This window comes from Peromyscus maniculatus, chromosome 9 (genome assembly GCF_049852395.1).
Source record: "Peromyscus maniculatus bairdii isolate BWxNUB_F1_BW_parent chromosome 9, HU_Pman_BW_mat_3.1, whole genome shotgun sequence".
Taxonomy (NCBI): domain Eukaryota; kingdom Metazoa; phylum Chordata; class Mammalia; order Rodentia; family Cricetidae; genus Peromyscus; species Peromyscus maniculatus.
The window spans coordinates 70,889,479-70,946,506 of NC_134860.1; the positions used below are offsets into that span (position 1 = coordinate 70,889,479).

A 57,028-nucleotide genomic window follows, 5' to 3' on the forward strand; every position below is an offset into this window, starting at 1 on the left:
GTGGTTCCTGCCCACCCCACCAGCTGTTAGAGAGTAGCCTTTCTTGCTGACAGGGCACATAAAGTGACTAGGCCTCAGAACTGACTATTCCAGAAAACTCTTTGGAAGATCTGTCTCTCTTGTTTCTTTCCTTGACATGCTTTTTTGTGACCTCGGCTCCTGGAGTCTCACCAACGTGTAGGGCTAACTGGCAGCCAGTCCTGAGACTTAGTCATGGATCAGAAATGCTGCAGACAGTCAACAGCCTTGTTCCTCTGAGCTACGGGCCCCATGAGTGCATTTAGCAGTTCATGCTTTACAAATGGTCCCCTGGCAGGGCTCAGTGTCTTGTGTCATTTTGTTTATAAACTGGCATCTCTTGCTTCTTGGTGTTCCCCTCCTCTGGTTCTTTCCATCTGGAGACGAGCCTCCTAAAGGTTGCTGTAGCTGTAGATATCTAACAGCAACTCCTTATCCCTGCCATTCCCTGCTTAGAAATGTCTGTCTCAGATGATGTAACAGCATTGTGTTTAGACTAGTTGTCCAGTGGAAAGGGGAGAATCTGCTCTTAGCTGAAACAAAATTATTTTAAATGTAGAGAACAAGACAGAAACAGAGTATAAACTTCCTGTTCAAACATGGGTAGTTTAAAAACATCAGGCTCAGCTGGGCGGTGGTGGCACACACCTTTAATCCCAGCACTTGGGAGGCAGAGGCAGGCGGATCTTTGTGAGTTCAAGGCCAGCCTGGCCTACAGAGCGAGATCCAGGAAAGGCACAAAGCTATACAGAGAAACCCTGTCTTGAAAAACCAAAAAAGAAAAAAGAAAAAACATCAGGCTCAATACCATTGTCAGTAAAGGTGATGGAAGACAGGAACCATAAAAAATGAATGTTGTGTGCTCTTGTTTGGAGAAAACTGCAAATTAATGTATTTCTGTCCATAAAAGTCAGAAGAATTATATCAGCAAGATGGTGAGCAGAGAAGGCCTACATGGTCTTCCCCCACAAAAACATGACTTTAACAACAAACATTCTAAATGTATATGTGAAAAATCCAGAGTCCAAGTAAAGATTCCTCAAGCCCAGATGATGATGAAGCCCTGTAGAAAATCTGTGATATTCTCTATTGTTTCTTATCAGAACACCTAACATACTACCAGGGATTAGATAAGAAACCTCCAACTCCTAGATGTTAGACTTTCTGACCTAGGACTGGTTTCTGTCTTGTGTCAGAGGACCATACTTGAAGAAACAGCCCACTAGATCTGGGATGTCAGAGAATGAGGATGGTCAGCCAGATTCTACCGTGTGGCAGAAATACATGGGTACCTTTATTATGGTTTACCACAGCGCCAGATGGGCTGCAGAATCACAGACATCAGATGGAGTGTCTGAGTAGAAACTGGGAAACCTCTCCAAATAGGTTACACCCACAACTCAGAGAGGACACAAGCCCAGAAAAGCCCTGAGAGATTTCCAGAATGTCTAGCTGACTAGGGAAAATTCCCCTTACATAAAATTGAATCACAAAGTCTGGGACTTTGTAGACTTGCGTAGTTCTTTAAATGCCAAAATCACAACAACAACAACAATGCTGAGACATTCTAAGAAATAGGAAACAATGACATATTTTAAGGAACAAGTTAAATTTCTAGAAATATGCTCTTTAAAAGAGAGAGAGAGACCTATAAATTGCCAGATGAATAATTAACAATTTCAATCTTAAACACCTTCAAAAAAAGAAAACATAGATACATAAATAAATGAAATCCAGAAAATAACTCAGGAACAAAGTTAAAAATTCCAGTCAAGAACGACTACTACAGGAAGAAGGCAGAAGCTCCGATCTGAAGAGTGCGGATACCAAAAGGAAAATCTCACTTGATGATCTCAGCAGCCGACTTGAAAAAGAATCATGAGCCAGAGAAGAGGACGTCTTAAATGGCCAAAGTGGAGGAACAAATCTGCAGGAATAATAATAGAGCCCATGTCTAGAGGGACTTCTACACAGGATCAAGAACAACACCACATATGAACGGGCAGTTCCAGGATGAGAAAAGGAAAAAGGGAGCAGGTAACATATTCATATTTTAAAAAAATCATAGAAGTTTCCCCAAAGCTGATAAAGGATTGAATACACAAATTTGAGAAGCCCGAAGAACTTCACTCTGAAGAGTATAAATCTAAAGGGACTTACAAGGCATGTCATAATCAAATTGTCAGAAGTTGTAGACAATGAGAAAATTTGAAAGCAGCCAGAGAAAAGTGACTTGTCATAGAATGGAGTTCTTATTAAATTGCCAGTTCCCAGAAGAAGCCTCGATAGAAGAGGATGAAGTTATATATTCAAAGCACTGAAAGAAAAAATGTCCTTACTGATTAAGAGAATTATGTCTAGCCAAGCACTCTTTCAAAAATACAGAAGAATTGAACATTTGCCCAGTTAAACAGAAGCTAAGGAGTTCATCCCACCCACCTCCCTGCCCTAAAGAAAGCTGGAGGGAGTCTAAAAGCTGAAACAAAAGGTAGAAATACCAATACAAAACCAGGTCAAAATCTAAACTTCCCAGATAAAGAGTTGTCCAGTTCTGTAGTATTGGTCAGTGAATCACTAACAAATCTAGTACAGAATGTTTTTTTAAACTAAAATGTATGTGTAGACTCACGTTGGTATCCAACTTTAAAAGGTAATTTTTGTCATCAACAATAACTAAAAGAAGGGGCAAAAAGATATGGAAGTAGAATTTTTAAACATTGAATGCTCAGTTGAAATTATTAGATTCAAATGGAGTAATATGACTTGAAGATATAATTTATATAATTGCACTAGTAACTACAAAGAAAATATCCATAGAATATAGCCTAACAGAAACAAGCAAGAAATAAAGTGTCTCCCCAACACATTCAACAAAACATAAGTAAATACAGTAAGACAGAACAAAAATCTACAAAATAGAAAGCAATTCAAAATGACAATCATAAATCCCTTCCTACCAGAAAACTCTAACTATGAACATTAAATGTCCCAATTAAAAGAAATAAATTTGGGTAATGGACTAAAGATAACAAGAGTCAAATATATGCTCTATATAATACGTTCACGTTAGATATTAAAAATATAAAAGATAGAAAGATTTTAAATAATGGAGAGTGAGTAGGAGTGGCCATACATTTAAGCTTGTGAGCCTTCCTTCTTCCATCATAGCATGTCTATTGGTGTCTTCCTTGTTCAGGTCTTGTTCAAACAGCCATGTTGTGGGAGTTCAAGTGTGCAGCTTCCCTGTAATTTCTAGGAGATGCAATCATCTCACAGTAGACTTTCTATTCCTCTGGCTCTTACAATCTTTGTGCCCCCCCCCTTTCCTCCCTGTTCCCTGAGCAATAGGTGCAAAAAATGTGTTGTAAATATACTAGTTGGGATTGGCCACTGCACAGTCACTTGTTTTGTGCATTTTGATGGTTGTGGTTGTCTGTAATGATCTCTGTAGGCGCAATCTGGCTGAATCAGAGAGCTTAGGTGTGGCATGGAAGGTGCCTGTAGATCATGGCAGCAGGCAAGTTGGTTTTTTTAAAATGGAACAAAAGAGAAAAAGAGATAAGAACTCAATTAGATAAAGAGAGAAATCCTGATTTTGAAAGTTAGTAATGAAAAGGGAGACATTACAACTGATGTCACATAAATACAAAGGACTAGATACATTTAAAGGACAAGGAATCCCAATCATTCTCAAACTCTGAAAGAATCCCAAACTCACTATATAAGGATAGTGTTACCTCAGCACCATTGTGATGGCCAAGTGGAATTTGCACCTGAAAGCAAGGATGGTTCAATGCATGGAAATTAACAAATGCAACAATTCCACATTAAAAACACAAAGGACAAAAAGCAGAAGATTATTTTAATCAATGTAGAAAATGCATTTGACAAATAACAAACACACAGGACAAACTAAGAGTAGACAGAAACTACCACAATACAACAAAGGCTATGTATGAAAACCTTACAGCTAACATTACACTCAATGGGGAAAGACAGAAAGCCTTTTGTCTAAGATCAAGGAGCTTGGCAAGAATGCCTACTCTCGTGATTATTATTTGATGTATGAGAGACTGCCTGCATATGGCTGCTCCACCAGCATACAGAGGTGCCGAGACCAAAGTGGGGATCAAAGATTCAAAAGTACAATTAACTTGATACATCACTGAGCAGATTTTCAATCCAACTAGGTATGGGTCTTGGGATCATACTGATCCTGAAAAAATCCTTTCTTCTCAGCAGTAGATTGAAGCAGTGACAAGAAGCCATTTTTAAAAAGACCCTGGCTTAGTAAGTCAATGGACATAAGGTACTAAAAGCAAAGGTCTTTCTATGAATGGCTTGCTCTGAAAGACCAGAGCAAACATCACGGGACTATCCTCTGAAACATGATTTGTAGAATGCCTCTGGATAGAAAGGAGGGAAACTTTAAGCCAAAACCACCTCATGTTCCACTCGGTGGAAATCTGGTTGTTAGATATGAGTAGACCACAGAGGCAGGCCCTCCACCTGCACCCAGGCAAGGAACAGCACATAACATGCCCTGCACTCACACCCACACAAGGGTCATGGACGGACAAGTGCTGTGTCTGCACCCACACAAAGGATTATGCAAGACTCCGCACCTGCAATACTGTGAATGACTAGAAACTTCTGCACCTGTGCCCAGGCTCATTCCTGCAAAGAAATAGTCCACAAACCCACTCAGTTCTGTTTCTCATTTGTACTTTCCTTGTTCAATATCTAATTTCCATGTAGTTGGCCTGTTTCCTTTTTATTTATTTATCTGAGATAGGCTCTTTCAAAGAGTACTGGTTGGTCTGGAGGTGGAATTCTCCCTCCTTCTGAACCCCAAGATCTGGGATTATTTGAGGTAGTCTCACTGCATTTCATAACTCATTCTCTTTTGGTTTTACCTTTATCTGGAGACGATTATCCCCTTTATCTTTACTCTTCTACTCTTCTATTCACGTTATCCTCTTTATGTTATCTGATCCTTTAATGGCAATTGTGAGACTTATTTTGCTTCTTTTCACTGTATTTTAATCCTTAGTATCTAATAGTTTAGTACACAATGTATTAACCCAGTGTCTTTACTCAGTCAAAAATATTTTATTTGAAGGCTGTGTGTATTAACAGTTTCTTCTAGGATTGAAACATTCTATCCTGCAGGGAAGCTCCTTAAATCAGGAAGGTAAACAACTCAAAATAGGTTCAGGAAGTCCCTGAAACTGACCACATTCACTAGCCACTCCCTGCCAGAGTAAACAATAAAAGCTGCTGAGAGTCACTCTCAAACAAGCCAAGCTGCAAAGAAGGCTCTGAGACCAGACCAGCTGCCTGAAGAAGCAGAAAACAGCCAACCTGCCTGGGAGACATTTAGAGCAACTGAGTCACTTGAAAGGGACACTCTCCAAACTGTTGAGTTGCCTGCAGGCTGTGCAGTGTGCCCAGGTTTCCAGCTTTGTGAGCTGTCACCTATGCTAGGGTGGGCCTTGACAGCTGTCTTTGAGTCATGTCTGCTCCTGTGAGTGACCCCTCACCCATATGCCTGTGGGTAATCCCAATAAAATTCATTGGTTCACTAATTGGACTTGGATGGTATCTGTACTTTGGCCTGCATGGGCTCCCTCCCTATCTCAGGGGAGTAGACACGTGTGTTGCATCTTCCCAGGAACAGTTTTGTCACACAAGAGAGCAGTTATTTCTAACTGATTATTACCACATTTTCACAGATGGCTTACCCAATCTTTGTGCTTGCTTCTTCCTCCATTAGTATTCTGTGTTTAAAGTGGTGCTAGAAATGATGTTTGATGCCCTAAACATGTGGGCTGAGGGAAGACATACACCTCATTGCAAGCCCCCACCTGAATATTGAAAAGAATTTAACCAAAATGATACAGGTGGTGAAAGAAAAAAAAAGGAAAGAAGAAAGAAAGGAAGGAAGGAAGGAAGAAAGGAAGAGAAAAAAGAAAGAAAGAAAGAAAGAAAGAAAGAAAGAAAGAAAGAAAGAAAGAAAGAAAGAAAGAAAGAAAGGGAAAGAGGGAGGGAGGGGAAGGAAGGAAGGAAGGAAGGAAGGAAGAAAGAAAGAAAGAAAGAAAGAAAGAAAGAAAGAAAGAAAGAAAGAAAGAAAGAAAGAAAGAAAGAAAGAAGGAAGGAAAGCCCAACAAATGACTTAATCCTAGACTCACAAGCCACAACACAGAAACACAGGTGGTTGGGAAACCAAGAATATGTTTTCTCTAAAAGTTATTAATTCAACAATAATGTATTCCAATAAGGGAAGTGATGTAATATCACAAACAAAGAATTCCAAATAACAAGTATAGTGTTGAACAAAATAAAAGAGAGTCCTCCTATAACCAGGTTTTGCTTAGGCTTTGAACCCTTAGGAAACTCTCAGATAGGATTTCCATACTTCAAGCAGAAGGTACTGGACACAAGAGGTAGCAGTCCCAAAAGACAGATCAAAGCTACATGCTAACACTCCAGAATCAAACCAGCTACATAACTCTGCAAGAACTCTTGCCACAACCAACCATGATTATTTTACCCAGCATTGTTGTCCTTCCTAGTTAAAGAAGAAAAGCTTTCCATTAAACACATACTAAGGGAATCTATGACTATTAGGACAGAAATCCTGAAAACATTTGAAGGAAGACTACCATTCCAAGGAGATAACACATCCATTAGGTCATAAGCAAAAAATTAATTCTGCTAAAATACTAGGTAAGTAAATGAGGATTAGGAAAGCATCAATATTATGCAACAGTGAAATGACAGCAGTTAATACATGCCTTTAAATAATGGTTATGAATATTAATACTATATATTCTTCAGTCAAAATACATAGACCAAGGCTGAGCAGACATCTCAGTCAGTAAAGTGTTTGCATACAAGCATGAGGACCTGAGTTCTATCCCCAGCACTAATACTGAAAAGCAGGGTATTAGTGGTATGTACTTGTGATCCTATCCATGAGGAAGTAGAAATAGACAGATGCCTAGGGCTCACCAGCCAGCAAGTCTTAACATACAAGAAAGTGAGTCATTTTCTTGTATTCTGCCTGATCACAATGGACTAAAACTAGAAATCAACAGCTGGAGAAAGAGAGGGGATGTTAACAAACTCTTTAAATCCAAGTTAGTATTGGCCTGGCTTTAGAAATGGATAGAGAAAATAAAAAGTAGGCCAACTTCTATGATGAACATGGGGGCAAAAGTTCTCAATAAAATACAAACTAAGATCAACAATGCATTAAAGGTCTCATTCATCATGACTAAGAAGGCATCATTCCAGGGATGCACAGATGACTCAACATTCTCAAGTCAATAAGTGTAATACAGAACATAAATAGACTCAAGGTCAGAAATCACATGATCATCTCAACAGATACAAAAAAAAAAAAGCCTGTGATAAAGTCCAAATTCCCTTTGTGATAAAAGTTTCTAAAGATTCATAAATACAAAGACCGTACCTCAATACAATAGGGGATGTATGACAACAATATCCAACATTATACCAAATAGGGGGGAAAGGAAGAGCATTTATTTCCTCTAAAGTCTGGAGTGAGAAAAGGATGCTCACCCTCTCTTCTCTCATTCAATATGGTGTTTGAGGCTTTAGCTAAAGGAGTGAAACAACAATAAACAAAACAAATAGAAATGGAAGAAGTCAGATTCTCCCCATTTACAGATGGCATGAGCCTATACTTAAAAGACCCAAAAGAAAATTCATAGAGAGGTTGGGGAGATGTCTCAGAGGTTAAGAGTAGTTGCTGAAAGCCAACAGCCAACATCAAATTAAATGGAGAGAAACTCAAAATGATTCCACTAAAATCAGGAACAAGACAAGGCTGTCCACTCTTTCCATATCTATTCAATATAGTACTTGAAGTCCTAGATAGAGCCATTAGACAACACAAGGAGATCAAGGAGATACAAATTGGAAAGGAAGAAGCCAAACTTTCACTATTTGAAGATTATATGATTGTATATGTAAGTGACTCAAAATTCTACCAGGGAACTCCTAAAGCTGATAAACACCTTCAGTAGTATGTCATGAAATAAGATTAACTAAAAAAAAAATCAGTAGGCCTCCTATATATAATTGATAAATGGGATGAGAAAGAAATCAGAGAAACAATACTCATTATAATAGCCACAAATAATATAAAATATCTTGGGGGTAACTCTAACCAAATAAGGGAAAGGTCTGTATGACAAGAACTTTAAGTCTTTGAAGAAAGAAATTGAAGAAGACATCAGAAAATGGAATGATCTCCCATGTTCATGGATAGGTAGGATTAACATAGTAAAAATGTCAATCTTACCAAAAGCAATCTATAGATTCAATGGAATCCCCATCACAATCCCAACACAATTCTTCACAGACCTCAAAAGAACAATACTCAGCTTCATATGGAAAAACAAAAAACCAAGGATACAAAACAATCCTGTGCAATAAAGGAACTTCCAAAGCTCTACTATAGAGCTCTACTATAGAGCTATAGTAATAAAAACAGCTTGGCATTGGCACAAAAACAGATACATGGATCAATCAAATTGAATTGAAGACCCTGACATTAATCTACACACCTATGAACACTGATTTTTGACAAAGAAGCCAAAAGTGTACAATGGAAAAATGTGATATTTTGTGGTACTCTAATAAAGCTAACCTGAAGATCAGAGGACAGAGCTAGCCACAGATTTAGCCCCAGAAGTCAGGCAGTGGTGGTATACACCTTTAATCCTAGCACTCAGGAGGCAGAGGCAGAGATCCATCTGTATCTCTGTGAGTTCAAGGCCACCCTAGACTATACGAGATTAATCCAGTCTAAAAGAAACAGAGCCAGGTAGTGGTGGCACATACCTTTAATCCCAGCACTTGAGATCTCATGTCTTTGCTACCAGTATTTGAGAAGCACACACACCTATAACCCCAGTACTAGGAAGGTTGAGATAGGAAATAAAATGACTGGGTGGAGAAAGGAATATAAGGCTTGAAGAGACAGGAACTCACGTGAGCTTTTCAGCTGAGGACTCTGAGGCATTCAGTTTAAGAATTTGTGGAAACAGGATCTTCTCTTTTCAGCTGAGGAGTTGGTGAGGTGAGAAATGGCTGTGGCTTGTTTCCTCTGATCTTTCAGCATTTACCCCAATATCTGGTTCCAGGTTTTTACTATAAGACTAGTTAGGATTCATACAACAGAGAAAAGAAAGCATCTTCAACAAATGGATGTTGACATGTAGAAGAATGCCATGCACAAAGTTCAAGTCCAAATGAATCAAAGATCTCAACATAAATCCAGTTACACTGAACCTGATAGAAAAGAAAGTGGGAAGTAGCCTTGAACGCACTGGCACAGGAGACCACTTCCTAAATATAACACCAGTAGCACAGACACTGAGAACCACAATTAATAAATAGGACCTCCTGAAACTGAAAAGCTTCTGTAAGGCAAAGGACACTGTCACTAAGACAAAATGACAGCCTATAGAATGGGAAAAGATCTTCACCAACACCACATCTGGCAGAGGGCTGATCTCCAAAATTTATAAAGAACTCAAGAAACTAGACATCAAAATACTAAAAAATCCAATTTAAAAATGGGGTGCATATATAAACAGAGAATTCTCAACAGAAGAATCTCAGATGAGTGAAAGACATTTAAGGAATTGTTCAACATCCTTAGTCATCAGGGAACTGCACATCAAAACGACTCTGAGATACCATCTTACACCTGTCAGAATGGCTAAGATCAAAAACACTGAAGACATCTTATGTTGGAGAGGATGTGGAGCAAGGGGAATACTCCTCCACTGTTGGTAGGAGTATAAACTTGTACAGCCACTTTGGAAATCAATATGACAGTTTCTCAGAAAAATAGGTATCAATCTACCTCAAGACCTAGCTATACCAATCTTGGGCATATACTCAAAGGATGCTCAATCATACCACAAGAACACATGCTCAATTATGTTCATCACAGCATTATTCATAATAGCTAGAACCTGGAACGCTCCTCAACTGAAGAATGGATAAGAAAAATGTGGTACAGTCACACGATGGAGTATTACTCAGCTGTAAAAAACAATAACAACAAATGGATGGAACTAGAAAAAATCATTCTGGGTGAGCTAACCCAGACACAGGAAGACAAACAAGGTATGTACTCACTCATAAGTGAATATTAGAAGTAAAGTACAGGATAACCAACCTACAGTCCACAGCCCCAGAGAAGCTAGATAACAAAGGGGGCCCAAAGGGAATTCATGGATTTCTCTGGGAAGGAGAAATAGAAGAGAACTCCTGGGTAAACTGGGAGTAGGGGTGGGAGGGATGGGGGACAGGAACTTGAGGGAACAGGTTGAGCGTGGGATAGAAGGGGAGAGTAACTAAATGGGGGGGGGCATTTCCAGATTAGGGAGAAATCTGGTGCCAGAGAAATTCCAAGGAATCTACAAGGATGACCCCAGCTAATATTCCTAGCTATAGCACAAATTCTAATTGGTCTTAATTAAAAACCTGGAGTCAGATATCAGGGTAAATGCAGAAAGATCAGAAAAGTAGCCGGGCGGTGGTGGCGCACGCCTTTAATCCCAGCACTCGGGAGGCAGAGCCAGGCGGATCTCTGTGAGTTCGAGGCCAGCCTGGGATACCAAGTGAGTTCCAGGAAAGGCGCAAAGCTACACAGAGAAACCCTGTCTTGAAAAACCAAAAAAAAAAAAATCAGAAAAGTAAAGGAGCCAGCCACTAGAGACTTCTTACCTCTACGAAATCCTCAGATCAAAAGGGGCTGAGCGCCTGTCTCCTCCCACCTTATATATCTGTCTCCACCACCCTGGTGCTGGAATTAAAGGCATGAGCATCCACTGCCTGGCTCGATTTCTCTTTTAGACTGGGTCAATCTCCTGCAGCCCAAGGTGGCCTTGAACTCCTGATCTTCCTGCTTCCTCCTCCCAAGTGCTGGGATTAAAGATGTGTGCCACCACTGCCTGGTCTCTATAGTTAACTAGTGGATATCTCCACACTCTAATCTCCAGGCAAGCTTTATTTGTTAGAGCACAAAATATCACCACACCTAACTAGCCATCTACTGTAATCAGATTGGTGACTACCCTAGTCATCAGAGAGCCTTTATCTAGTAATTGATGGAAATAGATGCAGAGATCCACAGCTAAGCACTGGGCCAAGCTCCAGGGGTCCTCCTAAAGAAAGGGAGGAGGAATTGTACAAGCCAGAGGGGTAAAGGTCATGATGAGGAAACCCACAGAAACAGCTGACCTGAGCTTGTGGGAGCACATGGACTCTGGACTAACGGTTAGGAAGCCTGTATGGGACCTACCTAGGCCTTCTGCATGTGTGTGACAGTTGTGCAGCTTGGTCTGTTTGTAGGCTCCTAGCAATGAGATCAGGACCTGTCCCTGGCACTTAGCTCGCTTTTGGGAACCTGTTCTCCACGCTGGATTACCTAGCCCAGCCTTGATGCAGGAGGAGGAGCTTGGTCCTCCCTCAACTTGATGTGCCATGCTTTATTCAAGCCCATGGGAGGCCTTCTCCTTTCTACATGGAGATAGGAGGAGGAGTGGATGGGGAAGGGGGTAGATGGGGATGGAGGGTTGGGAGGGAGGAGAAGAGGGAGGGGAAACTGTCATCGGTATGTAAAATAAATTTTAAAAATGTTAATTAAATAAATTTTTTAAAAAGAGTACTTGCTGCTCTTACAGAAGACCTGAATTTGATTGCCAGCACTCATATGGCAGCTCACAACAGTCTAATTCAGTCCCAGTTGATCAGATGCCCTCACCTGGCCTCCACAGGCATCAAGCACACAAGTGGTACAAAGACATACAGGCAAAACACCCATCCACATAGAAGTAAATGAAAAGTTTTTAGAGAAAAACTTTAGATACTGTAAAACCCCAGTAATAAAGCTTGCTATGCACTGGTACAGACACACCAACCAGTGAAAGAGAATAAAGCACCCAGAATGAAACTCATACAGCCAAAGGCTTGTACACCAAAGATGATATGTATGCCAAAGCACACACTGGAGAAAGGATAGCCTATTCAACAAGTGGTTGGGAATATTGGATGTGTGAGTATGGAAGAATTAAAGTAGATCCTTATCTTCCACTCCACAAAGGTTAGTCCAAAGTGGATCAAAGCCCTTTAATGTTAGATCTGAAATTAGTACAGGAAAGCATGGATTAAGGTATAGCTACAGGTAGAGACTTCCTGAAAAAGACTCAAACGACTCAGGAAACAAACCCAAGAATTGACCAGCCAGGCTGCATGAAATTAAAAGGCTTCTGCACAGGAAAAGAAACAATTGAATGAAGTGACATGTTACAGAACAGGGTAAAATCATTCATAGGTATATATATATGCCTGCCATAGAATAACATCTGTAATACACAAAGAACTCCCCACATGAAGTAATAAAATAAAGAAGACAATCTCAAAATAGGCCAATTAAACGACCAGAGAGTTTCATCAAAAGATGAAATGCGAATGGCCAATAAACATATGCAAAAATGTCCAACATTCTATCCACCAGCTAAGTGCAGGTCAAAGCTACATTAGGATTCCATATTACCCCAGCCAGAATGTCCAGCATTAAAAACAACCAACAATAAATGCAACTGATGACCCGGGAGCAAAGGAACCCTTCCACGCTGCTGGCAGGGAGGTAAACTGGTCCCAACTGCTATGAAATAATCATGGAGGTTCTTCATGAAACTACAAACAGAACTCCCACACGACACAGTTATACCAGCAACATAGAAAACAAAATCGACAGATAAAAACCAGGTGTATTTTTTAGATAAACAACGAACAATATAAAAAGTAAATTATGCCAGTAATTCCATTTATAACAACACCAAAAAGATGCTTTTGTCTGCTAGCTGTATTTCAGCAGGTGGATAAAGGAGTAGCAATTGGAGAAGGGTACCAGAAATGTCAGGACTCCTAAGAGATGAAAATCTTTAGCATGGCTTCCTTAGTTTACATTTATATTATCTCTGTTTAGACTATAGTTGACTACATAGACTACAAAATTATGCAAAAAATCCATGTGATTCACAATTATATCTTTTCAGACTGATTTTATTTGGCAATTTGGCTAAATCTCATTACACAGGATATTATTGTGTACTCTAATAAGCCCAACATGTAGACCAGCGTTTTTCAATAACATCACACTGAGATGCTGGGAAGCCGGAGTGAACATCCCAAGGCAATGTGTAGTTAGGCTTCTGGATGTAATATAGATGCTACCAATCAGGTATGAAACTGAGCCAGAAGGAGACAAGGAAGCAAAAAGAAGATTCTTTCATTGTCCTACAAACAAGGTTGAAGTTCCCTTCACTTGCCTCCTTTATCCTGGTTCATCCTCAGCCCAAACACTGAAAGGAATTGATGCTATTAGACTGGCTCCTTCCATCATCTTTCCATCCATTTTCCAGAGAGATGGATTTTCCAGGTCCCACCAAGCCCCGCAGTCCCACAACCCACGAATAAAATAATCACTCAGACGTTTATATTACTTATAAACTGTATGGCCATGGCAGGCTTCTTGTTATCTACTTCTTCTATCTTAAATTAACCCATTTCTATTAATCTTTAAGTTGCCACGTGGCTCAGGCTTACCAGTACCTTACATCTTGCTTGTCATTGCGGTGGCTGGCAGGTCTCTCCTTTCCTTCCTCCTTCCTTAATTCTCCTCTCTGTTAGTCCCGCCTATACTTCCTGTCTGGCTATTGGCCAATCAGTGTTTATTTATATAGAGCGATATCCACAGCACTTTCCCTTTTCTTCTTTTTTAAAAAGGAAGATTTTAATTTTAACATAGTAAAATTACATATAACAAAACAATTATCAAACAAGAATTACAGTTACAATATTAAAGAATATATCCTATCTATTTTATATTTGTGAGTTTAAGGTTTTATATCTAACTCATCTTTTATCATAACTAAGGAAGATTGTAAGTATCTAGTCATTAACCACATCAAAGACCTCAGAAGGATATAATACTACCTGAGAAATGGGAGAAGGATGCAAGCAACTTTTGGGAGTCTTGTAGGGTAGACAAAGACAGCTGACAGCCTGGACAGTCATCCAAAGTTCTCTTGTAAAATTGGGGCATCTTTTTTCAGCCCACAGGCCTAGAGTCTCTCAGTCATTTGTGTGTGTGTGTGTGTGTGTGTGTGTGTGTGTGTGTGTGTGTGTGTGTGTGTGTGTGTCCTGTAGAATGTCTGGCAGTTTTCTCTGCAAATCAGGAACCTGAAGGAACATTTTGTCAAGCAAAGTTCAGTGGTCACCTTTCTATGGGTCCTGCATGTCTAGTTGATCAAGCAGTCCAGGCAAGAACAGTTTCTTGCCCAAATGGCTATTTTGCCAAGGTGAAGATAAACTCCATATGGAGTGTCTTTGATGCCCATCCTCTTCTCCGAAGTAAATTGGTCCTACCAGGAGCAGACATGTCTCACTGTCCAGAAAGTCTAAATTTTTAAAACATTATAAATGCCATATTCTGTAGGTCTTTGAAGTGTTTGACGATTACCTATCTATCTGAAATATATCTATGTATGCCTAGAAGACTTAACTAACATGGCTACAAATATGATTATCATAGATGACTAATTATTAATCTATTTTTAATTATCCATTACAATTTTAAATGAGTTACATAAAAATAACACCTTAAAGAAGAATAGAAATATATATACAGTATAACAAAATTAAGTTTAAACTTATATCAATAAACTAAAATCTATACCAATGTAAAACATTTTAAACATAAACTAAAATCTATACCAAATGTAAAATACTTTAAACAAGTTGTTGTTCTTTAATAGTAGGGTCATTAATCTACCCTTTTATCTTATCATATCTATATCCTATATATCTATATCATATCCCCTTTTCTTCTTTAGAAAGATATTGTATTTATAATCAACCTGTTTTAAATAAAAATATTGGTTTTTCTCTGTCCCATACCAGAGGGCTCTTCTGATATGGGACAAAAGAATCTTTTAACCTTTTATTTTGGGAATATGTCTGGGTTTAGAGGGGAAGTGAGCCAATTCCATCTCTAAAGCCAGCTTGGTATATTTGGGAATTTGGACTTAGCTTCTCTTACTACTTCCTGCTGGAAGGGGGTGCTGTATCTTATGGGGACACAAAGAAAATTTTAGGATTATGGAGTAGTCCATGAGGGTGTATCGTCTAAGCCAGTTGCCTTGAAACAGTTCTGGATGTTAGATCATCTGGGCCATGGTGTCATCGGAGACCTTTCAGGGGGTCTTGACTGGTCAAACCTGATGTATCTTAATCTGGAACAAATCCATAGCCTCTGGCTTTCTGTGGAAACAAAAGCAGAGCCTCTTTTCCAAAGCAACATATCCTTATATCCAAATTTTGAAGTCAAGGTACCTTTAAAATTTACATTTTGGCATAATTCAACAACTTTTACAATCAAATGTTTTTCTTCAGTTACAAATATCAGAGAGACCATAATCCAGATTCTCTATGTGATAGCCATCTTTATGTGGCTTATTACCTTTAATGTTTCTTTAAAGACTTTATTTTTAAAAACTATCTATTTGTTTATATATATATATATATATATATATATATATATATATATACACACACACATATATATGCCTATGTACATTTTACACACATTGTAAACTATTTTATCTGAATCAGTCTTATTGTGAACCTATTGCTTTAAACTGAAGCCTTTTAAGACTGAAACGGCGCTGTGGCTGCTGGCTCCGCCCACTTCAGCTTCCCAACCATGGCAGTGGTACGTTTTCGCCAGCTCTGGGAGCCCTCAACTCTCAGAAATAGTGGGTCTATGCTTTTATCAAAGCAGCATGTAGCCCAAAAACCTCTTTTTGTTTTGTACTAGCAAAGGCTAAATCCACCACACAGCTTAATGTGCCACTTGGAGAGGCCTCATTCCCATCATAGAGCGCTCACACCAGGAACCCGCCATAGTAGCTCAAACACACAGGCTGCCGCTGACTTGAAAGAGACAACTAGGAACTGTTTTTAGCTCCATTTTAGAATCTTTTTACTCAGGTTTTAGATGGAAACTCTTGCCAACACATTGGGCACCATTTGTAGCTGGAGAATTTCTCTCCAGCTCCCTTTAAGTCCTGCCAATCCTGGAACCCACTTGTAAAATAAACATACAGACTCTTACATTATTTAAACTGCTTGGCCATTAGCTCAGGCCTATCATTTTCTAGCTCTTACTCTTATATTTAGCCCGTTTCTATTAATCTTTACTTTGCCGCATGGCTCGTGGCTTACCGGTACCTTACATCTTGCTTGTCATGGCGGTGGCTGGCAGGGCTCTCCTTTCTTTCCTCCTTCTTCAATTCTCCTCTCTGTTAGTCCCACCTATACTTCCTGTCTGGCTATTGGCCAATCAGTGTTTATTTATATAGAGTGATATCCACAGCAGAGAGAGAGAGAGAGAGAGAGAGAGAGAGAGAGAGAGAGAGAGAGAGAGAGAGAGAGAGATTAATAATCTAAAATGCGAGATTTACATAGTATTTTACTATAATGTTGTATATCTGCTACTGCTATAGTGGCATTATTTTGTAGTATGGATATATTATAATTTTTTTTTTTGGTTTGTTCGAGACAGGGTTTCTCTGCGTAGCTTTGCGCCTTTCCTGGAGCTCACTTGGTAGCCCAGGCTGGCCTCGAACTTACAGAGATCCGCCTGCCTCTGCCTCCCAAGTGCTGGGATTAAAGGCGTGCACCACCACACCCGGCTCAATATTATAATTTTTAATGTGATTTCGCTCTTTAAAGACATAACCTAAAATTTGTCTTAGGTTTTCCAGTGATGATAATAATCTTGCAAATAAGTCCCCTGTAGACATATTCGAGTGAATTTTCTTGAGCTAATATAAAATGGAATGAGTGGCTTACAGAGTATGCATATTTAAATTTTCATAAATGATAATCATGTCTTTTACTATGTAGCCCAGAATAACCTAGTATTCATTTGTCCCTTATCTAGTCTGAATTCACTATCTTCCTGTCTCTACTCCCAAGTGTTGGGACTACAGGTACTGGACAATCATACTGCTGACAGTGTCTTCTAAAGATCCGTGAAAGTCTGTACAGTATGTGATTCCACTTCACAATGAGTTTTTAGGGTAGGTCTGGTTGTCACAGAATGAAAAGAGAATGTGATTGGCAGTCAGAGACCCCTTTTGGATTGCTGAACCTACCTTTCATTAGCTTGAAAGATGCTAAATGCTTTGAAGGCTTGGTGTCTTAGTTATGTTTGCCTCATAAAGTTTTCAGAAAATATCATTAAAATACGTACAAGTCCTGGTCACACAGGATCACAAAGAAATGTTTACTCCTGTCTAATCTTGTAGTGTGACTTACACAACCTTCTGAATGCACTATTTATTACTAGTTCTGTGCCAACAGGTGTTTTTATGGGCAATGTAGTGGTGAGATGTGTAAAAGACATAGTCTCAGCTCCAAATATTTTTAGTCCAGTAAGAAAGAGGATGTTCATTCTTCTGTTGCCAAAACAGAATAGCTGAAACTGGGGAGCTTATAAAAGAAAGAAGTTTGTTGAGTTCAAAGTCCGGGAGATTGGGTAGCTGAACATGGTGGGGCCTCATCATGTATCACAACCTGGCAGGAAAGCAGAAGGCAAGTAAATATGTAAAAGACAGAGTACAAAGGGAGTATTTCCTTTGTGACTCTTTTGGAATCGACAGAGAGCTAAGGATAGTTCACAAGCAAAAATTAAGCAGTTCATGACCACTAGATTAGCAGTACAGAAGGTATTTAAGGAATTACATCCAGGGCAGCTGGAGGAGGGGGGAGAAAATCCAAAGGGCACGAGAATGGAGAGATTTCCTGAGAGGCAGGGTTAAGCAAAGAGGACTGGGAAGGAGTCCATCATAACCAGCATGGTAATCCATCAGACCCCTGATAATAATAGGGAAGAAAGTAAAGAACACAGTAATCCACCAACCAGAAAACAATCAAAATTCTAAGAATGAATAAATATCTATCAGTAATAACCTTAAATGTAAGTGGCTCCAACTAATCAATAAAAACATACAAACTAAAGACATTTTTTAAAAAAAATAGATGCAACCTTTCATCGTCTCTAAGAAGCATAGTATACTGGTAAAGACCATGGACTCTCAAGTCAAGGGATGCAAAACAATCTACCCATGAAACAGAAACTTAAAACAAGCTGTCATAGATATTCTGATATTTGATAAAGTAACCTTTAAATCAAAATTATTCTTAAGCAATAAAGAAGGCCATGACATATTAATAAATGTAAAAATACATTACAAAAGAAGATACAACAGCAGTAAATGTGTATTGCCAGGCATTTGTGCTCCCACTTTCATAAAACAGATACTGGTGAAGAGATCAAATATGTCCTGATAAAATAATAGTAGGTGATTTTAATACTCCAGCCTCATCTCTAGGTAAGTTATACAAACTAAAAAAAAAATGTCAGAGTTAACTACACCATGGATAAAATTGAAGTAATGGATATCTGCAGAATATTCCAACTAACAGAGAACATATATTTTTGTTTAACAACCTATGAAATTTTTTTTTCACAAGTGAAGTCTTGCAAAAAAAATTAAAATGGTCTCTTGTAGCAGAAATCTTAGATGGTCTTATTAATAAAACCAACCTGGAGCCAGGTATTGGGGTGAACACTGGAAGATCAGAGAGACAGAACAAGCCACAGCTAACCTCACCTGACCAACTTCTCTGCTGATCTTGTTTCCTCAGACTGGAAGCCTCTGTGTCCTCATATCTGAATGGCTCTCAGATGAACTATGCTGCTCAAAACCTAAAAGCTTAACCAGCCAAATGCTTCTAGTTCCTGGTCCTCACACTTTATATACCTTTCTGCTTTCCTTGATCCACATGTTCTCAGCAGCCTTTGTTGTCATCTGATTTCTTTTTTTTTTTTTTTTTTTCTTTTTTTTTTTTTTTGGTTTTTCGAGACAGGGTTTCTCTGTGTAGCTTTGCGCCTTTCCTGGAGCTCACTTGGTAGCCCAGGCTGGCCTCGAACTCACAAGAGATCCGCCTGGCTCTGCCTCCCGAGTGCTGGGATTAAAGGCGTGTGCCACCAACGCCCGGTGTCATCTGATTTCTTGATGACAGCCATTCTGAATGGGATGAGATGAAATCTTGAAGCAGTTTTAATTTGCATTTACCTGATGACTAAAGACATTGAACAATTTATCAAGTGTATATTCGTCATTCATATTTCTTTCTTTGAGAACTGTGTGAGTGTGTGTGTGTGTGTGTGTGTGTGTGTGTGTGTGTGTGTGTGTAGGGCACAAAACTAGAAAAGTGATCACAAGTTGAGGGGAACAGATCTCAAGGAAGGTGGGAAACAGGATAATGGGGGTCATGTAATAGGAAAGCCGAAAGGAGGAGAGAGTGGAGTAAGAAAGGGAAATGGCTAGAGTGGGAAAGAAGAGATGCATGAAGAAGGGCACAAATGAGAACAAAGTATAATTACATATAGGTATGAGGATGCCATGATGAAACCAGTACTCTGTATGCTAATTAAAACAAAAAACAAAGACTAGATCAGGCTCAAAAGCACAATGTAGACAATAGTAATGTCACACCCAGGGCCTACCCCTCTCAACCTGGGAATGTCATAGAGGTGTCACTGGGTTTCAAAATGATGAGACTGAGTTTACCAGACAGGGGAAAGGAGAGGGTGAGCAAGACAGAAGGGTGTGCTGTGTTTCAGTGCTCATAAGTGCTTGTGGACATCACTCTGTATGCTGTGAATGTGTGACTCTGATTTGGTTGATAAATAAAACACTGATTGCCCAGTAGCCAGGCAGGAAGTATAGTATAGGCAGGACAAGCAGAGAGGAGAATTCTGGGGACAGGAAGACTGAGTCAGGAGTCGCCAGCCAGACACAGAGGAAGCAAGATGTAAAAGTACCAGTAAGCCACAAGCCACATGGCCACTTATAGATTCATAGAAATGGGTTAATTTAAGATATAAGAACTAGGCCGGGCGGTGGTGGCGCACGCCTTTAATCCCAGCACTCGGGAGGCAGAGCCAGGCAGATCTCTGTGAGTTCAAGGCCAGCCTGGGCTACCAAGTGAGTTCCAGGAAAGGCGCAAAGCTACACAGAGAAACTCTGTCTCGGGGGGAAAAAAATGATTAAAAAACTAGATCGCAAGAAGCCTGTTATGGCCATATAGGTTATAAGTAATACAAGTCTCTGTGTGTTTACTTGGGTCTGAGCAGCTGGAGGAGCCGGGTGGACACAGGAAAACTCAAGCTACACACAAGTACATCTCTTTCCCTTTCAGATGCCAGGCAGAGCAGTTTCACAGCCTCTTGTTTGGCTGGCATCTGTATTCAATGTTTAGAGTACTGGGCCCATCGAAGAAGCCAAGAATGACCTGTGCCTACTGTGCATTGGAAATCAGAGTACTATAAATGAACCAGTTATACAAGTCTATCTACCAAGAATGTTTAGTTCCTACTTTTTTTTCCTATGTTACATTTGGGGGTGGGGCTATGCAAATTACAATGATGGTGTCTGGTAGACAATGAATTCCACTTGTCACTCTTGCTCATAGGAGATTTTCCTCTCTAGAGTCATATCCTTTGACATTATTTCTAAAAGTGGTATTCAGGTGCTCGATGGGTGTTGTTATTAACTATAATAAATAATAATTCTTCTATCCAATAGAGTAAATGACCTTGTAAACAGAAAGGTCCACCTTTCATTTTCCATTTAACAGAGAAGATTCCAACTGGGTCTGGTGGCTAGTAATACTAACTACTTAGGAAACCAGAGCAGAGAGATTTCAAATTTTAAAACCTGCCTAGATTCCAGAGTGAGTTCAAGGCCATGTTGGGCAACTCAGTGACAGTCTATATCTCAAAATAAAGAGAAGTGAGGGCCAGGAATACAGCTCAGTGGCAACACAGCATCACATGTGCAAGGTGCTAGTTCAATCCCAGCACTGAAAAAAAAAAGAAAATTCCAAGGCATGAGGCACTTTGTCATAAGAAGTGGCTGTTCCCAAATATAGTTCTTATGTCCTTTGTGTTCCTTTGTAAATCACAGGCATCTACAGCTGCTGCTGCTGCTGCTGAAACTGGCATGTTTATATACAGGCAGAGGGACAAAACCAAGGGAAAAATGAGCCAGTTGAACCAATAAAAAGAATACCAGAAGACAAAAAAAAAAAGGCACAATAACAATCAACTCCAGCTACACATTTTAAAAGCACTCCAGTCCAGTTGGTGCTTAGCATGACTCAAGCTGTATATGAAAACGGGAGGAATGAGACCGAAGGGATGAACAAATACAAGACTGTTTTACATAATTTTCATTCTCATGCAAAGAGCTCTTCAAAAGCTGGTGAAATTAGGCAATGATAGAAGTACCACAGTGTTCAGATGTCAGGCAAAGTGCATGAAACTTTTCTAGATAAGCACTATGACAGCTGGGGAATTAAGAGGATGTCATAGACCGTATCCTACCATCCAAAGCACCAGGAGTGCTGTAACTGGAAGTTTCCTTGTATCCTGCCCAGCCCTGAGGTCCCACAGCCATTTATAAAATAATCATTCAGTGGCTTATATTAATTACCAACTGTGGGCCTATCACAGGCTTTTTACTAGCTAGCTCTTTCATCTTAAATTAGCCCATTTCTATTAATCTATGTATCACCACGTGTTCTATGGCTTTACCTGCATCCCATTACATGCTGCTCCTTGGATGGCAGTTTGGCATCTCCCCCTCACTCTCCTTTCTCCTCTCACTATCTCTCTTGAATTTTCCTGCCTGGCTCCATCCTGTCCTGCCATAGGCCAATGCAGCTTTATTTATTAGTCAATGGGAATAACACATATTCACAGCATACAAGAAGACAACCCACAGCACTTTCCTTTTCTGTCTAATCAAAAAGGAAGGTTTTAACTTTAACACAATAGAATTGTATATAGCAAAGCAGTTATCAAGCAAGAATTACAGTTACACTATCTAGTCTATTTATACTTGGCAAAATTAGAAAATATTTTACCATCTATCCTATTTTGTGCGTCTAAAGTTTTATATCTAATTTATCTTTTATCATGACTAAGGAAAACTATAATTATAACTGTGTAGTCTTCAACTCCATCAAAGACCCCAAAAGGATATAATATTACCTAAGTAAACAGGAATTACATTGTAAGTAACTTCCAAAAATCTAGAATAACAGAGACAGCTGGCTGCCTGGACAGTCATCCAAAGTTCCTCTGCAACATTGGGGCATCCATCTTTAGCCTATAGAATTTGAGTTTCTCAGTCACTTCTTCCTGTGTCCTGTAGAATGTCTGACAGTCTCCTCTGCAAAGCAGGAACCTGAAGGACCATCTTTCCTTGTTTTGGCAGAATTCAGTGGTCATTTTCCTATGGGTCCTGCATGTCCAGTTTATACAACAACCTGTCAAGCGGTCCAGGCAAGGACATTTTTTTGCCCAGTAGCTAACTTTTGCCACAAAGAAGGCAAACTCCATGAGTTTCTTCAATGCCCACCATCCTTTTTGAAGTAATTGGTGTTGCCAGGAGCAGAAATGTCTCACTGTACAGAAAAGTCTAAGTTCTTAAAACATTTTAATTGCCATAGTCTGTAGGTCTTTGAAGTATTTGAAGATTACCTACCTAACTGAAATATATCTATGTATACCTAGAAAACTTAACTAACATGACTGTAAGTTTGATTATCATAGATGACTATTAATCTGCATTTCTTAATGATACATTACAATTTTAAATGAGTTGCATAAACATAATACCTTAAACAAGAGTAAAAATATACATACAATATAGCAAAATTAACTTTACATTTTTATCAATAAACTAAAATCCATAGCAATGTAAAACATTTAAAATAAGTTGTTGTTCTTTTAAAAGTAGATTTAATAATCTACCTATTCATCCTATCAGAGAGTAAGAGGAGATGCCAAACTGCCATCCAAGGAGCAACATGTTATGGGACACAGATAAAGCCACAGAACACATGGCAATATATAGATTAATAGAAATGGGTTAAATTAATAGGAAAGAGCTAGTTAGCAAAAACCCTGCCATAGGCCATAAAGTTGGTAATTAATATAAGCCACTGAATGATTATTTTATAAATGGTTGTGGGACTTCAGGGCCAGGCAGGACACAGGAAAACTTCCAACTACAGAGTGAGACTCAGACTCACATAAAGATGTGTAATATTTAAGGATGTACTGACCGCATCACTGGAATGACTTTGAAAAGAGCAGTGAAGGGATCAACAGTAATTCACAAAATGGAGCTACAGATAGTTGTTAGCTGCCCTTGGCAGGTGCTGGGAATTGAACTTAGATCCTCTGTGAGAACAGCATGCGCTTTTAACCACTGAGCCATCTCGCCAGCTCCTGGCATAGCAGGCTTTCTTTTGGGTCATCAACCAAATAGAGACTTGTTTATTAGTTGTGAATGCTAAGCCTTATCTTGGCTCTTATTTTAATCTGTTTCTCTTCATCTACATTTTGCTTTGGGACTTCTTAGCCTTCCTTTCTTTCTGTGTATTTTGCTTTCCTGCTGTTTTATGGCTGGCTGTTAGCTGCCTGGCTTCTGGCCCCTCCTATGTCCCTCTCTTTCTCCCTCATTCTCTTCTCATTCTCTCTGCCCACCAGCCCTACCTAGCCCTCTCCTGCCTAGCTATTGGCAGTTCAGCTTTTTATTAGACCAATCAGGTGCCTTAGGCAAGCAAGGTGAAACAGCAACACGTCTTTACACAATTAAACAAATACATCATAAATAAATGTAAAACAACTTTACATCCTTAACAAAGGCAGCAGAACCAATTGTAACACACCTTCACATAGTTAAAGCAATACTCAACAACATAAACAAATGTAACACATCTTTGCCTAGTTAAACAAGTATTCCACAACACCCCAGAATCAGATTTCTAAAAAACATCCTTCCCTTGTAAATTCTAATGTTTTGCAAAGTTTGTTAAACACTGATGGACACCTGTAGGTACTAGAATTGGAAAAGAAAGATGTGAGGAGGCAAGATAATTAGAGCTGCCACACAGGACAACTCCGGAGCTCCATTCAGAAGGTGGTCTGTGAGACTGTAAATCAAGGTGTGCAAGCCTGTGAAGGAATCTGCCACTCTCTCCATCCCCTTCATGAATTGTTATTCAAGCACCGAATGTTGCCTCATGCTCTCCAAAACCATCCGAGTCTACAGACCTCCTAGAGAAGAACATTAACAGATCACACTCTTCTTGAAACACATGAAAGAAAGCACTTGCTACTGACCAGTCTGTGAATACACCAAGTGGCCAGCCCAGGTCACCATGATAAAGGGGACATGTGGCTCTGGCCATTGAGGATGCAGAGCTCTGAATATGTTGTGTCCCATAGGAAGTGTGATTCAGAAGACAATAGCTGGCACCTCAAACACTGTGCTTGGCGGAAGCCAGCAAATACTGTTAGCAAGGGTGAGCAAAGGATTAACTGTCTAAAATCAGAACCCTTCTGAGAACAAGAGGGGTACAGCCATAATGACACTGAGACAGGGGTTATGTATACACAGGAACAGTGCAGACCAAGTGGTACATAGGGCCGCCTGGTTTAGACTGACATTTTAAAAAAAGAGAAGAGAAAGGGGCCGAGATAAAATTTCAAAACCTGATACCCTGGTTTGTTTTTATTGCTATGATAAACACCATGACCAAAAGCAACTTGAAGAGGAAGCGGTTTTGTTTCGTCTCACAGCTTAGTCCACTATAAAGAGAAGTGAGTGCAGAAACTCAACCAGGGCAGGAACCTGGAAGCAAGAGCTGAAGCAGAGACCCTGGAGGAATGTGGCTTATTGGCTCGCTCCTCAGAGCTTGCTCAGCCTGCTTTCTTAAACATTCTAGGACCACAGAGTAAGCGCGCCCATCCCACATCCATCATTAATGAAGGAAGTGCCCTAAAAAAAAATCCCTGTGGGCAATCTGATGGAGGCACTTTCTCGACTGAGGTTCCTTTTCTCAGATAACTCTAGCTTGTTTCAAGTTGACAAAATAAACAACCCAAAAACAAGCCAAACAAACAAACCCCACCACCACCTCACCAGGACAGCTGATCATATGGAAGGTAACTATTATCTATTACAGGTAGAATCGTATCGAAGAAAGGGTTACACATAAGTGTGCTCAGGTGTCTTGGGGATAGACTGGAGGTCCTTAAAGATGAGTGTCCTTTCATCCCGGCAGAAAGACAAATTACTTACCTAACATGGGTGCCTTAGTTTCCTAGGACGTGATGAGTAAAATACTACAGACTCTAGACGTTGACAATCAAAGCATCTCTGGGGTCACCTAGGGTCAAGGAGAGAGCGCTTCCTTCCCTCCTGCAGCTTCTGACAGCTCAAGACATCCCTTGGCTTGCATCTGCCTGACTCCCAGGCCTACCCCCTTCCTCGCACGTGTCTTTTCCCAAGTAGGTTCACGGCCGTGGAATCTTGGGAGACCAATCTTTTGTGGAGCCACTGTTGAACTCACTATAGCAGCCAAGTACTCAGAATGAGCTTCATTTGGAGCAGCAAGGCCCAAAGGAGAGGAAATACACACCAGTCCTTATAGGTACTGCGTGAGACTCTGTGGTAAATAGCAGAAACCCATCTAAAGTTGACCTCAGCAGTCCAGCAAATGGGCACATGAGAAGTCAAGATTCAGGAAGCCCTACACTGAGTTGTTTCCTGTTTAATGCTGTTTCCTGCAAATGGCAGCCTGCAACATTGTTGCTCTCAGGCTGAAGGAAAGGGCAGTCTCTGTGTCCAAAGAGGCTAAGGGAACAGGATAGGACAACAGTCTTACATGAATTGAGACTCATCCTTGTCGCTGAGATGGAACCTGTCCAATCTAGATCACATGCCTGATACTCAAAAGATACTGCTAAGAGGAAATGTGGCGAGAATGCTGACATGCAGCCCGCACAGCAGAACCACTGCAGATACCATAAAGAATGAAGACGAGACCCAGCTAAAAGCCATGTTCATGTGTGCTATGCACGGTACACTAAATATGTTTGCAACCACTCCGAGAGATACTATCATTAGTTCCATTTTGCAGAGCAGAAAACGGGTAAGAGATGCCAATTGCTTATCTGAAGACATATCTAGTGTCTTAGTTAGGGTTACGATTGCTATGGTAAAACATCATAACCAAAAGCAACTTGGGAAGGAAAGGCTTTATTTGGCTTATGATTCCATCACTGTTCATCACCGAAGGAAGTCAGGACAAGAACTCAAACAGGATAGAAGTCTGGAGGCAGGAGCTGATGCAGAGACCATGGAGGGATGCTGCTTACTGGCTTGCTCATCACTACTTGCTCAGCCTGCTTCTTATAGCACTAGGGACCACCAGCCCAGGGGTGACCCCACCCTCAATAGGCTGGGCTCTCTCCCATCAATCACTAATTAAGAAAATGCCTTACAGGCTTGCCTACAACCAAATCTTATGGAAACAGTTTCACAATTAAGGCTCCCTCCTCTCTGATGACTCTAGCTTGTGTCAAGTTGACATAAAGCCAGCCAGCACACCTAGTAAGTGGGAATATGGGATTTAATGTCCGATGTTTTTGGTTTGTTCTGATTTAATATGCAGTCTGATTATGTAACCTAAACTATCCTTGAACCCAGCCTCCCAAGTGCTTCGATAATAGGTATGGACTGTCTTATCCAGCTTAATCCAGCCATGTTTCTGTGGAAGTGCGTGCGTGTGCGTGCGCGTGCGTGCGTTCGTGCGTGCGTGTACAAGGTGCGTGCACAGAAGTGAGAGGGGAGTAGCATGGTTCATTGTAACAGTGGATAGCTCAGTAGGATTAAACGGAGCAGGAAGCTAAGCTCAAAGCGGCAGAGGCGGGTGGTTATGACTGGGTCAAAAAGAGCAAGCATACCTCCGTGAGGCATGTGCTGGGACTCTAAAGGAATCCATGATGAGCCCCGGGTTTCTGACTGGAGTGACTCAGCCCATTAACTGCCATTAGCTGAAACTGTGATAACAGCCTGCATTCATCAAATTCTTATTTCACAGCAAGCGCTTCACAAGAATTTGTTTATTTGTTTTGCGGTGACCTGATGATCATGCTACATGGTAAACAGCCACAAAAAATCCCAAAAGCACTTAAGAACACCCCTTTATTTAGCCAGTGCTGGGAGGGGTTGAAGGAGGTGGGGGTTCATGAGGGCACAGCTGAGGAGGCCTGGCTCTCCCACTTGTCTAGTGCCTTCCTTTGGGGACTAGGGAGGGATCTCCCTCCAGCTAACACTTAGTGCAAAGGTGTGTCTGATCTAAGGAAAAGACATTAGCTCTGGGATAGGGCAGTCGTCCAATGGAATTTAGAAAAGTTAGACAGGGCATGAAGAGATAGATGTTCTGTCATTGGTAGTGACAAAATAAATACAAAGACTTTAGAGAGCAATTTGGTAATATTTAGTAAAGTTTTAAGTCTGTGTCCTATGACTCACCAATTCTACTTGATTTTGGAATGAGCGGATACTATAAACGTCCACTCCATAGAAGAGAAGGATGTCATTATGAGTCACTGAAGGAATAACAGTCTTCAGCAAATGGCACTAGGGATAATGGCAGTAGAGTGTGACTGGGTACTAGCATGAAATACAGATTGCAGGTAGATCAATTCAATTTTAGGGAGACTGAGTCTAACATTATCTTTATGATAATCTCTTATGACCTTGGAAATGGAGTTCTTACAAAGACTATAAGTCATGAAATATTTGCATATTAAAGTCCAAGGTGCTGCTCAACAGCAAAGTCAAACATCACAGATCAAACTACCTTCAGCTGGCAACAGTGTCTATCCAGAACATATCTAGAAGAACTCTTAGAAGCCAATAAAGTTCAGGTGAAACAGGGAGATGATACTGAGAAGCAAATAAAAAAATGAAGACACTTTAATTATCATATGTGTGTAAAAATTTCCTCAGGCCCAGCAACATGGGTCAATGGGTAAAGGCATCTGCCACCAACCCTGACTGCCTGAGTTCAATCCCTGGGACCCACAGAGTGGAAGGAGAGAACCAAGTGTACTGATCTTTTGACTTCTGTGTGCATAGTGTGGCCTGGGCATGCACACACAAACACAAAACATAAAATGATAAGTCATCAACTTCACTGATGATCAAGGAGAAACAAATTAAACCATAATGAGGTGCTAGTTCACCATGACCAGTCTGGCAACAATTGAAAGTCTGATGCTGCCAAGTTGGCAAGAAAGCAGGTTGAGCAAGTCGTGGTGAACACGCCAGTGAGCAGCATCCCTCCATGGGGTTCTTAAAGTCTTGTGAAGTCAAGAGCCAGTCAAGATGCAGACAAAAACCGTGCACCAATGCTGAAATCCCCAGGGAATGAACCCAGCATAGTTGAAGAGAAGCATCCTCTGAGATGAGTGACAGCAGAGAGGCAATGAGTTTTTATTAGCCAAGAAAGAAAGGAAACTTGAGATGATTGAACAGAATGAGAGTGCAAAGTCTGTTCCAGAGAGCCTGACTCCAAGTGTGTAGTGAGTGCAGCTGCAGAGGGTGAGAACCACGGCTTCCAGCGGAGAGAACTTCAGGAAACACACAGTGTCCTTCCAGTATCTAGACATATCTAGACAACAGAGAGAGAAGAGAGGAGAGAAGAGAGGAGAGAAGAGGGAGAGAGACAGAGGAGAGGGACAGGGCAGAGAGGGAGAGGGAGGGGAATCATACAGCAGAGGGATGGGGAAGAAAATTGGGAGCACTCATAGAGTCAAAAATACAATTAACACTGGGCCCACCACTAAGCAGAATCACAGTCTGACAGACAGGATTCTCAGGGTCTTCCAAACACACAGGTGCTAAGACAATCCTCTCTCCCCATCATTCAGCTGCAGCAGGGATGAGAAGCCATTTTTTAAAGGCCTGTGCTGAGTCACTGACTAGGTGGCACTACTAAGTCAGAGGCAAAGGTCCCTCTTTATAAGGCCCCTGGGAGCCCTGGGTGTGTGTGTCTTAGTCACCGTACTTGCTGTGAAGAGACACCATGACCATCGACAACTCTTAGAAAACAAAACATCTAACTGGGGGCTTGTTTACAGTTTTAGAGGGCTGGTCCATGATCAACATGGCAACATGCAGGCATACATGATGCTGGAACAGTAACTGAGAGCTACATCCTCATCTGCCAGCAGCAGGCAGAGAGAGACACTGACCTGGCATGGGCTTTTTGAAACTTCAAAGCCTACCCTCAATGAAACACCTCCTCTAACAAGGCCACACCTCCTCCAACAAGGCAACAACTCCTAATCCTTCCCAAACAATTCCACTAGCTGGGGACCAAGCATTCTAATATATGAGCCTATAGGAGCTATTCTTCTTCAAACCACCATATTGTGTGTTGTGGGGGTGGAAGGGCGGGACTCTAAGGACTGGATTATGGAATTGCTCTCTCTCTAGCTAGAGGTGGGGTCTTTGGATCAGAAATGCAGTGCTCTGTGTGTTATAATCCAGTCTGAGACACAGACTGGGGTTACACTCATTTGAGGGATAGGCAGCATCATTAACTTTAAGATACCAGTGGAAAGCTTGCCTACTGAGTCCTTGGGGACAGGAAGACCCCTCAGAGAAAGAACTAATGCCAATTCTCCTCAAGCTGTTCTGTAACACTGAAGAGTGAGTAAATGCTAGCAAATTCAGTTGGCATTGCCACTATTACCATGGAAACAAAACTGGACAAGGACATGGCAACAGAAGAGAATAAGCTGTATTAGTGACTTCTCTGTTGCTGTAATAAAAACACCATGACCAAGACAACTTACAGGAAAAAAAAAAAGAGTTCATGTGGGCTTATGGTCCCAAAGAGATGAGAGCCCATCGTGGTGGGGAGGCTAGGCAGCAGGAGCAGAAAGCTGAGAGCTCACATTTTCTAATTCAAACACAAATCAGACAGAGAGGGAATTGCAAGCGGCACAAAGCTTTTCATCTCAAAGTCTACCTCCTGTGACACACTCCCTCCCACAAAGCCAAACCTCCTAAACCTCCCCAAACCATGCCACCAACTGGGAACAAAATGTTCAAATGTCTGGCCTATGGGATGGAGCAAACTCATTAAAACCACTAAGTAGGTAGTTTTAAGGAGTGTGGATACTAAAATTCCCAATAAAATACTTGCAAATCAAATTCAACAACACATTGAGATCATTTGCCCCAAAAAAGAGAAGGCTTCATTCCAGGTATGAAAATATGTTTCCATACTTGGAAAACAGTAAGAGTTACACAGTATCTAAACAGATGCAAGGGCAGTAATCATATGATCATCTCAACAGATGCAGAAAAGCCATCTTGGATGAAGTCTAACATCCCTTGATGATATAAGTACTGAAGAAATTACAGAGAAAGAGGCTGGAGAGATGACTCAGAGGTCTTCCAAAAGATCTGGGTTCAATTTCCAGCACCCACATGGCCACTCCCAACTGCCTACACCTCCAGTTCCAGGAGATCTGGCACCCTCACACAGACATACGGGTAGGCAAAACATCAATGCCCTTAAAATAAAAATAAATAATTTTAGAAAGAAACGACAGAGGACACAATGAAAGATAATCAAATGTCACTAACCACAGAGAAGCTAAGGAGTCATTTGTTCCCGTTTTGTGAATGAACAAGTCCTGCCTCTGCCTCACCAATCCCGGCATTACAGATGTGCACACAGCAGCTGGCTTTGTGTGGGGGTCCTGGGGGCCTGAACTCAAGTCCCCAGGCTTCATGACAGGCACATTACACACTGAGGCATCTCCTGGACACCCACATCAATATTTTCAGTCCTTAAATATAATAGTATTAAATGAGCCAAATTTACAGAATTGTGAGTGTAGGAGGATTTATTTCTATATTAGAATAGTTTAATGGAATATTACTTCTATTTATGATTTCATATGTAGGTAGCCAATGTTTTAAAACATTGGGGGTGACAGAAATCAACATTTATACAGTAGACAGAGGCTTCTGACAGTCAATTACAATAGAAGGAGAGAGAATGACGGAGGGGAGGTGACTGTAGCTCTCCTCATAGGAATCCTCAACTGTATCTCTAATTTACATGTTCGAAAAATAATGTGGGACAAGAGAATGAGAAGCTAACATGTGAGAAAGCTGGGTGATAGGGAACAGGCATTCATTGTGCTATTCTCTCCAGTTTCCTAGAAGCAGAAAGTCTATTAACCATATTCATTTGAGACCTCTGGAGATCCAGGACTGATTGTGTGTTTTGCTTTGCCTTTTATAGGAAGCATGTTAGTAACTAGCTCTGAGCTCCGGGGGGAGGAGCTCTTGGCAGAGGGCAGAAGCTGATTGCAGTTCCATGAGCTTGCTGCAGCGGTTTGTGCCTATAGACAACTCTAAATTGATACACCAAGCATCATGTTGATGCCATAATACTGCATTCATAGGTTTGAAAATGTGTGTATCCACACCTGTGACAGTTTAGAAGAGCAGGCACGTGCTTGAGCTATGGCACTACAGGAAAACAAATGGCCTGAGAACTTACTGTGACCAATACAAACCTATGTGGACTGCCACCCTCTTAGAAAGAATTCTAGCTATTGCTTAGCCCTGGAGGAAGTACCACAGTGGCAGCTGGGCTGGGGGGGGGGGGGGCGGGGCGGTCTGTCTTCATGTGGCCTTGGTATAATCAGGGACCTCCAAGTGAGCATCCACAGGCTCCCAAGGAGGCTGAGAGGGTAATATCTCCATACTTCTCTTTTAGCAGGCACAAACTTTTGTCCTGTCTCAGAGGGAGCTAGCTGCTCATGATTCAGCTCCCAAGGGCTGTGACCTGAAGCCAGCATTTCAAGAGCCTGCTTTAAGTACAAATTACGTAAGTACTTGGGGTGTTCCTCCATTTACTCTGAGAGCAAACAGGGTATCTAAGAATCCTTCCACTCAATAAAAAGCTCATGAGTACCCTTTTGCACGGGGGGTGTGGGGGTGTGGGGGGGGTGCACTGGGCAGGACTGAGGAGCCAGAGACAAAGAAGGGTCAGCTTAGATCCTTTAGGAATGTCAGACCTACGAACAGGTGATGCACCAGAAGAGAAGTACTTGGTGATTTTTACAGCTCCTCTGTATGTGAAGAGAACCCATGGACCTCTGGTGGTGGCCAGAATGGTTCTGCAAAAGAGCCAATGTCGAGGCTAAGTTCAAAGAACAAATGTGCTGTGATGACTAGTGGCCAAGGGGATACACACAAATCTTTGGGGCGCATGAAACCGTGGTGACCCCAGGAGACACCCTCAAGACAATAGAATGGAGCTGTTGTTTATCCTTAGTCCCCTCATCTTCAGTGCAACCTCAGGGGGGGGGCACCTCAGCACCTGTAGCCTCCTGGCCAACCCATCGTGCAGCCTAGTTAGAATATCGAGAGGTCTAGGAGGAGATGAAGCAAAGAAGGGTCCCAAATGTGGTGCACAAACCCTGCTGACCACCTTGGATTTCTTCCTGTTACCATAGCTCTGGAGCCAGATGGCTGAGATTTGGATCTCAGCTATGGAATCATCCAGCTGCATCTTGAGACAAGTTAATCTCTCCGAGCCTTGAATTCCCTAGTTGTTAAATGGGGATAGGAATCGCTACCGCTTCACTGTGGGCTTGGGAGGGTGAATGAGCTAGCATGTAAGGCAGACAATGCTATGCAGTCAGTGCTTAATAAATGTGACTCTACCATGGTCATTACTGTAACCGCCGTGTTTCTGTTACCAGTTTAAAAATCTCCTTCAACACCGTTGCCCTCTGTCCTCTGTGTATCACTGATAGATTCCACCGAGAGCCGCTTCCCTCGGTTGGCGTTATGAACAGAGGAGGTTTACCAAATGTCCTTTTTCTAGTTCTCCCTGGAGATTCTGGCACCACGCGGTCCTCCCCTCCCTCCTCCCTGCCCACCCCCATACTAATTGAGAAATGCGGGGTGGTCATTGCAGGCTTTTGCGCAAGGGAGAAGCGTGACTCTATGAGGCTTCTTTACCTTGGGACCTGATTTATCATAAAGACTTAAGTTGTTTATGAGCGTGTGCGTCTTCATTTGTCAGCAGCCCTAATTCCTCCCATTTCCGTAGAAACTGCTCTCAGGCTTCCAGATTCGTTTTACTACCCTGGCCCCAGGGACGTTATATTTCACTTGCCGCTGAAATCTGTATTTGTCATTTTCCAGGCTGACACTCGGTGGGTGAGTCAGATGTTTGGGTATGAACAGCAAAGCCTTTGGTGCAGCTGCCAAAAGGGTGTGTTTGTCTTCACTTCCGGGAACCCTGGCTCAGCTGCCACCTAGTGGTGAGTTCTATGACGGTGAAACATGGCTCCGGAGAAGCCATTCATAAGCATTTCTGGTAATGAGACCCTCTGGCTCTGGGAGTCTTGCCAATGGCAGCGTGATAAATACTTAGTAATCTTTGTAAATGACTCTTCAAGCTCCAGGGATGTTGGAGGCTGTTTTTGGAAGAAAAAAAAAATTCCATTTTATAGTTACCAAATGAGAATTGTAGGATTTTCTAAATGTTGTGATGATTTTCTTCGTCAAAATGTACCGCAGCAGAGAAAAAATGAGGCTGGCACCAAGGTGGTGAGAGTATTGTTAATATTAGCTCAGCCTTGAGAACGTGCCAAACTCTAGTTTAAATAATTATGCTATCTCACTTACTCTCCACTTCAGTCCTGACGTATCTGTAATAATATCAAATTAACTATCTTTCTAGATTGTTATCATGGCCAGGGTTGTTATTTTGCAAGTGGAATAATTAAAGTTTAGACTAGCAGATGTCATTTAGCTGCCAAGTGACAGGACAGGAATTCTAACATCTGCCATGGTCTTGACCACTCCTTCCTGAAGGATACTCTTTACTTGCATGTTCCTTTGTGGTTCCAGAATTCGTCCATCTTTCAAACATCCTCAGTGAAGGCTGAGGACTGACCCCATTGGTCAGCCAGGCTCTATGCAGACTGCCTTCCCTTGTGAGTACTTAAATACCCCAGGAGAGGACAAAGAAAAGACAAGCAAGAAATTGTGTGTCCATCAATGCTGCACTGGGATGAGCTTTCGGAGGTAAGAGTCATACAAGAGCAAGCAGGGTTGATCCCCTGGAGAGGGGACCAATTATTCCTATGAGATGAATGGAAATTAGGCAGGTCGGATAAGCAGCAGACACAAGGCACCACAGATCCAGAGGGGTCCTGAGTCCTGGGGCAATATGCAAGAAGAGACCAGCATGATGGTTTGTTTGGGCACTGATTTTGCCTCTGTGCCTAGGTGGACCCTGTTCTGATGAACACTGCTTCGCAAGGGAGACTCCTAGAGAAGAGGTGAGAAGAGAGATGCTTTTCTTCCCCTGGAGACCTACAATATGTAAAGAATGCTGTCCTGGGCTCTGGAGGGAAGTCTGGTTGGTCATAAGCTATAGGTCTAGGCTCAGCCATCCCTCAGAACCTCACAGTATCACATGCATAACTTGGTAAATCTGAAAACTGAAACGATAGAGGATGAATCTTGTGTCAATTAAAGACAGTGGCAGAAACAAAGGCATAGATTAAGGGCAGAGTCTGCTGTGGCTTCCTTTTGAGCGTTGGTGGTGTCTTCTCAACACAGGGCCGAGGAATCAAGGGCTCTTCTCTGAAGTATGGACCTTTGGAATGCCACTTCTATATTCTTATCTCCCTGGTACCTCCCAAAGGCACAGCATCACTAGTTGAAAAAGCCATTTTGCCAAATTATGAGAGCCATAAAGACAGGCATGCATGCAGCACATGCCTCACAATTGATGGGTGTCTGCTTGATCGTTTTCACCTCTGCTACTCAGCCTCAGCCTAACTGTACCACCCCCGGGACACAGGGACACTTTCGACTTTCTCATTAGCCTTCCTAGTGTTTTCCTTCTGGCTCAGGTTGATCTAGAATTTTCTGGTAAATCTTCAGCAGTTCATTTTATGTCTTTTTATCAAATCCCCATCTCTCCTCAAAGAGAAATTCTTCCTCGGTGGTTACTGCATTCCTTCATTGAGCATTTCTCACAGGTTACTACAGTGGGGATCATTCAGTCTTGGTGGCGGTGGCCACACAAAGGGCAAGTTACTGCATACATTGTGTGGATCTGGAGGGATGTGGCACAACTTCCCTGTCTTCTCCTGATATGTCTCACTCTCTTAAGCTTCTTCTGTAGTGTGGTGACTAGGACCCTGAAGACATGGACTTAATTCTGCACTGGGCATTTGAATGATACTGGATAATTTCCTTGGCCCCCTTGTTCCTCATCTTTGCCTATAAAATGCCATCATCACATAATGGCCTCACTGGATTGTCTTTGGGATGAGCAAGACAGGAACCACATGACACCGAGAACGAGACCTGGCCGTCGACACACTATCAAGTGTTTGCTTTCTCTAGACAGCAACTCTCCCTCTTCTTAACTAATTTTTAAGGTCTCTCCAACCATGGCCAAGTCGCCATTTATATCCCCTGTGTTGTGTTTGGATGACATTTACCTATAGAAACGGTTTGTAAAGAAGTTCACGGTACTAGTTTGGGAAGTGGCATCCCTACACAGTAACTTTTGAAAGGGTTGAGAATACGCATGCCAGAAAGAACTGGAGTATACCTGCCCCCGCCCACCCCTGCCCACACATCATGCTGAGTCTCTCAGGGGCCTTATTCCAGTCACCCAGATGAGGATGGCTCTAGCTCTTATGCCGTTCCCTCCCATATGAGTCAGGAATCTTCTCCACTAATCTCCAGGTGTAACTGATGATATGAGGTAGCTCCCTTTAGCAATATATAATTCGTGCTCATGGAAAGCAATGTTCTGTTGTGTGCTAGTCTGGGCTTTCTGGTCTTGGAGTCTGCTTGCGGGTTTCAAAGGGGGTTTGGGTACCTGTGTGCCTTAGTGTCTTTCGGTACATGCCACAGACCTGAACAAACACCTCACACAGCAATTACAGGCTCATCATTCGCTTCTCGTTAGAAACAGCTTTGCAAAGCAATACAATTCTGTCGCTTCAGTCGATTGCTTGTGACAGAAGAGTCAATAATGTATCCTGCTGGAGAAAGAGCTTGTTTGCCTTAAAAACGAAAGTTATCTCTTTCAAATAAAATGTGACTCTATTGGTTTTATTCTTCATGGATATTACACTTCCATCTTCATTTTTCTGATACAGTTCTGACTGATACAGTTTTATCATGAGGAAGATGAGAACCCAATATGAAATATTTCAGTTCAGCTCTACTTTTATATATGAAAAAACTGTAAGAGATAGTGACTTTGGCTGATGTTGGCACCCATGGCTCTACCTACTTAGTGAAAGACCACACAGACTCACCTGGAAGACGTTTCATACCCACATGGAAGTTGGAGAATAGTCATTGGATTCTCTCTCCATCTTTGTTCACTCCATGCTTCTTTGGATATGAATTCTGAGCATGAGTGTACTTTCTAAAACCAAATCTCTCTAGTAGATGACAAACTTCAACTTCAAACCCATTACCTTTCCATAGTCAAATAGAAAATGGTTTCTCTCATACAGGGCCTTTTAAATTTAAAATGTTATAGACCACTTGGTCCAGGATGAACATTTGGTGTGGGAACCTGGTCTCACTTTAAAAAAAAAAAAAAACAACTCTAAAAGCAGAGTCAGGTGGATCAGATTGCCTGGTCTACATGGTGAGCTCCAGGCAAGCTAGAGCTACATAGAGAGACTTTGCCTAGAAAAAAATTAATTAAAACAAAATAGATTTGATTCTCCCTCCCCTACTCCAAATCCAGTCCCCCCAGTCTTATCCCCAGCTCTGTAGCAGACTACCTGCATAAAAACACAGTCAATCAGAGCCAGGACAATATGTCTGCACTAAAGCCCCATAACCCTACCACAGCCATGTGAAATGTGACATAGATGAACCACAAGACAAGGACTTCAAAACAGCCTTTACGAATGTATTAGAGGTCCTTAAGGAGGGACTGAATAAATTAATCAAAGAAATCTATGAAGACGCAAACACTGGATGAAATGAAGAAAATAGTTTAGCCCTTGTACATGGAAAGAGACTCAGTAAAGAAAACCCAAACTGAGGGAAAACTAGAAATGAAAAAATTTGGAACTCGAACAGGAAACTCAGAGGCAAACCTTATTGACAGAATACAAGAGATAGAAAAGAAAATCTTGGGGATTAAAGACAAGACAAGGTAGAAGAAATGACACCTTAGTCAAAGAAAATGTTAAATCTTAAAAAAAAAAATCAAGGCACAAAACATCCAGGAAATATGGTGCATGATGAAAAGATGAAATCAAGCAACCCAAGTCAAAGGCACAGAAAATATTTTCAACAAAATCATAGAAGACTATTTCTCAAACCTAAAGAAGGAGATGCTTATCAAGGTACAAGAAGCATGTGGAACACCAAATACACTGGAGCAGAAAAGAAATTCCCCACAGCACATAATACCAAAATACTAAATGTACAGAACAAAGAAAGAATATTAAAATCTGCAAGGGAAAAAGACCAATGTCTTAGTCAGGGTTTCTATTGCTATGATAAAACACCATAACCAAAAAGCAAGTTAGGGAGGAAAAGCTTTATTTGTCTTATACTTCCTCACTGCTGTTCGTCACTGAAGGAAGTCAGGACAGGAACTCAAGCAGGGCAGGAACCTGGAGGCAGCAGCTGATGCAGAGGCCATGGAGAGGTGCTGCTTACTGGCTTGCTTCCCCTGGCTTGCTCAGACTGCTTTCTTTTAGACCCCAGGACCACCAGCCCAAGGATGGCACCACTCATAATGGGCTGGGCCCTCCCCCATCAATCACTAATTGACAAGTGCTTTACACCTGGATCTCAGTATTTCCTCAACTCCTTCCTCTCTTATGGCTCTAGCCTCTGTCAAGTTGACACACAAAAGCAGCCAGCACAATCAAGTAACGTATAAAGACAGACCTACTAGACTAACACTTGACTTTTCAATGCAGACTCTGAAAGCCAGAAGGGCCTGCATGGATATACTACAAACTCAGAGAGAACACAGATGCCAGCTCAGACTACTATACCCAGAAAAACTCAATCATAAGAGGTGGAGAAAGAAAAACATTCCACAATAAAACCAGATTTAATTAGTATGTATGTATCTACAAATCCAGCCTTACAGAAGGCTCTAAAAAAAAAAAAAAAAACTTGAACCAGAAGAGGCTAACCACACTCAAGAAAACTGAAGGAATAAATAATATCTTAGCAGTAAATCAAACAAAGGGAGAAAAACTGCATCACAGCAATAACAACAAAAATAGGAATAAACAAATGCTCCTCATTAATAACTCTCAAACACAATTGTCTCAATTAACCAATAAGATGTGGAATAATACAATGGATTCAAAACCAGGATCCACCCTTCTGTTACATCTAAGAAACACAATTTAACATCAATAATAGACATCACCTCAAGGTAAAAGAATGGAAAATTATATCCCAAGCAAGCTAGTATAGCCATTTTAATATTTGACAAAATAGACTTCAAACCAAAAACGAATCAGAAGAGATAGGGAAGAATACTACATACTCATCAAGAGAAAAATCCACCAAGAGGACATTACAGTTCTTAACATCTATGCACCAAACTCAAGGGCATCCACATTCATAAAGGAAACATTGCTACAGCTTAAATTACTTACCACCCCTCACACACTGATAATGGGAGAATTCAATACCCCACTCTCACCAATAGACAGGTCATCTAGACAAAAACTAAAGTGCATGGCCAGGCAGTGGTGGCACACTTTCCTTTAATCCCAGCACTTGGGAGGCAGAGGCAGGCAGATCTCTGTGAGTTCGAGGCCAGCCAAGTGAGTTCCAGGAAAGGCGCAAAGCTACACAAAGAAACCCTGTCTCGGAAAAAAAAAACAACAAAAAAAAAAAAAAAAACAAAACAAAAACAAAAACAAAAAAGAAAAAAACTAAAGTGCTGGGAAAGAAGAAGGGGGGAGGAGGAAGGGGAGGAGGAAGAGGAGGAGGAAGAAAGAAGCAGTAGTAGCAATGCTGGAGCTAACTGACATCATAAACCAAATGGACATAACAAATATTTACAGACCATTTCTCCTGAACACAAAAGAATGTACCTTCTTCTCAGCACCTCATGGAACTTTCTCCAAAATTGGCCACATACTCAGACACAAAGCAAGTCTCATCAGATCCAAGAAAATTGAAATAACATCCTATCTGACCACCAAAGATTTTAAATTGAATGAAAATGAAAACACATCATATCCAAACTTAAGGGACACAATGAAGGCTGTTCTAAGAGGCAAGTTTGTGGTGATATTGGAGGGAGCTAGATCTGCTACTGTGGATCTGGTCAAAGGCAAAAATGGCTGGGGAATTCATAGGCACTAGAGGTGACCTACTACTTTTGTAGGACATGTTGTCAAACTTTCTCTGAAATACTTATGCTTATGATAGACCAGTGCTGTCCTCAGCCTAGATCAAGCTTCCCTTTTCAGCAAATGGTACTTAGTGGCTGTTTAAGGCACTAAGAACAATTGACAGTTGGGTCTCAGCATTAAACCAAACATCAATATCACCTCCTCCAAAGGAACATCACAGAAGAAAGAGGGCGGAAAGAATGTTAGAACTGAAGGAGCGCAGTGAACAGGAAGCAAGGCCTTGAAATGCTGTCTTGTTGGCATGGCACCCATGAAGGCACAGCCTTGGCAGTTGGCCTGCAGAGGGCCTACACAAGGCTGAACTGTAAACATTTAGTCATAGACATGATGGGCTCTTGGGGCTTCACCCTCCCTGGAGAGCTAATGGCAGGACTTCAGGTGAGAAGTAGCCACTCAAGAGTTATTCATGCTCCAGGGGATAGGTTCACACCCCTGCCCACAAAAGCAGCTCTAGTCAAACCAGTGAATCACAAGGATAAAACATAAACAAAACGAAAAGACATGAAATCAGGATGGGGACACAGAAGTAGGGCAGAGAGTTGGCAGGGATTGTAAGGGAATGAGTGTGACCAGAATATATTACATACATACATGAAATTGTCAAGTAATAGCTAAAAACATTATTAAAAATAACAAAGCACGCAATTATCTTATAAACCCAGCAGTCTCATTCTTGAGCATCTGTACCAGAGAAATGAAAAATTATGCGCACATTAAAAAACGTGCACACAAGTACTCCAAGCAGCATTATTTGTAATAACCAAACTTCCCCAAATGGAAATAACGTTATGTGTCCCTCACAGGGCAAATGCTTAAACAAACAATGATACATGCCTAGCTACAGAAAGAAATGACTTATTGATGCATGCAACAACTTGAATGGTTTGCAAATAAACCATGCTGAATGAAATCAAAGGCTGTTTAAAAGACATTACATACTATGATTCCATTCATGCTTCATTTCTGAAATGACAGGTTGATAGAGATGGAAAAGGAGTTACTGGTTGCGAGAAACAGAGCAGATGGGGCAGGGATTTGAAGTGAGGGATTCTTGTGGTGGTGAAGCCAGTGTGTCTCCTTAACACGGTAATGGTAACAGCTACATAAAGCTCCATGTATATATGATATATATGATATATATATATATATTTGATACATATGTGCACATGCATATGAAGCTAGTGAGCTCTCTCACTGGTGCCCATTCCCACTCTGTCATTATGGAAGAGCTGCCGCTGGAAGAAATAAGCATCTCTGTGCTACTTTGCAACTCTTGATGAATCTAGCTATTTTCAAATTAAAAAAACAAAAACATAAAAAGAAAGATACTGTCTTAGAATCACTTACCCAATGCAGAAGTATCCCCACCCCCACACTAAGAGATGTGGTAATTACCTCTTTTAAATTGCAGGTCCCCAAAAAATCAATCTGGTCTGGTGTGCACAGCCCTCTTATCTTTTTTTTTTCTTATTTTATCTTTCATATCAACAAACACAAAAATAGCACAGACTTCACCTTGTTTGTGTTATAAGAGCAATATCACATGCATTACCCTGAACCTTGCTCCAGGTCCTTAACAAGATGGGCACACCCCTGTGCTGGCTGATTTCTGGATGGAATTCTCACTGGTCACGTCTAACATCGTTCCCACACTGGCTAGGCCACAGTCTGTTCAACTCTTCCCTTGTTGATGGACCTATTGATCGTTTGGCCTTTTCCCACTGCCAATCACAATCCTGTCTTATTCGCAGTGGCCCAAGTCTTCCAGCATTGACTTTCAAACTTCATTTTTGTCATGGAATTTTCAAGTCCAGTCCACCCGTAGAGATCCAGGAGTGAAAGCAGAGCTTGCCAGGCTGGATGGAAGGGAGGCACTTCTTCGGCGGTCCTGGAGGTCTCCTCCGTGAACTATGAGGTCTTAGGAAACAAAAGAGAAGTCATTGCCATTTATTTGCCGTGTACTGCCTGGCTGACATCCCAGCCCTTCTCTTGGCCCAGCTCTGAGCTTTTCCATGTCTCCCAATCCTCTCTGAGATCCTGGGTCCTGTTTCAGTGGATTCTGTGAAGTCACCGTCATGGAATCCAGCCAACATTTTTGCTTTATAATTTATTTTAAAAACTGAGACAGGGGCTAGAGAGATGGCTCAGAGATTAAGAGCACTGGCTGTTCTTTCAGAGGTCCTGAGTTCAATTTCCAGCAACTACATGGTGGCTCACAACCATCTAGAATGAGATCTGGTGCCCTCTTCTGGCATGCAGACATACATACAGGCAGAACATTGTATACATAATACATAAATAAATCTTAAAAAAAAAAAAAACTGAAACAGAGACCTGTCCCAGGCTGGCTCAAATTCACAATCCTCCTGACTCGGCCTCCTTGAGTGCTGAGATTATCAGCGTGTGTCACTAGCAATGTGTCACACTTGGAGAAATTACAATCTTCTGACTACATGTCCTGATCTTACTGGCCTGCTTGAGTGCCCAAATCAATGTCGTTCCAAACCAGTGTTGACATCATCGCATCTGCCTTTTTAGAAGGCGAGCCTCACAGCCAAGAGACTGCTCAGCCACCTTTTCTGGACATACCACCTCCCCTCTCTGTACCCCAATTCCATCCTGACACCACAGGCCATCTGTGATTCTCTGCAAAGCCCTCCTTCTGTCCCAAGGCCTCACCTAGCTTTTCAACCCTGCTCCTTCAATACTCCCTGATCTGCTTGGGATTTCCCATTGATCTCGCAGTCTCTCCCTCTGCCTTGGCTCTCACACAGATAGGATCTGAAGAAAAGCTACCTCAGCTGTCTGCCCCATGCAAAGAACACCCAGGGCATCTCTGTGGTCTAATTCAGCCACATCCCTGGCTGTCCTGCAGGTCCTCAGCTGTCACTCGCTGTCCCCATGCTAGACCTCATGTTTAACCTGTTTCTCTGTCTCCAATGTTCTTCCCGGTTCTGTTTATTGTTTTTGTTTTTTGCTTTTTGTCTTGCATACAAGCTCCAGTGTTCTTCCACCAGCCAGTGCTGGCTGTCCGCTGTCTGCTCGCTCTCCACTTACCCCTGGTCTCTTCCACTCTACCAATAGCCTGGTGCGGGTTCTTAGGATTTTGTGTGGCGTCATGGCAACAGTCCTCTGGGGACCTCTTCTCTGGCCCTTCTATTACTTCTTGCTGAGTTCCCTGCAAATACCGGGGCCACCATCATTTCCCAGCAACACCCCCTTCTGGGCACCCTTTGTTTGTTCAAAAGCTTTCCAAGGACATCACTGTCTAAAAGATGAAGCCCACACTCTCCCTTTATATCTGTCCACCCTTGCCTACCGTTCAGACTCCAAATACAGAATAAATACAGCAGCCAAACAGGCTGCTTGGTGCTCATGCCTTAACCACACTGAGCCAGTTCCCACCTCTGGGTGAGTTATCGCTTCTGCCTGAGATTCTTCCTGTCTACGTTTCTGTTTCCTCCTGTCCTGTATATCCTCCGATGTCCTCAATTCAGCTGAGAGTAACCTCTCTGAAGTTACAGATCCACTGATTTGCTCCCTTGTCGGAAAGGCTGTCCAAATTTTCTTTCTGCCTTCGTGTGTGTGTGTGTGTGTGTGTGTGTGTGTGTGTGTGTGTGTGTGTGTTGCAATATTATAAATACAGTAAGTTCCTTTAGTATGGAGATGGGGTTATAGCCACACATATGCGTATTCTACCTTACTTGGTGTTGTCCTTCATGCAGCCAGACCCGAGGGTACACTCTTACTCTCTCTCTCTCTCTCTCTCTCTCTCTCTCTCTCTCTCTCTCTCTCTCACACACACACACACACACACACACACACACACACACACACACACACACTTGCCTGCATATCAGCTAGTGAGTGGAAAACAGCTATATCTCCTTTCATTCTTTCTGTAGCATTGGCTCCAAAGTCATGAAGCCTATATTGAACCTACAGAAAACTGGATAGGAAGTGATTAACATTCCTGCTGACCAGCTGATGTTTCCTGGAATCGTGTAAAAGGAAGTTCCAGGGCTTGGCTGAGTGGGGGCGCTTTTCCATACCAGCCGCAGCCAAGTCGGAGCTCACACTTCCAAGGGGTGCACACTACCAGGGGATACAAAGCTTTTCACTGAAGACACTCTGATAACAATCCCGGCGCTAACAGGGCCGTGCGGTCTGCAGAAGGCGAGATTGAGAAGACAGTACACCCTGTTTGGAAGCAAGTGGAGGCAGTAAGAGGGAACCTGCCAGGGTGGAGGTCCACAGAACGTGGCAGACGCACATTCTGCAGGGGCCTTATGTGGGGACAATCCTCTAGGCCGCTGTGGGAAGAAACAGGGGTTTGCTGGCAGAATCCTGCAGAGGTTACCTCACAGAAGTGTCTGAATACCTCATGCATGTGGCTTTGGCCATTATTTTCTACATCATATGCCTTTGTCATTTTTGTAAATGCCCAGGTGGGAGAAGCTGCCTGGACAGAGGATCTAATGAGGGACTCGGAGAGGCCTGGGGAGCAGGCATGGCCTCTCTCTATTCAGAGCCTTCTGATGATGGGATTCACTTCTGCCTGTGACACACACACAAGACACTAAATGTGAGCCTGAAAGAGACAGAGGAGAAGACAGTCCGGCTCCAAATGCGTGATCTCTACAAGGCATTTCATGGGCATTTCATTTCATCTGCCGTCCTCACAGGAGCTCTGCAAACTGGGCCACCTCCTCATACTGATAAGAACAGTGAGACTAGCAGGAGGAGCCACCTCGGCTGACAGGAGAGCTGGGAAATTATGAATCTGGACTCCGTATGCTGCTGTCTGCCAATCCTGTGTGTAGTTCCTGGGGACCTGTAACAGGTCGCTGCTGACTGTTCAGCTGCTCGGGGCCTGTTCCTTCACACCTGCTCCAGCACACCCCCTCCAAAGAGGCTCTGCAGTGAAGAGGGCTGGCGACACCTACGTCAGGTGTATCTCCCAGCAAAACCCTCTGAAGGCAGCGCATCTTCCCTAGCAGCCACCTCTCCACGTTAGTGACAATTGTGCAGCAGCCGAGTCTAAAGAATTCTCTAGAAGACAAGAACAATGCCTTCCTGCTTCTTCCCGACGGTTCACACACACTTATCCAGTTTACTGCCTGTTTTTTCAAGGAAGAAAGCTGTGGTGATGTGAAAGAAAATGGCCCCGGAAGGAAGAGGCACTGTTAAAAGGTGTGGCCTTGTTGGAGGAAGTGTGTCACGGTGGGGGCGGATTTTGTGGTCTCTTTTGCTTAAGCTTCCCTCAGTGTGACAATCAGTTGACTTCCTGTTGCCTGCAAGATGTAGGACTCTCGGCTCCTTCTCCAGCACCTCGTCTGCCTATGTGCCCCCATGCTCCTTCCCACCATGATGATAATGGACTGAACCCCTGAAACTGTAAGCGAGACCCCCAAATTAAATGTTTTCCTTTTAAGAGTTGCCATGGTCATGGCGTCTCCTCACAGCAATAGTAACCCTAAGTAAGACAGACATAGAGACCCTCAGACACTGAGGGAGTTGTCATAGCACACACATCCTGTGGCACAGGATCACTGAAACTACTGATTTCTCAACGGTGCAGCTGACCCAGCTCTCCCCAGATGAGCTCCTCCTCCTCCTCCCTGGAGAATTGAAGTTGTGCTCCCAGCAGCCACCGGGCCAATCAGTCCCGAGATCTATCTTTCAGATACCCAGAAGGCTGCCCACCCCTCTGGAGATTCTGTCCCATCCGGTCCCCAATGACTGGAACTTGCTTTAGCACTGGAACGAGTCCTTTCATTCTGTACGTAAAGACACAATAAAATGCAAATACCCCTACAAAAGAGGGCAACAGTTGTCTTAAATTTTGACTAAAGGAAAACTGATGAATAGGTCACCTCAGTGAGCTTAGGAGTCGGCGAGAGCTGAGTTAAAGCCTCACTTCAGCTGATGTGAGGCTGTGTGGTTCTCAGTTTGTCACATTACCACAATGAGCACAGATTCCCCCAGCAACAAAATAAGAATTAGGCTATTTACCATCGGCGGTTGGGGAGGGCGGGGTTGCGGCACGTAAGAATTGCATGAGAAGTGCCTGGTTCAATGTCTGGCACAAGGCATACATCTTTAAATGACAGGCATTCCTTTTCCAATCACCACAGCTCCTCAGTGTTTGCAGTCCTACAGTACAGTGCGCAGAAGACACTGCAATGCTCCTTGGGAAGACCTGGTCAGCTGCAGCGCCATCGACTCACGAGCTCCATAATCTTGGGCAGTATTGGCTGCTTTTCCCGCTTCTCTAACAAAATATCTGACAAAAATGTGAGGTGGGAGGGATGGAGGGAAGGAAGGATAGAAGAAGGGACAGAGAGAAGGATGGAGGGAGGGATGGAGGGAGGACTTATTTGGCCTCATGGTCTGAGGATTATCTACATCATGGCAGGAAGGCGTGGTGGAGAGAATGAGATCAGCTCCTGCTGGCCACTGGTCACGCTGCATCCAGTCCCCAAGTAGGCAGGAGGTCAATGACGCTCCTCGGCTCCTTTTTTTTTTTTTTTTTTTTTTTTTGGCAGTCCAAGATCCCAGCCAGTGGAGATGGCACCACCCACATTCAAAGGGGCTCTTTCTTCCTCAGTAAAACCTTTCTGGAAACCCCCTCAGAGGTGTTTCCATGGTGACTGTAAATCCAGTACACTTGACAATGATGATTAACCTTTACAGATGGTCTGAGCCTGAGACTCCTCTGTCTGAAACCAGGCCACTGTAAGGAGTAAGACAAGGGTTAATATGCGAGAATGCATTGTGAACTGGGGACTTTATATCAACACTCAGTGTGGTAGCTATCGGGGAGCAAAATAGCACTATATATTTAGAATAATATTTAGAGTAATAATATCATTGATCAGAGTACTAATTATAGGTTGTGGGGTGTTAATTGTACAATCTCCCTGAAAATACAAAGATATTGCAACTTGATGCCCTGCCTGGGTTAGTGTGTGCGTGTGTAAATTCTGAAGTGTGTGTCTATGTATATATATGGTTGTGTATGTGTATATCATGTTTCTGCGTGCGTGTGAGTGTGTGTGTGTGTGTGTGTGTGTGTGTGTGTTTGTGTTGCTGAGAGCTGAAGCCAGATCTGGCACACACGAGGCATGTGCAAGCTCTCTACAGTGAGTTACCTTTGTCTTTCGGTCTTGAACACTTTATAGCACCACTCTTGTGCCAATGCAGGAAGAAACGCTACTTGTTGACATACTGATGTATGAACAATAAACTAGAAATCCTTAGGCCAGGGCCCAAAGTCCAGGCACAGCCTGAGGTTCCAGCCAGCCCAGAAGACAGTGTGAGCTGGACAGGAGATCTGAAGTGGCCAGAACTGGCATAAAAACACCCTCCAACACACGTTATCTCTAACACACTGGAAAACGAACGTGGAAAATCTATTTGCAAGGTTCCGCAGATGCATAGGCAAGACGCTGGCTAAGCTCTATGCAAAGGGCCTTCTCACTTGATGGAACTATTTGAGTGGTATCTACTTCTGCCCTGAGGTCTAGCCCAGACCACTTTCCAGAACATACAGGAAGGGGAAAGGCATCTCCTGACTGGAACACCTTCCGTCTTCCTCAATCAGTTCTCAGCACTCACCTGTTGTCCTGAAATCCTCGGGCTGTGTTTTTACTGAGATCCCTCTTCGACCAGGGATTCTTCTGTGTGGCCTGGAATACAGATCAGTTTACTCCAGAGAGGTATGTACAGCCTTTTCCGATGTCCGAGGAAAGACACCGATATTTTTCAGAAGCTGCTGGCAAAGTGGATATGGTTAGTAGCTATTGAGCTCATGAAATATGAAAATCAATTAAATGCAATTTGGTGATGAGATTCATCACTTCAAATAAGAAAAATGTGATAAATGATCCTGTGTAAGGAAAACAACCCTCCCTATGCCTCGGGTGCCTCATTTGGAGGACTGCTGGAGTACAAACAACAACAAAAACAAGTTTACGGCGCAAACAGCATTAATGACAGCAACAACCCAATCTCTGGCTCCAACACAATCCCGCAAGGGATGGAAGCCAAGATCTGTGGAGTTTTGTCTCAGGAGCCTCTGCCGGAAGCTGCTGGGTGGGAAAACAGAGGCAAGGAGCCTGAATGAAGCACAGCTCTCTCTGGTGGTGGATACTGGTAAATCACCTGAGCCCAGCCTTAGCCTGTAAACAGGGCGAGCTTCTGATGGTTTCTCTTTCAGCACCAACAAAAACTACACGCCGCCACCTCTCACCGCTGAGAGTCTTTATTCCATGACAGTTGTCTTAAAACAAAAGATGATGATGAACAGACAGGCCTGTTCATCTGGAGCTGGGAATGTCTCTCCTTAGAGTACTTGTCTACCATGGCATGGCATAAACCAGGCATGGTGGCACATACCGGAAACCCTACTACCTTGGGTGGTGGAAGCAGGAAGATCAGGAGTTGAAAGCCATCCCCAGCCACACTCTGGATTTGAGGCCAGCTTAAGATACACGACTCTGATCCAAACGAATGAATGTGATATCTTATTTGCTAGTGTGTTGTGGCTGGGGACAGAATTAACCTTGGGAAGCTTCAATATCTGTTTCTTCTCCAGGAAAGCTGGAGTCACACACGAGTCTGCCTCTCGGAGCTGTGAAGATTCAATAGGCACAGCCAGGTCCTGGCCAGCACACCTCCCAGCATGCAGCACATGCTGGGTAACCTTGACCGCTGTTTCTGCCTCCTTCGCGCCTGTGATAGCAGCCAGTGGAACTCTATCTCCTCCTGAGACCGTCCCTGACGCTCTCTGTCCCTTCCTGAGGACTCCAAAGTCCCTCTACTCCTTTGGTTTTCTTGCTCCTGTACTCCATCCTACCATTGCTCAGTTAAAATTTGCACTATGTTTCCTCCAGTGCGGCCATCAAGCTCATTAACGTGGCCAAATGTGTCATGCATCATCCCACAGCCTATGTAATGGTGATTAGGCCTTCAATAACCTTGACACACCTCAGCTGACGTATTTCCTGCTGCCCAGAAGGTGCCCCGCAGGGTTCCTGCTTCTCAACTCCTATTCCAGGTCTGCTTTCTCAGAGCTTCTGCCATGGGGCCCCTGGGGTGAGGCTGGATGATCCCATCAAGCTGAAGAGAGTATGCAAATCACGCTCCCCTCCCCCCACCCTGGGCATTTATCTATGCCAACTCTATGCCAACTCCAAGGACACAAATCCAGTTAAGCACTTCCGAAGTCTTTTATGAGCCAGATATGGTGGCACAGGCCTTTAATCTCAACACTTGGGTGACAGGCAGGGGAGTCAGAGGTTCAAGTCCAGCCTGGGCTGCGGCATGAGAGCCTATCTCCAGGGTCAGGGAAGACAATTCCATTGGTACAGAACTTGCTTCATTTGACAACCTGAGTCTGACGTAAAAAGTCAAGCATGGTGGTTCCCACTTAGAGTTGTAGTGCTGAAGAGGTGGAGACAGAAGGATCTCCGTGGCTCACTGGCCAGCTAGTCCAGCCTAACTGGTGAGCTACTGGTCAACCAGAGACCCTGTCTCCGAGGAGGTGGTTGGAGCTCCTGAGAATGACACGTGACGTCCTCTGGCCTTGACAGGACCGAGCACACACATGGAATAAACAAGTGAATACGTTGAAAAGCCCTAACCAGTGTGAACTCTGGAAAATGGGGCATGATCTAACAGGGCACATTCATCCATAACAGCGGTGCGCTGTGGTACAGGAGCTTGATCATGGAGAAAGCCAGGACCAGGGACAGGAGTTAGATGACTCTCTGAACTTAGTTTACTAGGAACCTGAAAGTGCTCTAAGGAGTAATATTTTTAAAGGTCTTTATTATTTTTCCATTTATTTATTTGGGGGGGGGGCGCACACCTACCCTGCCTTCCTGTGGTCTGTTCTCTTCCAGGAAATGAACTCAGGTTTCCAGATTTAGCAGCAAGCCCCTTTATCCGCCATCTCCCCGTGGAAATGGTCTTTAACGAAACAATGATGCGGGCAATTCTCTTAAAAGTGTTGGGAGTATGGGGAACCGCGCCTCCACTGAGGGAGCTGAGGGAAAAACCAGGGCTGTGGTAAGGACCCTTGCAGCCCCCAGATCGCAGGCAGTAGCAACGGCTTCTTGAAGCCTGTGAGGCCCACGGGCAGAGGCTGCTCCACAGAACAGAGCAGAAAACCAGAACCCAGCAGCACCACCCTTCAGCCCTGTTCCAAGAGCTTCTGTAACATCTCATTTGACTCCTGATAACGCTGGAGGCAAATATTAGTATTTCCATTTAAAATTTTAACATTTCCGTTTAAAACGCAGAAGAATGCAACCCTGGAGGTTAAGCAAACTGTCAAAGGGCCTGGGTTTGTATCTGGGTTTTTCCTCCCCTAACAACAGGAGCAAGGAAGGGTGGGTCTTAATGTGAGTCCCAAGCTCTGGAAGTGGAAAATGACTCAGGGGTGGGGTTGGGCCGGGGGTCGGAATGACGCTGCAGACCAGGTGAAGCCCCCGGGGGAGGGCTAGCTGCTGGAGGCAACCTCACATAGTCATTTAAAAGCCTATTTTCCAATCCCAGCAGGAGGTGGGAGGTGGGTGCAGGCGGATTTCTGAGTTGGAGGCCAACCTGGGCTACAGAGCGAGTTCCAGGACACCAAGGATTACACAGAGAACCCTTGTCTGGACCCCGCTTCCCCCAACCCGCCCCAGCCAAAAAAAAAAAAAAAAAAAAAAGCCTGTTTGCTGTCAGAAGAATCCCAAAACCTAAAGTAAGGTAAGGTGGAGTGTCCAAAGGGGAGCCTATCCTATCCGAGACAGTCAGGCTAGACCAAGCAGCGGCCAGGCAGGGCAGAAACGAGCAGCAGAGGGCGCTGTGCAGATGTAGCTGTCCGGGTCTTCCCCATCCCCACCCACTTGCGGATGCTCACGTAACTAGAGAGACCCAGAAGACTCTTGGAACTGAGTCACTTTCCTTCCCAAGAGACCACGTCACCTGGAGAATATGACTGAGCAGAGGAGAATGAAATTTGCCTCTTGCAAAATCTCAACGCCCTTTGCTTTCTCTCAAGGCTTCCCTTTGCCGCAACGGGGTGTGCAGACCAGTGGGTTCAGCACGGAAAGTGGGCGAATCAGAGCCAACGATCGATCAACAGAGGCGTGAGTTTTTCTATCACAGGCTCTGTGTCACGGATCTGTTCTGAAGAACAAAGAGAGTGTGAAGAAATGTCTCTGTCTTTGCAATCCTGCAGTCTTAACATCTGTAATTCCAACACCCTTGGCCCTGGGGCCGGAGCATCATAAGTTTAAGGCCGTCCATCCTCAGCTTCACAAGACACTCTGTCTCAAAACACAAAATAGACCTCATCACACTTTTTTAAATAGCTAAGGAGTTATTTGAGTGACAAACTAAATTTTATTTCATCAGATTTCCAATTAAAATAGCTATTTCATTAAAAAAAAACTTTTTTTTTTTACTTTTTGAAATTAAAATATAATTACATCATTTTCCTCTTTCCTTTCTCCCCAATCTGATCTGTCCCATGAACACACACTTCCCTGTTCCCTCTCTCTCTCTCTAACTGTATATATATATATATATATATATATATATATATATATATATATATATATATATATATATATATGTAATTGTATATATATTGTATCTATAAATATATAGGTGGTGATAAATTGTGTGCCCTAATAAACTTGCCTCAGGATCCAATGACAGAGCCAGCCACTAGATTAGACACAGAAACAGGCAGTGGTGGCACACACCTTTAATCCCAGCACTTGAGATCTCATGCCTTTGCTTGGGAAGCACACACACCTTTAATCCCAGGAAGTAATATGGCAGGGCAGAGAAAGGTATGTAAGGTGCGAGGAAACAGGAACTCACTCTCTTTAGGCTGAGGATTTTGTAGAGGTAAGAACTAGCGGCTGGCTGCTCTGCTTCTCTGATCTTTCACCTTTCACCCTGATATCTGGCTCTGGGTTTTTTTTTATTAAAAGGTCATCTAAGATTCGAACAACACATATATACAGTTAAATATATATTCCTAAATTTGTAAATACAATTTGCTTAGTCCATATAATATTACTTGAAGCACATGATTTTAGGGCTGAGCACTTGGTATTGGATAACCAATTGTCTCCTGTTCTCAGCATTCCTTTACTGCCTGTAGTTAGTTATTTGTTAGGATGGAAGTCCCAGGAGTTTTCCTCCTTCAGTATTAGCATGTCTGTTGTTCAGGTTTTATGTAGGCAGCCATGCTGTTGAGAATTCATGGGTCTATCGTCCCTGTCATTTCTAGGAGACATAATCTCTGTTGACTTCATGGGCCTCTGGCTCTTCCAGTCTTTGCACGCCCTCTTCTGGAATGCTCTCTGAGCCTTGGGTGCAAGAGTTGTGTTGTAGATTGCTCTATTGGGGCTAGGATTCACATGATCACTTGATCTCGGCATTTTGATCAGCTGTGAGGTTTCTGGGGTTTGTTTGTTTGTTTGTTCATTTGTTTGTTTTAGTCTCTGTTGTAAAGAGAGACTTCTTTGGTGAGGGATGAGAGCTACACTTATCTGTGGGCATAAGGATAAATGCTTAGAGTGCAGTGAGGAACTACACTGGTTTAGTAAAGTGGATGTGATAGGTTCTCCTCCAAGATCCCTGACCTCACTAGCCCCAGGTAATTAGCTACGTTTCCAGTGCCAGGCATGATTTCCTTCTTGTGAGAAAGCCTTCACACCAATAGAGAGCCGTTGGTTACCACCAAGGTACGTGTGCCACTACCGCACCCATGGGATGACCGTGCCACGGTAACCATTGTAGTTCATAAGGCATCACAGCTAAGTAGGACTATAGACTGCATCTCCCACCCCTTAGAAGTATGCACAGCCTTCAGGAACCATGAAAGCTAGTCCTCAGGGAGGAAAATTTCAGGTCAGATCCAGCTGGAATCCTCTGGGGCCTGTGTCTTAAGTACATGGTATCTTTACCAATAGGAATTCATCTTCAGCCTCTGGAAGACAGCTAAGGGCAACAGCCATAGCCTACAACATTTGAGGAGTCTCTTCAACCCCCAGCCAACAACTCATAAGGGGCTTCTAATACCTGGTATTGGGGGCTTTTGTTAGATAGTCTTAGGGAGCATTGCCATCCCTGGTGGGAAAATTTCACTTAAACTGTGTATGTATAGAAAGGATATCTGAAAAACACATTTTAAAGAAAAAATAATTGTTGCCAAAACAAAAACACACAAGAGTGGCAGCATGTTTCATCTTTGCACATTAATGTTTGCCTGTTTGGGTTAGTGAGAGGTCTCGGCAGGTAAAGGCACCTGCCTCCAAGTTTGATTCCCAGTACCCACCTGGTAGCAGGAGAGAACTGAGGCCTCTAAGTTGTCGTTTGACACACACACACACACACACACACACACACACACATTCACACCATGGCACTTGCTCACACACATGCGAATCAACACGTAAACACAAATGTAATTAGTGTTTGGCTGCACAGAGAACAGCCGGATCTGTGCATCTGCTTTGGCTCTGGGCCTGTGATCACACTCCGTATCACGTAACCCCCGAAAACTAGCATACACTCAAGAAGGAATTGGAGTAAAAGACGTAAGTAGAATTTTGCTACATTATGAAAATAGCTCTGACCCAGATATTCAGTGAGCAGCAGCGATTACACAGAGCCTCCTGCGGGTTTGTGAGAGAAGTTGGGGGCAGGCGGCAGGCGCGTCTCATCTTGATTTTCTAGGCAGCAATTCCATCCTGTAACACAATGACCTACTGAGGAGGCAGCTTCATGCTCAGAGAAAGCATCTACCGTGAGAGTACGGACGACTCCACTTGGCATTCAAGTCATCAACAGGGTGACTCAGACACGGCACAGTTGGAGTGAGGCGCGGATACAATGCGCGACGCCAAGGCCTATCCATCCCCACGACATCCGAAATCAGCTCGGAGAACAGCTGTTTAATCAAACACTTTACTTTGAATTAACGTAAAAATCTGCCTTTCGGTGACTCCCCAGCTCTTTTCATTTCTTTCCTGCCTCGGATGGTGGGAAGTCTTTGCCTCTGTTTCTGTCTCCTACCCAGCAGGTATCCGTACCCAAGCCTGGTGAATCCTATGTGGAAAAACAGTTGCGTCTTGCTGGGACCTGAGCATCTTCCATGGAGCTGAGCTATTCTGAGCCTGCCCAGCACAGCTGTGGGTAGCAGGAAGTATAGAAGCATTCCCGGGCCCCCTTCTGCAGAGAGATAAGAGCCAGCCCACAGAGCCAGCCCTTCAGCCCCAGCGCCTGCGCCTTTCTCAAGGCCCAGGGTAGGTCTCATCAAGTAGACCATGAAGATTATCCTTTGCGCCTCTCCATTTAAGCCCTCTCCCCCATCCCTCCTCTCTCCTCTGCGCAATATATATGTCATAGCCCGGGGCCATGCTGAGCTAGCTTACATACGACTGAAATGTAATCTGAAAGTCATTAGCGTTCCATGCACTTTTCTCAGATGAGAAAGTAAGACACAGAGGAATGCACACTTGCCCTGGGATCCCCGAGCCGGTCCCTTGGAATCCACAGCTGTCTGACTGCCCACCCCGTTGACAATCTCTTTTTGACATAGCTTCTACACTTGACACTGTGCTCTCCGTGGGCTTCTCTTTGGTTGGTCTCACCTCACCCCCTGACCCCGCTGTGTCTGAAATGTGCCTTCTGGCTGCCTGCGAAACTGTAATACGCCAGGGGCTACACTACCACGGCACTAGGAAGAGATGGTGACCCAGCCTTACCTCACGCAGCTCTCAGTCCCTTCCTGTCCGCACTGACAATGGCCTTGTTCAGGCTCCTTTGCTCCATCTGCTGTCTTCTCTGTATCCCAGAAACACTTTTATCTTGAGCAGATACGGGCTAGACAAAGTTTCCTTTGTGTGGTGCCTTATGCCCCCCCTCCCAACCTCTCCTCCTGAAGGTCACCTCTCTGCCATTCTTCATTATGTCCCGAGCCATTAAAGCGTGAGTGGGCCATGAGCCACTCAGTTCTTCCGTCCTTGTCACCACCGGAGAAAGCCATGCAGTGTGGAAGAGGCTGCCTTTCTGGCATCTCACCCACGGCCATCCTGTCCCCCATTGTCTGCAAAAAGCTAAGAACACAGTGAGAGGGCAGCCAACCACATGCCTGGCTGAGGCCTCTCCAGAATTACCCCTGACAGTGCTTCGATCTGGGAGTTCTAGTCATCAAAATTATAATAAGCATCTATTGTTAAAACTGCAGTCGGTGGTGGTGGTACTGGTGCTGGTGGTGCTGGTGGTGCTGGTGGTTGGTGCTGCTGGTGGTGCTGGTCCTGGTGGTAGTGATGGTGGTGATGGTGGTGGTGATGGTGGTGGTGATGGTGGTGCTGGTCCTGGTGGTGGTGGTGGTACTGGTGATGGTGGTGGTGATGGTGGAGGTGGTGGTATGTGTGTGCCAATCCAAGAAAACTAATCCACACTCCAGTGAGGACCTTCTGTGTCCTGTTTCTTACAGCACCACTGGGTCTCTAGCAAGCCTGAGCATGGCCTGTGCCCCCATTAGACTGGAAGGGAAGGAGGGTTCCCTCTGACTTGCAGAGCAGTTGAGTGGGGATCATTGGGAATCCAAGGAGCCTTTAATACTGTTTCCTGATTGTTTGTACTAAACATGGGAAAGATGACACCAGCATTGAGCTAAATTTCTATATAAAAAATTCAACTGAATAAATAATTGCTGACATCATATACATGTGACATGGGAGAAGGGGACCAAAAGGTAAATATGTACATATCCCTTGTGGGAAAGCTATGTTTTCATAATATTGGTAACCATGTTACCTGATTGGTGAAAATGTACTACTTTTATAGTTATAATATTCTAAGTAGTATGCCTTTTTTGTTTGGAATTGTGCAGTAGTGATGGGTGTAAATTTGAGAGGTGTGTTTTGTTTTGTTGGGTATTTGGGGTTTGGGTTTTTTGAGTCAAGGTTTCTCTGTGTAGTTCAGGCTAGCCTCAAACTCAGGGATCCACCTGCCTCTGCTTATTCAGTGCTCAGATTAAAGGTGTGTGCCACCACCACCCAGCAAGGGAGTTTGGTTTTTGAGCCAGGCTGGCTTTAAACTATCTATGTAGCTGAAGATGACTTTGGACACTTGATCCCCCTGCATTCACCTATAAAGTGCTGGGATTATAGGTACACGCTACTACACCCAGTTATATCAAGTGTTGGCGACCTACCCATGAGCTTCCTGAATGTTAGCGAAGCAGTCTGCCAGCTGAACTACATCTCCAGGCCATTTATAATTTCTTTTAACACATTAAACTTTCATAATACAACAATACATTTGTGAATGCAGTGGGGCATTCAGAAATAGTGATCTGAGACAAAAATATTAAATACTGAGCTATTTTCTTTAGTGATTAATCATGTGTGATGATTTGATTGAGAATGGCACCCACCGGCCATTCATATATTTGAATGTTTGGTTCGAAGTTGGTGAACTATTTGGGAAAGATTAGAATGTGGCCTTGATGGAGGAGGTGTGTCACTCGGGGGGCAGGCTTTGAGGTTTCAAAAGTCCATGCCAAACCCAGGCTCTGACTCTGCCTCCATCTTTCAGATGTAAGCTCTCAGCTACTTCGCCAGAACCAAGCCTGCCTGCTTCTACCATGCTCCCCACCAGGATGACCATGAACTCACCCTCTGGAACTCTAAACAGGCCCCAAATTAAATGTTACCTTTTGTAAATTGCCTTGGTCATGGTGACTCTTCACAGCAGTAAAACAGTAACTAAGACTTTATGTGAGTAGTTTGAGAATATTGCTGACTACCGTCAGAAAAAATAAGTGCGTAAGATTCTTACCAGGTAGTCAAATGTGGGGCAGAGGTCAGGACTGAGATTTCCAAGCAGGGAGATGTAGAGAGATCCTGGGACAGCTACCAGGTATGGATGCAATAACAGCAAAGAGAGAAAGAACAAACTCCTTTTTGCTATATTTTAAGAGAATTGTTCTCGCCGGGCGGTGGTGGTGCACGCCTTTAATCCCAGCACTCGGGAGGCAGAGCCAGGCGGATCTCTGTGAGTTCGAGGCCAGCCTGGGCTACCAAGTGAGCTCCAGGAAAGGCGCAAAGCTACGCAGAGAAACTCTGTCTCGAAAAACCAAAAAGAGAGAGAGAGAGAGAGAGAGAGAGAGAGAGAGAGAGAGAGAGAGAGAGAGAGAGAGAGAGAGAGAAAGAAAGAAAGAATTGTTCTCTTGGGCCTTTTATGTGAAAGGTTGTAATAAGATATGCTAATTGCTAGTAATCACTCTTTGGCTCCCGAGCTATGTTTCTTTTAATGAGATGCCATATTATGACTGAACCATAAAACTGCCTGTCTTTGTAGAAATAAATGTGCAAGGAAATCCATGAAGTTATTAAAATGAATAATTTATCTTATATCATCCCAATAGAT

The 57,028-nt window shown here is 43.0% G+C and overlaps 2 long non-coding RNA genes across 2 annotated transcripts; one reads left to right on the plus strand and one right to left on the minus strand.

Moving 5' to 3' along the window:
* The first annotated feature begins 30,221 nt into the window (after nucleotides 1-30,221).
* Nucleotides 30,222-34,328, plus strand: LOC143267186 (uncharacterized). Its single transcript, XR_013042100.1, has 3 exons — nucleotides 30,222-30,641; nucleotides 33,321-33,439; nucleotides 34,032-34,328. It is a non-coding gene; the product is annotated as an uncharacterized LOC143267186 (long non-coding RNA).
* A 5,042-nt stretch (nucleotides 34,329-39,370) lies between these two features.
* Nucleotides 39,371-47,699, minus strand: LOC121832354 (uncharacterized). Its single transcript, XR_013042518.1, has 4 exons — nucleotides 47,195-47,699; nucleotides 45,590-46,310; nucleotides 42,632-42,752; nucleotides 39,371-41,491 (listed from the first exon to the last, which is right to left on the minus strand). It is a non-coding gene; the product is annotated as an uncharacterized LOC121832354 (long non-coding RNA).
* Between the last annotated feature and the right edge of the window lie 9,329 nt (nucleotides 47,700-57,028).